Genomic DNA, 72,089 nt, shown 5'->3' with positions numbered 1-72,089 from the left:
AAAGCGTATGGGATTGGGAGCCAAATAATTAAAACTCTTTGGTAATTTGATTTTTTACATGGAGTCTCCCATAAAATAATATTGAGTTGTCTGTTATCTGCAGTCACTGAGGGTTAGTAATTCACTGCCATTTTTTCTTCTTTCTGATTATTGTGTGGTAAGAATTCTGCAGGTGAACCTCTCTGTGGGACTTTTATGTATTTTTGTTTCGAATTCTGTGACCCTAAAATCTGAGCAGGACAAGCAAAGATTTATTTTTTAATTAGACAAAAAGTTCTACTAGCTGAAACCTTTTCCCAGTTCTCAGAACTCCTTTTTATTTTTTTTTTACTACAAATTGATAGATTTTAGTTCAAGTGTGTGATAAACAGCAGCAGAGCTCTTCTGGTAAAACACAGTCCTGAGACAATGCAGCTTACTTTGCAGCTTGTGATAATGAGGTAATTCATGGAGGGCCTGTCAGGAAAAGCAGCTTGCCATCTCTATGCCATTTTTAAACAATGTGTATTGTCTACTTTTTTTTCCCCTCCACTTTTTGCAGAAATACTAAGCTTTCTCTGTATTACACTGAAGGATGGCAACATAAATGGGGAAAAAAACCACTTTTCTTTTGAAACACAAAGATTTCAATCAACCTGGGTAATGGATCCCCCTCTCTGCTCCTCCTGCTGCTGTTCCCCATCCAGCTGGGTGCTTTGCCAGTGCCTTGCAGTGACATTGTGTGGCACCACTGGCTTTTCCAGAGCCCTGCACATGAGCACAGTGGCTCACACTGCTGCCCCTCTGGGGGGAGTGCAAAGCCCAGTAATGCTGATTAGCAGAGTCTCCAGGTCTCCTTTTCAGCAGTTAACCCAAAAGTCCATTGCAAACCCATCTATGCAACAATATTTTGTGCTAAAAAAAAACAAAACTGAGAAAGTCAGGACTGGGGAAAAACTGTTTGTGATAGAAGAAAAAGCTTGCATTTGTTGGGCACTGCTTTAAACCAGCAGAACTCTCTGGTTCAGCCTGATCTATCCACTGTTAGGCCTTTTCCACAGCTATTTTCCAGCTCTTATTTTTTAAGGCAGAATAAATGTTTTGTCTGTAATTACATTTAAGTTATTCTATGAGATTATAACATTCTGCTTTCCTGTCTGAGCAGGGTCTGTTCCATCTGGATTGCAAAATGGATGTAAGATTGAAGTAGTTAGAGAAGGAAAAGCTGTATTAGACTGGAGTCCATCATGCTGTAAGGATGTGATATAACACTGTGACAGAGGCCATATCTGATATTAAATTGCTATAATACAGAAGTGTTTTACACATTCTTAAATTATAATGAGAAAGAGCAGCCTAGGAGTGGATTTCTTATCAGTGCAAGAGCTGAGTTACCATGACAGAAAGAGGTAATGCACAGACTATTAGAAGAAACAGTCTGCTAGGTTGGCTCACGTGCTTAAGGCTTCTCCAGCCTGAGCCCTGAATATTTGGGACCATAAAGTCTGCGTGACCTGCCCTCATACTTCCAAGCAGAAGAGCCTGGTTCTGTCCTTGGCTCTTGAGATAAAATCTGTGAAAACCCAGTGGGTTTGGAGCAAAGCAATTCCCTGCTCTGCACTTGCCAGAGCCAGGAGGGACTCTGTGCCAAGGTACATCTGCTCTGTCCCAGGCAGCTGGAGGTGGTGGGTCTGTGCTTAGCACCTGAAGACAAACTTTGTCTGGCTGGGAGGATGAAAAATCCCATGCCATGTTTGCACAGGAAGAGATATAAACTTTTTGGCATGCTGGCTGGTCCCAAAATTCAATGGCTCGATTCTGTTTAATTTCTCCTGCATTTTAATTGATGTAGATGTAACTGGTGCCTTGTTTCACCCAGAGTGAAGCAGAGTTTGAAATAGCACTTTAAATGTAGGTACACTCCCCTCCATCCCCCTAAATGCCAAGTAAAGCAGCCTTTTAACACATCTTGTTAACTGGTAGTGCACGTTAACGCAGTTGGGGAAACTGCCAATTTACAAATATCCTCTTTCATAACTGTTTTCTGTATATTTGTTTTCAGCAGAGTATGAAACCGTGGGATAGAAATGCTTTGATAATTTTCTGCTTCTGGATGTGTTATTGAGAAACAAGGAATATCTGTAGTGCAGAGCTTTAAACTCTCACAACAGGTTTGGTTTTTTTTTTTTTTTTTTATTCTCTCAAAACACTTGTAACAAAAATACATTGCACCAGGTGCCCTGGTTTCATTTCTGCATGCTCCCTTCTCAGAGGTTTCACATAACTCAGAAATGGAAAGTCAAACTACACAGTGTGTATTTGCTGCTGATGGGCATATACACAGGGGCAGACTAATAAAAATACTGTATTTTTTCTCAATACAGTGTACATTTCCAGTGCTGAGTAAATACTAAATGCAATGGCTGAAAGATCCTGTTACTAAGGCAACCAACTCCCATGTTATCCTTAAATATATATACATAGCCTGTCTGCTACTTGCAAAGAAAAATTCTTGTCAAGATTTGCTGAACTGAATTCTTGATGAGGTTTGTCTTATAAAAGGCTAAATGTCGTGGGTGCCTCAGACTGGACTTGCAGGTTGACAATAAGAACAGAAGCTGATGGAGAGGATAATGATTTTCAAGTTGCAGAATTATGACCAACTTGTACAAAATTGTGGCAGGACAAAACTTTTCTAAGGCCTACACATGCCATAAGTGACTCCAGAGAATTAATGTGTGTAAATATTTCATAGCACTTTTTTCTGAGACAGCTCTTGTAACTTGCTGTGTTAGACAACCAGTTTATTTCTATGTAATTCCTATAAGGAATGAGCCTAAGCAAAGCAATGCCCAGTGGCATGGAGGTGGTGTGCAGCCTGTACATTTTGCTGTTACTATTTATTTCCAAGTACATATTTTTGATATTAGAGCACATTGTAGCCTACAGCTGGCAAGAGGTCATAATTCAGCGCTGCTCCAAAAGAGTGAAGACTATAGGTGAGGCATCACATGCACAGTAGATCTTTCCTTGTTTTCTCAGCTGTGACTGACTTTTTTTTTGCCATAAATGTTGATTTTGTGGGCCACTCAACTGTAGTATTCACCCAATGTAAAAAAAAAAAAATGTTCCCTCACTGAAGGTTTAGTTCTTATGCAGGTGCAGTGTCATTTTACTTCAGGACTGAAAATTAACTCAGCAGCAACACCCCAGCAGAGAGGAAGGCTGAAAGCCCAGAGCTTTATGGCCTGACCTAAACCATCCTTGGAGGCAACCTTTGGTTTCAAGGCAGGTGGCCTGTGGAGTACAAATATTTCAGTGGACCTTGGACAGGACAAGTTTGCAGTTTCTTGACCTCTTCATGTTTTCAGTGAAGCACTACAGGTATTAATAAGTTCTGTATTCAGGCTTTAGGAGTTACCTTAAAAAAAAATTTAAATAGCTTCAGCTTAGTGCCTTATCCCAGTAGCTTGGGACACTAAATGATGTGTTGTTCTCTTATTGTTGTTATCATATTTCTAGAGCCCCATACCTCCAGGGTGGTTTTCTCACACGCAGCTCTTCACAGCAGTGTTGTTCCTGCTTCTTCATCAAGGCTCTGCCTGACCAGCCAGCCCACCCCCTTTTATCCCAGTTATCTTCATTAGCCACAGCTAATTAAGGACATCACAGCTGCAGCCCATTTAGAACAACTAGGATTGGGGCAAGGCCACTTATACAATACATAGATTTTACAAGGACTCCTACTATAATGAAGTTATCTATGATGGTGTTAATCGCCCCATGTGTCTCTGAAGAGCAGATATTAAAGCAGATATAAAAGGGGTCACAGAATAAGCTTGAGGAACAGTGAAATGGTATTAGGTGAGACTTTCCTCTCCTAGAGAAGCCTTAACCCCAGTCTGTCTCTCAGAGACTTAAGTAGTGAGGCAATTCACAAACACTTTTTCCATATTCTGTGTTAAGTCTAAGAATTTTTTTGTCCAGAACTGGGGAAATTCACCTGTGGGGCACAAAGATGTCTCACTGCTTTGCTTTCCTTTTTTGAGCACTGAGTGAAGTGTCTCTCTCATGCCTTCTCTCAAATCATGTAATAGGGCTAGGAGGTCCTTATCCATGTCCCTCAGTTGGGTTGCTCTCTCTGTGGCTTGAGTCCAAGTACTTTCAGCTCTTTTCAGCATCTCAGAAGTGACACCATTCTGTTCCCATTTTAGAAAATACCAGGGATACGCTGAGGCTGAGAAAAATCCTTGCTCCTAAATAGGCTGTTCTGGATAAAACTTTCCTTGTCTCATTCCTGAGTCTTTTCAGAGGCTTCCCTGGTGTGGTCGTAAAGGCAGCGCTTGTAATTAGGGAAACTCATCGTCCCGAGCACAATTGGTACAGTGCTTTTGTCAGTTATCCCCCAATAGGGATAATGGCATTTTATCCTTAAATCCAGAGGTTAAACAGGTTTTAACCAAAGTCCCTAAACCCGATGCTTAACTGCACCGTGCCTGAGCTCTGTCCCATAGAATCCTCCTGGCTCGCCAGCCGATGCTCGAGGAATGCACCCCTCCCCTTGGAGACCTCCATCCATCTGGAGTTCCCAGGCAGCCCTTAGGCTGCACTTCTCCCTTTTCATCAACTATAAGCTCCTTGCTCTCAAAACCTTCAGGGAGTGTGGATTACACAGGCATGGAAATGGGATTTTTAGTAACAAGTGGCCAAATGTTCAGACATCTCCTCTAAAGACATTTGTGCTTCTAGTGGAAAAAAAAAGAGCCTGATCCCAATAAGGAGTCTATTTCTAAATTAATAATATTTTTTAAACCCCCTCAAGTCTGAGATACATTAAAATACAAGGTGACATTTGAATATGTGCTGTGGGTCAGACTCTGATGCTCTAAGGCACGTTGAGTACTGTTTTACTTGCAAGTAGTTCCATTAATTTCAGTGACCCACTTAGGGAGTGAGACACCACTCAGCAAGAGAAGAGATGTTAAAAATCTGTCCACAATATTTGATGATAATTTGATTTCTCTGCTGCCTTCCAGACCCAGTTGCCCCATTCTGCTTTCACCATAGTGCAGCATCTCTTTCAGAGATGCTGACATCTCTAGACGGCTGTCAGCCTTTGTGATGGAGAATATCAGAATAACACTGCAGCTGTGTCAATAAAGCAGATACGCATCCATTCATGAAGAGGATATTTTTGAGCAATCCTTGTAAAATTCCTTGGTTTTTTTTCTCTTCTAAGTTGATATTCAGGTTTCTGTGACTATGGTAACTTCTGTGCATTTGCATATTGTAGGCTGTGCAGCAGCAAAAGGAGATAATTGATTTTCTCCCCAAAGCAATTTGGTGCTCTTCACTTCAGAGATCATCCTTTGGATTATCGACTCCTTATTATTAGTCATTTGCAAAATTATTGCTATAGCTGTGAGGTTCATAGCCCTGTTAGACTTTTGGCTTCTTTTCCTCTGGGTTTTCTTCCTGACCAGGAAGGTTTTAATCCTCTTGTACTTGAGAAAAAGAAAAAAAAAAAAAAAAAAAGCCAGCCAGCTGTACTGGCACCTCCTCCCATAAGGCTGACATTTCAAATCAGTTCTTTATCAGCATATGCTTCTTGCTTGCCTTTACGATAGCCTCAAAAAAATGTTGCAAAGAGCTTGGTCAGTGGTGATAACCTCTCCAAAGCAGTGACCTACAGCAAGGAGAGGAGTGTTTCTGAGCAGCCACGGTATAGTAGCAAATAAGCAGTCTGTACTTGGCTGCACTGTCACTCTTCTCAGTGCTCACATTTGGACTAACACTGTGCCTATGCCCACTTTTTTTTTTTTTTTCCCTGTTTCAAATATATTTATAAAACTTCAGCACAAAGCCTCACTCCAGGTGAAATGGTACATCAACATTAATCATATTATTTAGTCCAAAATTTTCAAAATTCTCAGATTAGCTTTTGAAGACTCAGAATGGACCTAGTGTGGGAGCCTTTTTAGTTTGGGCTGGACATTCTTTTAATGACAAAAGGTAAAGTTAATATTTTAGGGGGAAAAAAAACCAAAACAAAAGCGTTAATAGCGCAGTGCTTACTTGCAAGTGTAATTTTCCAAGCATTTAGGACTTTACAGAAGTGGTAGGGATAACATGAATTCAAGGTAATATTTGAGCTTCAGACACAGCTATTTCTCTGTTTGCACTCTATATTCATAGTGGCATTTCTCAGGCTTTGCACTGTTCTAACACTGCAGGTAGCAGTGGGAGTGACTCAGTGCTTCCATTTCCATCTGTGGTTCCCCACCTGTGCCTTTGTTGATTTCTGGTTTGCAGTTAAGGTAACATTGAGTACAAAGGGCCTGGTGTTGTGCACTTGTATCTGAACTGGCACAGAGGTGGGATGATGGAGCTGTCACAGCAAGCCCCCATGGCACTGGCATGGTTGGCCACCCATGGCACTTGCACATTGTGTGTTTATTTTGGTTGTAAATCAAGGTCTGTGAGCTTCCTGTGGGACAAATAATGTAGAACTGGAACCCAAATATGTATGTATGGTTTTACTGATGTCCCAGTCATGGCTTCCCTAGTGCTAGAGAAAGACTGATGTGGAGAAATGGTGTTTTGGGACATAACATGGAATACCAATAAGGGCTGTGACTACTGATAGCATTTCTTTTGTTGTACAGTGTTAATTACAGCGGCAGTCATAAACACGTGCATTCATGTGCATATACACAAACCCCTCATTTTCCTTCCTGATTGTTAGGAGCCATCCTTGTCTGCCTGTGAAGGGCTCAGGATCACCTCTGTGCAGTGCAGGAGAGCTCTGTCTGTCCTTAGTCTTAGCCTAGCCTTTACAGACAGGTTTCTCATCTCAGCCCCATATTTCTCCAGTAAAGGTGATTCTGCAAACTTTACTGTAAACTTGTTCCATAACCAAACTTTTCCAACAGTTATAACATTTGCCTATTATTTAATCTAAATTCCCCCTTGCTGCATCTTAAACCCATTGCTTCTTGTTCTGTTCTTGTTCTCTAATGAGAATAATTGGTCTATGTCATCTCTGGAAGAGCCCTTAGCATATCTGCAGACAGTAATGCTTCCCCCCAGTCCTCTTTCCTCCAGACTGAACAGCCCCTGCTCTCATAACCTTTTCTCAGAGGTCTTATTTACTAACTCTTAAATCATTTTTGTTGCTCTCATCTGAACTCTCTCCAGCGTCTCTGTCTGTTTGAAAATGCTGTGCCCCAAAATGAGCGTTGTTCTGCGAATGAGGCCTGGCTGGTGCTAAGTAGAGCAGAATAATTATCCTGCTTGTTTAACATGAGGTATTCCTCAGCATGGCTCTTGCCTCAGCTGCCAGGGCTCTCTCCCCTAGCCTCCCCACCCATTTGTTATCCTCTGCAACCCTGCAGAAAACAGGAGCTTTCTAAAGCAACGTTTTTAGGACAAAAATAAATAAGTTAAATCCTGATGTCTTAATTATTCCCAGTTCCAAAGGGGAGGTGCTCCCCTCTTCATCTGCTCGCAGCATGGAGGGACTGGCAGTGTCTCTGCTGTCTCCCCACAGTTCCATGTTGGCTCTTGGATAAATCAAGCTCAGGCCCAGGGCACAGAGCTGTGTGTGAGCAGTGCTGACCCTTTGGCTGAGATGCACCCCAGAGTTTTTAGTGTGGGTGCATTGTTAACCTTTGGCCAAGCCTTGTGACTCAGCCATTGGATTTTCCCAGTCCACTGTAGCTCTGGAGTCCTGCACAGGAGCCTTGTGTAGTTGGGAAGGACAGGTCTGGGGGAAAATGGCAGGGTCAGAGGAGGAAGAGCACCTCAATTTTTTCACTCCCATTCAGTGAGTGCAGGACAACTTCAAAAGAAGTTATCAAAGCAAGGGGTTTTATTTTGTTTTCATGCCCACAGCAGGAACAATTTGCTGGAGCATCATTTCTGGTATTTTTTTGGGCACTTGTTTGGGATGAGGCTGTCCAGCAGCATGGGAGCTGCAGGGGCAGCAGGGCCTCACAGGGATGGCTCAGTGCTGGGGACCTGCAGGCACTGACTCAAAGCTCCCTTGCAGATCAATCTAAGAGGTTATTTCCAATTCTGTGCTGGCTCACTCCTGTGGGGGCTGAGGTGTTCATGCTCTCAGAGGTACATCATCCAAGGAGAACATGGACAAACATGGGATATTACTCTTAACATCGGCCACCACCACTTTGTAGCAAAACTTGCGTCACTTTATATTACAATTTACACCCAAATCATAGGGACAGCAATACTTCCAACAAGTGACAAACTGTTTGGCAGGCTTTGGAGCTAAATCCAGAGCCCTCTCTTTCAAACATGCCCTTTGCCTTTGCAGAGGTTGGAGTCAACCCTGGAGATCCTCTGACTGGAAGTGCTGCTGCAGATGATTACTGCTTTCAGAAAGCAACACAACACCTGCTGACACATTGTTTTGCCTGCAAAGAATTAAAAACTCTGCGAATGAATTCTGCACAAATGTTCCAGTCAGACTTCAGGAGAGAGTGTGAGTGGTAAAAACACACCCACGTCTCAGGCTCTGTGTTCAGCAAAGGTGCTGGGCCAGGGCTTCGGCTTTGCTGAGTCCACGTTTGTTGAAGCAGAGTGAGGAGCTGGTTGTGACTTCCTAACTCTGTGTCAGGCTGGGGAAGCCATGGATTTGCTCCTGTGTAGCATCCAACAGCATGCCCAAGGCCTCAGTCCTGGTGCATGTGGATGGTTTAACCTGGGCACATCCCCTTGCCCTTCCTTCCCTTCCTTGTCTCTGCCTCCCCTGCTGTCTTGGAGTGAAGGTGGCAAAGGAGCAGGGGTGTCGCAGACATCTTTTCATTAAAAATCTTTCCTTAGGACTTTTTCTTTCTGAGAAGCTGAGAGGCCTCAGGAACCAAATGTAAACAAGGGTTATCTGCTGCTATGGAATGTAACAGGTGCATCTGTGATTGGTCTCACATGGATGTTTGGAATTAATGGCCAATCCCAGTCAGTTGGCTCGGACTCTGTCTGAGACACAAGCCTTTGTTATCATTCATTCTTTTCTATTCTTAGCTAGCCTTCTGTTGAGAACTTTTTCTTCTATTCTTTTAGTATAGCTTTAATATAATATGTATCATAAAATAATAAATCAAGCCTTCTGAAATACGGAGTCAACATCCTTGTCTCTTCCCTCACCTGAAAACCCCTGGGAACACCATCACACAGGGGCACAACTGGGGGAACATTTCAGTGCTGGAAATCTATCATCTATGCAGGTAGCACAGCTTTTCTTTTACCTCAGCCCCTCTCAGAGGATGCAGAGAATGTGCCCAGGATTTACAAGGCTGGTGCTGAATGCAGCCAGCATCACTGCCTGCTGCATTTTTCCACCTCGGTGCACCAGTATGCTGCTTAATAGACCTCTGGCATAATGTGCAACAGTACCCAGCTCTGCAGCTCAGAGCTAAAAATGAGGAGACAGGAAGAGATGAACAGCATAGCTGTTTTTCATGCTGCACGAAGGGAAATTACACAGGAAGTAAGTCACCTCCTGAAGAGACTAGACACGAGAGGAGTTATCTTTCTCTGCTAAATTAAAAAGAATGATTAAATGCCAGATAGTTCAAGCACCTTGGGCAGATACTGCACAAGCACTTTTCTTGCTAAGAAAGTAACCACCTAAGTTACTGACTGACTTTAAAACAACTGAGAAGCTGTACTTGTAAAAAATCACTATTGCTAATTTACCTTCTGGCAGGTGTAGGAACCAGTTTTGGCTCTGAGCAGCACTTCATGCAGCACTGCAATGCTGCAGCTGTAAAGAGTACCTGAACATGTGAGGAGCACATGGTGTCTGGGCTGCTCCATGCTTGACTGCTGAACTTGAATGGCCCTCACAAAAGCTTCACATATTGAGCAGAGAAGTGTGAAACCCAGCCCCAGCTGAGTGCATGGTCTGCTGTCTCCTTTGGCTTTGCTAAGGCGTGCAACACTGGGCTCACATAAACTGACTGGAGCTGGGGACTCTGGAGCAAGGTATCCTCGAATCTGTTATCACATCCAGCATCTCTTTGGCATTTCTTGTTAGCTAGGTCAATACACCTGCCAGAGGAAATCCTTTTCTCCTGCTGTCTCAACACTAACCCTGTTCTGTCTCAGTCACAGCAGGTGAACTAAAGCAGAATGGTCCCTCCAAGGTGTCAGAGGGTTTTCAGCACAGACCACATAGCAAAAATCTCCGTATCAAGTCTTGCACCCAAGGAAAGATTTTCTTTTTTTCATCTTTCTATTTTTGTCCCTTTTACCTTTCACCACATTAGTCATACTTAAAGGAAAAGTGCAGTTCATTTTAAAGTGTCCTGGCCCAGTCTGTATGAAAACCTTTCCATTCATCTCAGCAGATGTTGGCAAGTTGTGAACCTGACTGCTAAAGGACAGACCCACAGGGAAAAGGATTCATCCCATCTTTAAGCTCTCTGATTCTGGGATTTAGCAATTTTCTTCTACTGAAGATTTGCCTCCACCAAGAAATATGTCTAGCTGGGGTTTAATTGGAACTGATCTGTACAAAAACTTCCCCTAAAAGCCTAGTTTCTTCATAAAGAGGAAAGAATTACTACACCTGAATAAAATTGTCTGCACAGAGACCTGGCACAGTATTGCTACCCCACATTTGTCATTTCATGTGATCAAGACTTAGGACACCTACAGGCCTTTCAGCTCCCCAAGCAGCAGGAAAATTACAGGAACTTCCTCGGAGTCTCCTGCTCTTTCAAACTCCCAGCATTACAAAAGAAGTCTCTGATTCAGTGGAATTGTAGTAAAAGTAAAGTAGTGGGGTGTGAACTTCTGTCTCTGGTGTCCCAGGCTGGAGAGAGAAGCAGAAAAACTTTGTTATTCAGATCAGCTGCTTGTCCTGGGTTGCTGCTCTGACTGCAGTCTGAGGGCAGTGGGGGAAGGAGAAGAGCACAACCCATCATTTGCAGCTCACATCAAAAGCTGACCAAGCCAAAGGAGCCTCTTTCTCCCCCACTCTTATAAATGATAGTGATAACTTATATGGGATGGGATAGGAAGGGATCAAACTGTTGTTATTATACCTTGCTCCTTTGAAATATATACTTCTAGCTGCCCATATATGCTTGGCTACTCAGGTCCTAACAACATGATGGGCTATCTATAACCCTTTTAAAAAATCATCTTTGAAGGATGAGTGGGACAGAAAGCCCCCATATCTTTTAGAGACCAGCCCTAAAAGCAGATTCCTTCTAAATCCATCTATTCCAGTTAATAGGGCTTGGCACAGCCACTATGTCTACTATTCCAGACCTTAAAAGATAATTTATAACAGAACTTTGAATGTTTCCTGGCTCAATGCATTTTTTAATATACTGGATCATTTGCATTAGTGTCTCTGTTCACCTTATATTTCATGAGTAAGTAAATTGTGAAAGGTTAACCTCTTCTATAAAAAAATAGGACTTTATGTGGAAGTCAATATTGGCACAGTCTGGAGAAGAACTCTGTCTCAGCTGTCAGGATGAATGTTTTGTCTGGTCTTCATTGCAATTCTTTTAGTTTTACTCAGTCTCTCTTTCCTTTTACTTTTTTTTTTTTTTTTTCTCCCTAATGCTAAAAAAGGAAATTTAATAAACTAACATTAGCATCAACCTCTCTAAATTGCCAAGTCATACTCTGGCTCGCTTTCCCCCCACGCTGTGCACCACGGTGAACATTTATGCTTACACCACGTCCCTTCCTGAGTAATTTATAGCATTTAAAAGCTTAGCTGATGCTGTGGGCTGCTGGTTCCTTGGTGCCTAAGTGGACTCTTGGCTCTGAGGCAGCAGCTCCAGGTCCAGCAGAGCCCCCCCAGTGTTTGATTGCTCCCCCACGCATCCAAGGACATAACCTGCAGCAGGAAAGATTCTCCCCAGACTGATGTGCACAATTAACTGAATTACTTCAACAGGGTGTGGATGGGATGGGTTTGAAGTGGAACCTGTTACTGTGCCAGTGGCTGGATGAGGATCCTGCTGTGCCATCACAGGGGAGGAAAATCCTTCCCTGCCAGCTCTCGGTGAAGGAGTTCTTGCTGTGACAGCAGATCCAGCTCACACGCTTGATATAATGCCCTCAATTACCATATCTCTGTAATTATCATCCCTGTCTGATAAGTCTTGTGGAAACTATCAGATCTTGAGCAGAGGATCTGGGAAACTTGTAAGAATATAATGTCTAGAATTGATCTGTCTGTTTAATGTTTCATCACTCTGCCACCGATTGATCATTCTTTGAATAAAATGATAGCATAGCTGTATGCCAACACTTGTGATTCATTTTCACTTAGCTAATCAAAATGTTGTTTCACAAGACCCTGATGATGTTTAGGATGCCTTTTAGGAGGTATTACCTTACACCAAGCTGGCTGACTCAGATGGTTTTCTTACACTGTTACTAGACCAAGCCCCATGATTTATGAGGCATGCTTTTCTCTAGCAAGTTCCTACCAGGGTGCAGAACAGTTTGATTTAAAAGTTTATCAGCTAGAGAGAAATCATAGTAAATATTATATTTATTTTTTTTTAGAGTTGAAGGAACTGCAACATCCCCACATATCCTGGATGAATAACTGAACATTTTCTATTTCTACATGAAACTTAAGGATTATCTGAAGATTTCTGCCAGGTCTGTACAGATCACCCATTCATCTTTAGCTGGACAAGCCAAGCATCTGTTTTCAGTCTATCTCATGCTGAAACCATAATGCTAAAATTCAGAAACTGACCTTTTTTTAGGAGGGCTTCTTTTAGCAATGTGGAAAAAAAATGCAAAGAAAACTTCTTGCTGCTTCTTTAGTCATGAACTGTGTTCATGTTTGTAGCTGAGCTTTGAAAGCCTGCACCCATCAGCCAGGGAAGTGACTCTTACTTTTTTTATGAGTGCTGGTTGTTCTTTTTACTGCTGTAATCCTGATGAGTTAAGCAGTGTAATGCAGTTTGATGTTTGCTGTAGCAATGGAGGGGTAAGTAAAAATCACCTCTAGGAAGAATGAAGCACTGAAGTAGAATGAAGCAGTGAGTCAGGATACTCTAAAGGAGCTAAGAGACTGTGGTTTTCAGACTACAATCGTAGGCAAGTATTGCATAGGCCTTGGGGACACAGGTGAATTTCACCCAGAAAACAAAGCCTTTTCCCACAGGTTCATGTCTGGTATAATTATGTTCTAAACTTCTGCCTTTTTTTTTCTTTTTTTAATATTCTGTGATCCTCAGTAGCAGTGGAAAAATTGCTCTGTAGCACTGAACACGCTCTGCCTACAGCAAAGGCAAAGTTCATAAAGGACACAGAAAGCACAGAGCCCCTGTTAACCTTCTGAGAAGGAGGGTGTGTTTGTGTGTGCCAAGAAAGCAATCTTTTTTTGCCTCAGGTCTTTGTACAGTCTCCTATGATTTCCTTCTAAAGAGAGAAGACACCACTGTAGTCATTTTGTAACTATCACCAGCTTTAAAAAGACTGTAGGAGCATCTGGAGGGGCCAGAGTTGTGATTCATCATGCCAGCCACCACCTTGCCCATTATTTTTTAAGAACTGAGTTAAACAGCCTCTCAGACACTGACAGCTTGGATAGAAGCCTAGCTCAATGGCTGGTGGCTGGAACAGCCGCTGGACAACGTCCTGCAAAGTGATCAATACTCCATATCAGTTTTTTGGGATTTGGTTTGGGGTTTATTTTTGTGTGTGGTGTTTTTCAGGTTGGTTTTTTTTTTTTTTTTTGTTTGTTTGGATTCACTTGTATTTTCAAGTGTGATTTCTAATATTTAATGCCTCTTTCACAGACCAATATGTCAGACTTCCAACCCCTTTGCTTTCTGCAGCATTGATGGCCTTTGAGTTAGTGATGCTTGTGCAATTCCAGATGAGAGCTCCCAGCGCTCACGTGGCTCCACTTCTTCCTGATTATGCAGAACAAGTGAGCACCTGATTGACTTTTACCATAAATGCTGACATTCTGCAGCCAAAGGGGAGGGGTTGGGGGGAGAGAACCCTTTTGATAGTGTTTAAAGCACACAGGCCATTTTCAGCAAGGATTTCCATTTCAAGAGATTTGTTAGTGTAGTCTTGGATTAGTCCGTGCATCGAAAGCTTTACTTAGGAAGATTTTCATCCTTTGAGGCACACACATACCAAAGCTCTTTGTTGTTTTGAATCCATGATTATGTGCTGAATAATGAATATTTTTAAAAGCCTTGTGCAGCCACACTGTGATACCTTGACAATTTCAGCCAATCTCACTCTCTTTTTCATTTTTTTTTTGACATTTGCAAACATAAAACTTTTGTGCAAAGACTTTTAGCAATTTACAAGTTCTTCAGTGCCAGGCAACTGAATTGCTGAGATGCTGATTTAAAAAAATTGAAAGGTATCTTATGTTGATTTTGTTTCAGAACAAGCTGACTAGCTGCAATTGAGGTTAATTGACCTTTATAATGGATACACAGGACAGTGCTAAAGCTGTACACATAAACTGCAAGTTTATTTGATAGCAAATTGTGTTAATTGACATTCATTGTGCATCTTTCTGTTGTTTATTGCTAGTTGCTCATGTGAATAGTTTGTTGATATTATAGATAGGACAAACATTTGTTTCAGATAAATAGGATTTTCAGTTGAATAGGTTTTAATTAAATGATCCCCTGTATTCAATTTTGAAACTGTGAAGTACTGTATAGTATGTACCTAAACCTCTTATCTAAGATCTTATATTGTTGAATCATGTCTCACACAAATTTGTTTATTTTTTGACAAATAACGCTTAATTTTCCTGCCAGTTGGGCAAGATTTAGGTGTTTTGCCAGAGGGAACAACAAAATTTCAGTGTTGAAGAGACTGAATTTATGCAAGGACCATAGGTGACTGGTGGGCACATGCTCATGCACAGCTCCTGTTTTGCTGGACTGTCAGCCATTGTTTTCTGTTCACAGCCTCACCAAACAGCTGTAGGGCTGGTCCATGTAGCTACAGCCTTTGTGCTTTTCACAACACACAAAGTTTCCCATACCTTAGCTATGTGTTAAATATATCTACAAATTCAGTCCAAACCAGTCAATTTTCCCCTTTTTTTTTTCTCCTCACAAAATGAAGCTGCAGCTGGCAAAGTCACTGGTCACACAGCCCCTTCCACTGATGATGGCCTTCCCTCCATGCTGCAAGCAAAATGAAAGAGCAGCCCCTCCAAAGCCTTTTCTAGGTCACAAAGGATCCTTTCCTTAACCAAGTCAAAATAAGAAAAGACTGCTATTACGTTTTGGCTGAAAAGTGAAGCAGAAGTAAGACAGGTAGATGTTCTGTGGGCATGTACACACAACTGAGTGGTGCACAGCTATTAGTTAGCTGTTACGATCTTTTAGCTCCTTCTGGTACTTCAGCACTCTCTTTAAATATCCTTGCAGCTCAAAACATCAATAAGGAAATATTTGCTGTATATTTTTACCAAAGAGACATTGAAAGAGAAATAACTGTTCCTGAGTAAGTTACATTTTATTTTAATATGCTGGGGTAAATAATGATAGTCATTCACCTCTTATGTTGGAGATGAGAGCAAACTTGGGAGGCAAAGCAGTTAGGTAATAACATACAGAGAGATTTCTTTAAAAGAGTGCAAGTTCCTCGGGTTTGCTGTATTCATTTTTCTCCAAAGTGTTTTTTCCCCACATGAGTGGCTTTCTATTTCCACTTCTTTTACATTTGCACTCTCTAAAGTCTAAGGTTATTGCCAACAGTATTTTGAGAAGTGCCTTCCCTGGAGGATTTTTTTTTTTTTTTTTTGATAGGCAGCAAGGGACTGCTCTCAAATATGATGGTGAACATTTTAGAGAGATTTGTGATATAATGCGCATCGCGGGCATAAAGACCTTGTTCTTTTTCAAAAAAAAGTGGCAAAAGGCTGGGGCCTGATTTTCAGCTCTGGCTGAGCTGCAGGAGCAGTCCCTGAGAGCTGCACTGGGTGCTGGGTGTCAGAGCAGAGCAGGTCAGTTGTGTCTGGGTGAGCTGCTCCAGGAGATGGGAATAGCACAGGCTGTCTGTGCTGGTGGCAGAGGACACACTGCATGCAAACTCCACCTCAAATCACTGAGGAAATCTTAACAGTTTTATGTTTGTTTGCATTCAGGGTATCTACAATTCACACAGTTTGTTACTTCTGTATGAAAGCTGGGGCTTGGGACTGATTCAAGTTGAAGCCCTCCCATGCCCTTCTTGAGCCATATAGACATAACTGGTGGCCAAAGGGTGTCACCAGCTTGGCCACAGTCTGCCAAAATTCCCTGATGGCCCTCACAGTCCTGACCTGTCTCCATGTCCTAATGCTGAGTTCCACAACACGGCTACACCTTCTATATTCCACACAAAAAACCTGTGTATGGCACACAGCACCAGAGGTCCTCCCGAGAAATGTTCTGGATTGGCATGGGGAAAGGGCCTCGGGAGCTGAGGGCATGTGTGGTTTGCTCAGGAAACATGCACTCTGTGGGACACTGGCCAGGCTTAAACTAAGCAGCCAAGGTATAGAAGCTGCTCAGGAGTACCACTTGCCCTCCAGCCCTCTTGTCCCTCATTTCTGTATGAGTTCTTGGCACTGGCAGATTTTCTGGGCCGTTGCTGTCAGTAGACAGTTCTCATGCCTAGCAGAGATTTCTGAGCATGTCAGACCCAATACTGTTGAGCCACAAAAAAATAATATTACCCTATCAGACCCTCCAAGCCTATCATGGACCTCCTCCCATCTACATCTGTTATCATTACAGAGCAAGAGCTGTATTATCATTACATTGCAAAGGTTCCATATTACTAGAGTTTTGTACCTCCTTGATGTTTCTTGCAGGCAGCTCCTCTGGCACTGACTCCTCCTTGTCCTCACAGCAGCCAGCTGACTGCAGTTCCCCTCAACCAACCACTCCACTCTTTTATAACACTCTGCTTATTGGCCACAGGTATGGCCTGTTAACATCAGGCCTGCTCCTAATCTTTAGTAAAAAGTCCAGCTGCAACTCTTTGGGGAATAAGATTACATTCTCTACCACCTTCATTTACCCATACTGTATCCCCCTACATATTTCCTCCTTCTAGAGAATACACATTTCTCTGAATACTGAGTTCATGTGCATTGCAATGACTGCTGTTTATGCAGACATTGTGCAACTCTGTAGATGCAACAGCTGTGTGTCCCCAAATTTATTACTGTTCTCCAGCCCCTTTTGCCTGTGTGTCTGGGCAATTTGTTGACCTTTCCTAACCAGGAGAAAGTAGAAGCTTTGAAACCACTTTTGTTAGTTTTGCAGTGAACAGACCAGCCCTTCCTCTAGGACCAGTTAGTCATAGAATCACAGAATTACAGAGCCATAGAATGCTTTGAAAAGAACCTTACAGATCATCTATTCCAACTCTCTACCTGGGCAGGGCCACCTTTCGGAGGACCAGGTTGCTCAGAGCTCCATCCAACCTGGCTTTAAACGCTTCCAGGGATGGGGCATCCTCAACTTCTCTGAGCAACCTGTTCCAGTGTCTCGCCACCCTCACCACAAATAATTTTTTTCCTAACCTCTTATCCAAACCTGGTTTCTGTCAGTTTGAAGCCATTCACCCTTGTCCTGTCACTCCAGACCCTTGTAAACAGTCTCTCTCCATCTTTCCTGTGGGCTCTCTTCAGGTGCTGAAAGGCCACAATTAGGTCACCCCAAAGCCTTTTCTTCTCCAGGCTGAAAATTCTCTCAGCCTTTCCTCCCAGCAGAGCTGCTCCATCCCTCTCTCTGATCACCTTGGTGCCTCCTCTGGGCTGGCTCCAGCAGGTCCTTCCTGTGCGGGGAACCCCAAAACTGGGTTCAGTTTAGGGTTGTCAACCTGCAGCAAGGATTCCTGCCTGTGCCTGTAGCAAGGGGTCCTGCCTGTGTCATTCCTGTGGCCAATCCTCAGGAAAGAAATCACAGGCAGACGAGGAGCTGCAGGCTGGTGGGTTTATCAGAGTACATACAAACTGAATGCTCCATACAGCCATATTATAGCCTGTTCCACGTTGTCAATTGTAGGCAAAAATGTGCTCCTTGCCTCCCAGGAACTGAGGATCAGGGACACAGATGAATATCTCATGCAGGAACCCTTAAACCAAAGGGATAAACTTGTGCCATGCTATGTGCACCTATTCGTGGACCAGCACACAGAATGTCATTGCACAAAGCAGTTCCACAACATATGCAGCCAGCAGACAGAGCATGATGCAAATAATCCATTCAAAAGCTAACATAGCCCAAAACCTCATCTGTGAGCTGTGAAAAAGGCAGAGTGTTTGCCATGCTGTTACTAGACATGTTGAGACTGCTTCTTTCTGACTGACAAAAGGCTCAGGCATCTGTGCCACTGTGGCTCAGTGGCACGACTGCCATCAAAGCTGTCTCAGGACAGATACCAAGCTGCCACTGTGACCCAGGGCACTGGGGCAGCCTGTGGCACATCATCCCTTACGTGCTGCCCACAGATCTGTGCGTGTTTGTGTGGGCAGAAAGAGCTGTACTGGCCTTGACTTGATGGAAAAACTGATTTCCAGGCAAGGGGCAGGGTGTACTCATCCTGTGAACACTGTGACATCTACAAACTGGCCTGCCTGTTTCACAGCACCCATTTATTCTTTCAATATTGCCTTGTTATCTGTGCACCAGCCTTCTTTACAAATGGGTCTACCAGTGTGATGCAGCTCCATGGCAATGCCAGAAATTATTTCAATTGCCACGACGTGGGAGAAAGTGCTGTGGTACAAAGGAGCCCTTTATTTCACAGCTGATGAGCTGTGGGCTTGTGCACATCACAGACCAGACACTCAGGGGTAGAATTAGTGAGCTATGGGAAGGAAAACTGAGTGGAAGGTGGGTGGAAAAATTGGCTGGGCCAGTTGGCAGGGTTGTGTGAGTGCTGTGCAGTCCAGCTGGCAGCCTGTAGTTGGTTGAGTCCCTCAGAGATGAATCCTCTCCAGAATATCCACAGAGCTGCCCAAATTCTTCCTTGCTCTCCTGTGCTCATGGGCACCTCAGCACAATGAAAGTAAGCCCTTCCTTGCTGGTAGCCCCTAGGCTAATGCATTCTGGCTTTCAGAGGTGTTGCTACAGATTCTGGAGAGCAGGATGCTGCCTCCAGGGATCTGCAGGCTAGTCCACACGGATCATGCATGGCCTGGCACTCAGCTCCTCTGTTTGATGGTAGAGCAGCCCCTCTTTAATGTGATGCCAGCTCACAGGGGGCTGAGCACGGGGCAGCAATGTTAAACACTGCTAACTTTGATCAGAGATGGGTTTGCTTTGGGAAGGAGGAGGCCTGCCACCACCTGAATTTTTGTGGGGTCACGGTGGTCACAGGGGTCTCAGGATGAGGGAAGAGATGTAGATCTGATTCTACGTTACTGAAGGCTTGATTTATTATTTTATGATATATATTACTTTAAAACTACACTAAAAGAATAGAAGGAAAAGTTTCATCTCAGAAGGCTAGCTAAGCTAAGAATAGAAAAGAAGGAATGATAACAAAGGCAGCTGCCTCAGACTCTCTGTCCGAGTTAGCTCTGCTGTGATTGGCCATTAATTACAAACAAGCAGATGAGACCAATCACAGATGCGCCTGTTGCATTCCACAGCAGATAACCATTGTTTTCATTTTGTTCCTGAAGCTGCTCAGGAAGAAGAAGTCTTAAATAAAGGATTTTCATAAAAAGATGTCTGCGACAGTCACCCAAGTCTCTCAGAGCTGTGGCTTTCTGCTGTGGGCAGCAGCAGCAGCACATGTGTCAGTAGCCAGCCCCGGGGGAGTGCTGCACCTGCAGCACAGCCCTGCACAGCCAGGAAATCCCCATGACTAAAGGCTGCAAGGGCTGCCCCTCACCAGCTTTGCCTCTGCTAGTGCTGACTGGTTTTGCATTTCTTTGCAACTGCAGGGAGCAGTTTCCAAATAAGTGACTTGCAAATGTCGTAGTCCTCCTTAAATGTAGAGGCAGGTGAATAAAAATGGAAAGGGACGTGACACTCTTGAGCAAGTGACAGAGAGGAACAAAACCTCTGTTGCTTTCTTCTCTTCCCTATCTCAGGGACATTTTAAGAATTGCATGAAAGTCACTTAGATCTCCACCAGACTTTTTCCAGGAACTCCTAGAACAACCTTTTATTCAGATTACCCAGCACTTAAACCAATTGGAGAAATGCTTCTGCTATTCCAAACATTTTAATCCATGGTCAGTGTGATTAATGAGACCACTGAGAGAGGAAAGCAAGTCGGGTCTGCTGCTTATAGAAAACACAATTTTTTTGCTTTGTGGTTCAAAATTTCCTCATTCTTTTTCTCGGAACAGTGTGAGAGAGCGGAAGTGTCTCAGTTTGAGATCTAATCTGCTCTGCCTTCTCAGGAAGCTACAAAAGTCTCAAACAAGCTTTCAGTTGATATCTTTTTCTAAATAAGAGGCCCTTTGGACAAAGCCTTGCTGATTGGAGATCAGAGCAGTTACAACTCATGCCCTTAGTTCCCAATACTTTACCTTACACCTGTATCCCCTTGCCATCAGCCCAATAGGCAGAGTTTAATTCCTCTAAAATACAGCAGCTGTTGGGTGTTTTGCTCTGCTGAAAGCTTTGCCTGTCTCATTGCAACTGTTTAGGGAGGCCTATTTCCATTTGCAAACCTGTGCAAATTAACATTTGTCAGAGTGTTTATATCAGGGCACAGCTCTGGTCTCTGTGGCTGTCAGTTTTTGACCCAGCTAACTTAACTGCTTCTTGGCAGTCACAACCATATTTAAGCTCACCTCAACATCCTTTTATAGGTTCAGCAATTTTGCAGATGTCTTCAGAACCTGAGGACTAAGTGCAATCTGCCACAAAAGCCACAAGCTAAACCCCTCTGAGAGAAATTCAAGCTGAATTTAGTCCTTCTCTAGAATGAGGAGATGATAGAAGCCAATTCAAAGCCATTATTTCAGAAGTTAAGTCATATTAAGTAATGTCAGTACTGCATGTCATGATGCACTACTGGCTGGAAAAGCATTAAGAAACAAATACAGCTGCTTGATACAAGCTCTCACATTCTTCATCCCACCAAGGGTTCTGCATCCCCACCACACCTGGCAGTATGGGGTTATTGCTGCTAAATTATGACATTTGTTGCTGGTATCAAAAGTAAGTTAAAACCAGAAACAAATCATAGTAGCTCTCTTTATTTAATTTTTTTTGGTTTTGTTTTTTTTTTTTTTTTTGTTTCCCTAAACAGTGTTTATTTACTCCAAACCTTTGAAATCTTGCTAATGCAATTTTCTAAAATGGCATTTTTATACTACAGAGCAAAGCAGCCTTGTGTGTTAGGAGTCTGACAGCAGCAGTCTTTTGAGAAGTCAGGAAAAGTACAGAAAACACTTGCATTGGGGAAAAGAAAAAGAAAGGGAGAAAAAGCCTTCCATTTGTTTATAGCTTCTTCAGAAATACTCTTTTAGGGGTGGAACTTTTTGTGTTTCATCTCTTCTGAAGGTGATTTTCTTTCAAGCTGTCAGCAATATGTGGAAGCTCTTTAACATAAATGCAAAATTCCTTAAATTATGAAAATTTTGTGACTAATGATTGAGCAAAAAGTCCCCCTATTGACTTGATACACAGATTCTTATGCATGCTAAAAATGCTCAGTGGAATTACTATTTACTGTGTTAGTCCTAGAAGAGAGCAGTCTTTGAAATGTAATGACCACATGAAAAATCAAGTATTTTGAAAGGGCTTAAACACATGGTTCTGTTTATTATTGAAGGAAGTACTCTAAAAGAAGACAGGCAGTTAAAAATGTGTATTCCAGTGTGAAACATACTGGGAAAAGACAATAAAATCTCATATGAAAGACAGTCAGGTACAATAACCATGTTAGCTTCCAAGTTCTGTATACAAACACATACTCTATTAACAAACTTCACATCACACAAAAAAGGCAACACCTTCACAAAACATTATCATAAAAGCAGAGCACTGATCCTGATGGCTTTTTTGCTCTGAGTTTGAATTTTCTGTATAATGCTTGGGACAAATGAGAACAGGTGTGAAAAGAACCATAAAAAAATTGCCACTGCCATTGGGATGTCTCTGTTCTTCCACAACATAAAGACCACAGAGAACTAAATTCAGATTCACCCTGCAGTTCTCTCATGGTTCCAGAAAAAAGTACAGGAAAAATGACAGTCTACTTTAGAGCTCACTTTGGAGAAAATTTGTGTGAAACAGCTTTAATATTAGTGAGAATTGGCTTGGTACTTTTCAAAGTAGAGTGTGACTGTATCCACATTTTTATTATGATGATATATCAATAAAAAACATTCTGTACACAAATCAGCAAAACACAGCTGAAAATAGACACAGTGTGATGAATCCATATATTTTTAAAATAAATATGTACAATATTTACATTTTGGACAGTTCCAGAAATTAACATCTCCAGATTATGAACCACTACCTAAAAAAATTCCCTACTAATATAGAAAATGCATTTGCTGTACAAATATTTATAAATATTTTTGTATAAACTTTTCAGGGTAAAATCTGTGGATTCATTGTAAAGAAAAACATGAGAAATTCTTATCAACTAACATTTAGCTATCAAGTGTCCACATATGAAACAGTTTGAGCATCATGAATCAGAAAAAAGTAGATTCTCAGTGTTGAGAATATTTTGTATTCTGCTTCTGTGCCACCATACTGACAAATGTGATTGTCTTTTCTGAAAATCTGCAGAAAAGCAGCAGGACCGAATCAGTTTGACTCACTGATTGTTATTGACTGCACCATGTCACACAGGGCCTCTGGGTCTGCTTCTTCTTTACCATTATCTGAATTTTCTGATGAGATGTAACAGCCAGAATCTCTTGGACAGTCATTTAACTGTGATTTGTCAGAACTCTGGTGAGGGCTCAGGTTCTGCGTCTCCTGGCCGTCCTCACTTTTCTGCTGTTCTTCAACTAGAAAGAACAGAAAAAAGAAAGAAAAAATTGTCAATACAAGTACCTTGGGAAAGAGCTGAGATAGCAGCATGACTGATCTTGAAGAACTTTGGAAACAGAGCTGGTAACCTACACATGGCTACATCAATATATTTTGTCCATCAGAAGCAGAGAGAATTAAAAGTGCGATTACACGAGTGTAACAACACCTGAGCTGACAATGGGGTTGGTCTTTTTCCTTCTGGATGTTTCTCAGAGATGAATTTTGGGGGCTTTGGCCCCATCCTTTATGCTGAGGTGCTTCTTTGGCCTGATCCTTTATCCTGAGGCTGTGCAAAGTGAAACAGTGACTGTGTGTGGTCACTGTGCCCACACCAGAGATGGAACCTTCCCCCTCCCAAGCTTGTGTATCACAGACTGGGATACTGAATTAACCACTGAGCCTTGTTTAAAACACATTTCTCTATAGATCTGTGTCTTTGGAGTGCAGCCCCACCACCTGATGTGCTCTCTGCAGCACAGAGAATGCGCTGCCCTTCAGAAGTGCTTGGCACAAAGACGTGCCAACCAGCTTTTCTAAAGCACCCAGCTTTTCAGCAGGAGTGGGTGGCTGATGGAAACTTCCACCAAGCTCAGCTTGATATCCAGAAGGTTTTTTTCCAAAACACAGAAACCTCAGAGGAAGCTAAGCTGCCTAATTTCTGCTGTATGGTTTTTCAACGCTGTTCCAAAACTAAGTAGAAGCAAATTATCTTGCAAATAATGCTGGATGACTAATCTGTTCAAATTCAAAAATCTGGAACTCAGTGGCAGTATCAACAGACCCCTCAAGAAAAGCTCAACAAGAGAGGACCTACAAGTATCTAATGACTCTTATGTGTACTGGTTTTAAATTTCCTCTTCCTCTTCTCTAGCTGTGAAGTACATGTTTACTCACAGTAAATTTCTTAAGAAAATAAGCTATAAAATATAAATCTTTCCATTTCCTACTTTTTTTCTTGTGCTGTCACCAACCACCTGTAGCTGTAGTTTTACTTCAAATTGTATTTGGCTTTCTGAACAAAGTATAGGGAAACATCTCAGAGGAAACAGATGGTTTTGCTCCAGATTTTTATCCCTTCAGAAAAATGGTACCTTTTTGCTTTTGCAAAGAAAGTTCCCTTCTTCTACTTGTTTTGTTCCTCTTTGGTTAAGCAGTCAGTTCTGGATCTTTAGTCATATTTAAACTGTCTCAATTCAAGTCGAAATGGAATGGAAGTCCAAAGATATGAAGGATTTAATGCTGTGTCAAAATCTATATCTATTTTAGTTTCTAGAATTTAAAAATTTTCACAAAGAGCATTCATATAGACTTTTATTTCAATTGTTGGAAATTTGGTAAAATGTGAAAGACTTTACATTTGATTTTTTTAATCTACCTTCTATTGAATAACACAGAATAAATTAGAAATGAAAGGCTGAAATTTTTCACTCCTTTACAGTGAAATGGAACAGTGGGAGAGTTTCTTTGGAGACATTTTTCATTGTGGGAGATTGAACAAACTTCACAAAGCATTTTGATTTACTGAGAAGAATTTTGAGGTCTTGATGGAAGTTTTGTAGATTTGTTTGGCCTGATTAAATGTGCTTAATATCTTCTAACTTTCAATTGCCTAATAAAATTAAAAATTGTAAAAACTAACTGATTTTTTTAAAGAATCCAAAGTCTCAACTTAGTTATTTTTTCAATAAAGTCTGAGGGTATAGGCATAACCAGATGTATTTCAAAGAAAAATAAAAAAATTACTTTAAATATTTTCCAAGGAATAATAATGTTCTCGGCTAAATTAATTGTTAATTGCACTTGCGTGCAAGAGCACGCGTTGCAGCAGATTTAATTGATATCTGTAACTGTTTGATCTCCTTCTCACTTTACAGAACACAGTTTGTCATGTCAAATGTTATCTCTCTCTTTGCAGGGAAAATATTTGATCATGGAGGGTCCGATTGATTTCTGATTGAAGTCAGGAAGGAATCACAAAGGCGTCGCACCGGCGAAGGTATTCCCACTGCTGCTGGCAGTGATAGCACAAAATTCAGCACAAAATTCAGCACAAAAAGCAGCGATGCCCCAGCAAAGCCTGGTCCTGAGTGTGTCCCCAGCTCCCTGCAGCCCCATCCCACCTTGGGGCGAAGGGAGCCGGGGTTTGTGCAGCACTGGGAGCCCTCCTGCCCTTGGCCTCCCCCAAATCCCCTCGGCCGCTGACGCTGCTCGCTGCCCTCTCATCTGCTGCCCTGGCAAGCACTGACCTACAAAGGGTTAATCCTGTTTACAATGCCAAGGGCAGAGAGGAGCCCCCATCCACTTTGTTTGTTCTACAATGGGAAGAAGACCGAGTAGCCAGTGGATTAAAAGGAAAATGTGGTCTCTCTCAGTCACTGTATTAGTGCCTTGTAACTGGTTGTCTATATAATCTAAGCAGTTCCTATGTGAACAACAGATCCTAATTTTTTTATCAATGTCTCCCCAGGGAATAATGCCCAGACAAGCCTAGAACTGAGATTTCTTTTCTTTTCTTTTTTTTTTTTTTTTTCATTCTGAATTTAGGTAAATAATTAGGAAAATGAGAAATCTCTATTTAGAAGACATACATATATGTAAAACTTCTTGTAAAACTAGTTGAATTTTCTTATATGAAAAACTGAAAACCAAAAATATTCAGGCGTTTGAGACAGTAAAAATGCTATATTTTCTATTTTTCATTCTAAGCAGAAAAAGTTGGAAGAACACCCCTCCCCCTCCATTTTTATGAAGAAAAGACTGTAAGCAAACTTTGGTGCCTTTTTTTTCTCTTTAAAGCAGTCTTAAATATTATGCAGTAACTACTAAACCATTTGAACAGGATCCTGAGTATTATAAAAATACATATTGTGCAATTTTAGAAGTTGCTTCATGATAAGAGCAAAGGAACTTTTACTCATTTTCTTTTTTTTTTTTTTTTTTTAAGTTTTTGGCTCTTCTATTCCTTTCTGCTTAAGTCCTTTCTCTAACATGTACACACTCAAGTTCTACATTAGGAAAGGTGGGTTTGCTGCTTTAATCTTTTGGACATCAGAAGAAAGCCACGCTGCACAGAAAACAGGAATTGATAAAATTAAACTGCCGTTAGATGTTGCGGAATCATCAGAAATAACTATCTTATCAACAAATGGAAGTCCTATCATTTTTCTACAGTAAAGCAGTTTCACAGAAGATAAATGGCTCTCAGTCACTGTTGTCTATGATATGGCCAGAAGAGCCCAAGATATGCATCATTTTGACACATATATTCCAGTACTCTTTTAGACAGTAGGATTATATTCAGACTTCTGAAAAAAATGTGAGGCCTTGAGCCTTGGTGAGAGATGTGTGATGCATCCCTTATCTTCCTCACTGCTTAGACCTTTAAAATGAGTTTTTGTTATTCAATGACTTAGATGTGCACGACACGTGCAAGGATAGATTTCTTTTTTCCTTCACCAGCGCTTTTCCCCTTTCTAATGAGGTTAAAGTCCTGATTAGGGAAGCACTTTAAGCTTGGCTTTAAGGGAATTCAGCTCAAGAATGCACAGAGGTCACTCTGACTCCTGTGCAGTTATGTCAGATGAGTGGCAGGAGGCTTGGATTTTGTCTTGGACAAGAAGAAGGTTACCCAAGAGCAAACCAAACTTCATGAGTGGGCTCTCTGAGAGTTTGCCTTTGTGGGTTTTGTCAGCTGGGCTAGGAGCACTGGGCTCCTGAGTGCTTTAGGCTGAGCCACTCACCTTGCAGCGGTGCTGTACTGAGCAGCACCTTTCAGTAACTAAAGGCTTAAAATCACAGAATCACTGGGTGTTTGGAACAGACTTCTGGAGATCATCTGGTCCAACCCCCTGCCAAGGCAGGGTCACCTGTGCAGGTGGCACAGGAATGTGTCCAAGTGGGTTTGGAATGACTCCAGAGAGGGAGACTGTGCCTTCTTGGGCAGCAGCTCCAGTGCTCTGCCTCCGTCAGTGTAAACTTCTTCATGTTCATGAAATGAAACTTCTTGTGTTTTAATTTATGGCCATTGCTCCTTGCCCTGAGACTGGATCCCACTGAACAAAGTCAGTTTTAGAAGATGAAGCCAGATCTCCAGTGTATGTACACAGGCCATGTATCACCTGTGCCAGTTAGACCATCTAAGTGTGAAAATGAAAGGAGATCTCACAATGCATCAAACTCAGAAAGGATCATCTGGGAGCAGTAAAGGGCAGTAATTCTTGGAAAAAATGCAGAGAAACCTGAAGTGGTTTATGCAGTACTTTGGGCATTCTAAAGACTAAATATTTTGTGGATATTTACAGATATGCAACCTAAAATACTGCATCCACTGAAATCAGTGGCACAGCTTTTGTGGGAGGAAAAAAAGTTATTGAACTAATGTGAGAACTTGTGGTGAAAACAGAAATGAGAAGCTTCTTTTTTTATCTAAAATCTTGAAGCAAACAGATGTGACTGAAAAAAAAAAAGGTGAAAAATACTAATACTCATGCAAGGATGAGCTTCCTCGGGAATTCTGGAAATATTATGTTCAGGCCAATGCCTTGCAGCACAGTACAGAAGGGGAGATTGTCTATGAGCACTGTTTGACCTTGACAAGGTACTGTATGATCCCATGAGTTGAAAGGCACTGCCCAGTGTAAAATGGAACTCTAACTCTTGGTCCCTGATTCTCACGTAAGGGATGTGACTGAGAACTGAAAGTCGTGTCCTTATTTATCTCCCATCTCGCTGTCCAAGAGCAATAAATAAAGAGTAAACCTTATTTGGTATTAGTGGAATTAAAAGCATGATCTGCACTTAAATATGAAAAGCAAGCTAAGGAAATGGATTTGGGGAGATAAGTGTAAAATATTATCCCCCAAATTGCACATATTCACCTTTTGGGGCTTTTCCATAAAATTACCTGCATGCACATATCCAATTGAGTCTCATTTTTTTTTAGCTCAGAATAGCTTTGGACTAGTGTAACCCAGTGGATTTCAGGGATGAACCTCTTGATTTAAATCATGTATTTGAGAAGAGAATCAAGCCTATTTTGCACACACAGAAATGTGTGTCCTGGGAAGCGGTCAAGAAAAGAAGTTCCAAACTTCTTTTATTACTTTATTCATTAACCATCCAGCAACTGCTTCACTTTAAAAATAGCATCCTACAAAAGCACAGACATCCATCTCCTGTCTAGAAGCCATCTGGGAGAAGAATAGAAAGCTATTAAGAAATACTTTATGAAAAAGCCTTTTTTTTTTTTCTCTCACAGCCATGAATTCATGGAAACCAAGACTTTTGCCCCAAATATAAAGGTTTGACCAACTTATAGAAAATCTAAAAAAATATCTGAGAGGGGGGGAAGGTCATGAGGAGTTTACAAATCCTTGCAATTCTAGGATAGCCTTGCTACATGAAATACTTGAAGATGATGAATTTGGGCCTGGACTCTCAGGAAGGAGAGAAAGAAGACAGTACAGTAATAGAAAAAAAAATCTGCTTTAAAAACACTGTGTGGTAGCAATTGCTAAATAAAACTTACTTTTAAAAATTCTATATACTTATACCATAAGTAAGAAAATTCTATATTCTCATACTATGCCCATAGTATAAGATGGGTAAAATTTGTTCTTTCAAATTCACTCAGGTCTAAATCAAATGTAAGTTTAAAAAAAAAGTCACTGCCAAAAATCCTGTACTTTGCATGGCTTTAAGTAGCATATAATGTGGAAACTACTGCTGCAGGTCTTTTGGTTAGAAAACTCAATAAATGTTTATTCTGCGAGATGAATTATACACGAGTATGTGTCATGAAGAAATTACTTAGTATAACATACAATAAATGTCAAGAAAAAGCCAAGGAATGACAGAGAAATTAAAAGCCTTGTAAAGACCTCTGGACATGTCACAAGATCAGATTTCACATTAAACAAATATGAAATCTTGTTTTACTGCATTTATAGGAGGGTCTAGTAAAATGAGGCTATGTTCCAGCACACTTGGTTGTTCTGAGTAATGGCAGTGTCACAAAAACTCAGAAACCCTTGTATTTCGACTCTGGGCCATACCTGCCTGTCCACCCATTAATCAAACATGGAAGCACAAATGGAATGCAGAGACAGGGAATTCTTCCAAGCTCTGTGAGGAAGATGGGCCTAGAACAGTAAATAGAGTCCATGGCCTCAGCTTATTTTTAAAAAGTGAACTTTTTACCTGGAAAGTGCTGAAATTCTATCTAGAATTCTCTTGGCCAATAAACAGATTACGTTGTAGCTGTGGGTAATTATGCAGCTCACTTCTAAGCAATGCACAAAATCAATTTTAATTAAAAAATCATTTATGCTGGAATGAGCCATGCCCATTTAGGAAAAAAAAAATATTGACCCAGGAAAGTTCAGTCCAGATGCAGAATTCACTTTCAGAGTAGCACCCAGCTCTTTCAACCCAATTTTCCAATCTGATTGACAGAAGGACAAAGAGGTCAAACGATTCGTACAACGTCAGACTCATGCGGAGCTTATCCCCAAGATCATCTTGACGCCCTGTCTTTTGTTATAACAACTTAACAGATAGCTACTCTCCATTCTGGTCTTTAATATCCTCCTTTCTGGAACAGGTTGTTCAGTTCTTTCCCCACCAGTCATGTGACAAATGCTCTGATCCCTCTGAACCAGACATGGTGAGGATTCAAGAATCAAACTAGGACAGTATTTACTCATGGCTTACCCTAAAATATACACAAATCTTACAAAATTTAACTAGACTTAACTGAATGTTTATAGCTGGTATGACACAAAAAGATGATGTGGTTCTGGTCCCAGTGAGTATTCATAAATTATGGGAAAATTACTTGATTGAATTTGAATACTGGAAAGATTTGCTGTACCTACCTAAGCTGCATGTGAAACAAATATTCATTTAATCTCTTGAAATGAGACTACAGTGGCGTCACTGATTCTGAAGCATGGACCCCTTTGTAAGATTTAATGTTATTATTCCCAGAGCTGTTACAAGAATTTGAACTATTAAACCATGCAGATAACGTCAGGGACACTGTTTTTCCTGAAGAAGTGACTAAATCCTATGCTGCCAACATAGGAAGAACCCAGTTTGGATAATAAGGGTGAATATATTCATTTTCAGAATATGGAATGTACAAGGACCTTGTTAGGTTTGGTTCTTGCACAGGTGCATGTAGAACATTAGGGGTTAATACACATTCAGTATTGAAAGCTGCTTGCTCTGCTTTTTGTTACCCAGCCAATACAAATAGCAAACCATACTCTCACCACTACAGAGCAGTTCAGCACTTGTGTGGTCTGTTAGAAACCATTATGTTTCAATTTGGCTTTCACAACTATGCAAAACTGCAAACTTACAATCTAGCATTTTTCTTTACTATTTTTCTCATGTTAAATGTGGAAAAACATTCTCAGTAATAGGTGCAGAAAGCACAGCAAGGCTGGTTCCCACAGAAAATACACCATACTCAGTATGTACATTTTCAGGTGCCTTCCTGGCAGATCTCTGCAGTAAAACTTGTGCAAAATGTAACCCTTTTCTTTTCTGGATTCACTCTTTCAATCTTTGGTTCTACATAGACAGCCCTTCAAGAGTTCTTTTCAAACCTGTCATCTCACAGAGCTATAGACCAGAAAGAACTTCTGATCCTGGAGGGCAAAGAAAACCTTTCTAATGGCACTCCAACAAATTTGCAAGAGCTTTTCACTGGAAGCTGAATAAGAACAGGAACAACTTAATGTACAAATGGGGTCCCAAAAAAAGCCCAAACATTCAGGAAAAAAAAATTGAGAGCTGTCTACATACTGAGGAGATAATAAGTGGATCCCTGAAAAAAATTGCTATTAAACTATCTCAGGAAGACATTGTTTATCCTTCTCTCTCTCTTTGTCTGTGCTTCTCAATTGGAAGTGCACATTGATGACATGACTGCTCATCATAGGGGGAGTATGCACAAATAATAATGAAGATGAAAACCCCTCCCTTCTCATTTGGCTGAGTATCTAATTAAGTAGATGCTTAGCTGTAGTTTCTACCAAACTGACATAAATTATTTACAATTCAAATTCGGACTGGAAATATCATTAAAATATCATAAAAAAAGGTTTTCCTTTTCTGTATCCTAGCTTTTCCAGTCCTCACAAAAGAAACAAGTGAAGAAAACCAAATGGTGACCACATGCATATACATACTCCATATATTCAACTCTTGGAAACTCACCAGAAACAGAAGTTAGATTAATTTTGAGAGAAGAACGGAAACCAGCTATTTTATATATATATATATATATGCGCTTGTTTGGTTGGGTTTTGTTTCGTTTTTTTTTTTTTTTTTTACAACACTTTCCTACCAAAAAAGCTAATTTGGATAAGGATTTAAGTGTGTGATGAAGTGAGGGAAGAAAAAATTTGTAATTATCTGCGCAATGTTGTTTAAAAAAATTAACAAAAATTCTTTACTGGAGCTGTTTGACCTAAGCTCTCTTTTGCTTAAGATACTAGTGCATATACTCTTGATAAATCTCAAACACTTACTGTCACAGTCCTGGAGATTTTCAATTGCTGATAACAACCTTGCCCTGTCTTCTGGGTCAGAAATATTTAATTCAATAAGGTGGCTTTCATGCAGATCCTTTAAGTCCTCTAGAGTTTCATAGCCATTCAGCAGGAGGGTCGAGGCGTATTCCTACAAAAGGAAACAAGCAAATCTTGTCATGGAAACAAGCACTAAGTTTAGTAGAGGAATAGGCACAATTTCACTTTTTCTTTTTGGCCAGGTTGAAATGGGCTCTGTTCTCCAGTCCAATTGGAGAGGTGGAGGGCAAGAGGGAACAGAGGCAGAGATGCCTGGGAGCCCTTCTGGCCATGCCACCACCTGTGCCTGAGCTCCCTGGATCAGCCCAGCAGCAAGCAGGACCAGGGCAGAGCTCTGTCAGAAATTATTGAATTTGCTGAGGTTCTGGACTGTTGTGGGTCACTCCATGAGTGTCTCTCCCACACTGAGCCCAGGAGGGGCTCTGAGGTGAGGGGTGCTCTGCCTTTTCACAGGAGAACCCCTTGATCCAAGCAAGGGGAGAAGCAGAGGGAGCCCTGGGCCCTGCTGTGTCACACAAGGTCCCCCTTGAGCTGTGTGTCAAGTCAGTACAAACCTCTGTGCATGCTCCAGGGAAAGGAGTGTTTGCATCAGCAGCAAAGCAATTACCCTTATTAAAAATGTGACTTGTAAATCACGACCTCATTACACTTTGACACTCAGTCAAGATCTAGGGTTGCAGAGAGGGAGAGAGGCTCAACATGAGCCTGGTGCAAAAATACTATTGCTCCCTAAAGACCACAAGAAATGAGAAACACAAATTCTCAGTTTTGGCTCTGGAGTCAGACTGCAGCCCTGCCCCTGAAACATCCACAGCCACACATCTCCTGTGTTCAAACACACAACTGCAGTCAGGTGAGCTGACAAGTCACCAGTGTCCCTCTCTGAGTGGCACAGCCACATGATGAGGTAAAATGCAGTTCTATAAGCCACTCATGATGCCTTTCCTGGTCTTAAAAACTCAGAACCAGACACAGTTAAGGGATAAGGGGGTTTTACCTCAGTATTTAATAAGGATCCTTATTGGTGCACACTTCACCAGGGTGGAATGTGTCACAGCGCACCCACACCACTGATTACGTATACAATTTTTAGACCTTATAAATTAGCATATCTAACAAGGATGCCCCCGTGGATGAATGAAGTGACATTCCCCCATCTGTGGAATTCCTCCCTGGATGGGCCAAATCTGGTTCACAGGATATTTTCTAGAGAGGACCTTGGTTTCCCAAGACAGTGTAGGGTTTTCTGTCCTCCCACTACGAGGTCTTTAGGATGTTTGGTCTCTTGGCATTACAAAATACTGGGACTATGCTAAATTATCAGACTTAAGGAATTACATCTATGCATGCTAAGAATACCGAGGTTACATAGAAGTTATATAAAATGTATATACAGAAAAGGCAAAAAATCATCTTGGCATCACTCACATCAGATAAAAGACAGACACAAGGTTGCTTTGCTTTGCTGCCACCAAAGCTGCTGAAACCTGCCTTTCCCCTCCTGCCTGTAAATGACATTCAAACCTGAGCACACAGAAAGGGAACGTTTCAAACAGAGCTGGGAAATGCCTTGGCTGACCTGCAGGTGGACACATTCCAGGAGCTCTTGCAGTGTTTTAGGCTTGGTCCTTCTGCTTCCTCTGTGTGGGTTTATCCTTCTGGGTGCAGCTTCTTCCTCCAAGATAATATCCACATAAATGAACTTGAAATTTCCTACTTTGTTGTTCAGCATGCCTGTCCATATGCCCATGGGAGTTTTGCAGATGATATCTATGATGTCTCCTTTCTAGAACAATAAAAAAAGCACAACACAGCTTATATTTCTGGTTTGTTATATGTAGCTTTTCCTCTGTGGACCAAAACCAGCACTAGTCAGTGTGAAGTAACTTTGTAATTATCTAGATTTAGTGCCTTTGCTTTTATAAAATCCCAGGAAAATAATTACAGAAAGTGGAGCTAGTCCTTATCTCCAAACCTTTGAGAAGGAGAGGTGAGCACAAGCAGCCCCTCTCACTATTTCTGTGCTCCACTTGGTCCCTGAAAAGGGATAGGGTTGCATCAGCAATTAACTTTTGTCATGGGCAGTGGGCATAGTTTTGGCAAAAAGCAAGGGATGACTGTAAGGTTATTTTCAAAACATGTGCCATAGCATTTACAGAATAATCTTATTATCCAGCCTCTCAAGGATCTCCAAAAAAGATAGCTGATCTATGTGAAAGGTGGACTCCTACCCATTTTACAGGAAAAATCACTGTCTACATTTCTCAAAGACAATAAAGAACATTTAACTCCCCTAACAAATATGAGTGCTGAAAAAGGTGACAACACAGCTATTTCAAGGAGGTTTTTTGGTGAAGGTGTTCACAGCCACATTGTGGGAACCAAGGTCTCAGCTCAGGAAAACAGTCATTCTGAGTAATTCTCATAGTAAAAAGGCTCTTACAAAGTCATGCACCCTACACAATTTGCTTCCAAGGACCTCAAAAATGAGCCCTCTCTTCTTGGCAAATATCACAGAAAAATGCTGAAAGCCTTTGAAGAGTTATCCAACAAATGCCTGCTTCATTTGGGATTCTGTTACAAAGTTAGAAATCAAACTCAGTTTGTTTAGATGTGTGCCCAGCTCCAAAGTTTACATATTTTCTGGTCTGGTCAAGGAACAGCAAGTCAAGTGGTCACCCTACTTTTTGTACAAACCCAAGTACAAAACTGATTGTGAGCTGGTGACCTGGTTTAGTTAGAACATGGGGCTCAGATCTGTGAGCACATTTGAAGTGGAAACTAAACAAACATTTATTTAAAGGTCTACAAGCACATCTTATTCTACAAACTCATGCAGGCTCAGGAGCTTCAGATGTGGATGCAGGTCAGAATTAGGCAGTGGCTCCAAGCCAAGCTGCAAATGCACTTTGAATTCAGATTCGGGGTACTGAAATTTTGTGTGATAAATCCAGGGGATTTCAACCCTAAGTATCAGCTTACAATTCCAAAATACACCACCCTAATTAATAAAAAAAGAAACCTATATGAGCCAGCAGATATTTGCCATTTAAATAATTAAAAAATGTAAAGTGTATTAAAAGAAATGCCCTAGATGTGGGTGGAAATGGAGGGTAAGTGCTGAAGACTGCAAGTACCAGCAGAGCAACAGCTCTCATGTAGGCCAGAGAGGAGGAGAGGGAGTCTGTGTGAGAGACAGGATTTGGCAAAATGAAGCAGCTGTGAAGAAGGAAAAAGTCTGAAGGGCTGGGGGTTTTTAAGTAATGTTCAACTGGGCCTCTGTTTGTTGCACTTCTTCTTCACTCACACAGCCACAGGTTCACAGAGACAGGTGAACCCCAGAAAGTTCACAGCTCAAATATAGGCTTAAAGAAAAGTTTAATGGAAAGGCAAACTGTTTTTATTAAAGGCAATGGGTGCCACTGAGCTTTGGATAATCCTAGTTATGACTGGGAAAGCTTGGGGAGACAACTTTGTATCCCATGAGATTTTACTCTTTCTTACTCCAGACCCTGCATCTGTGTTGTATGCTTCCCACGTACAACATCCCAATTCTCCCGTGTTGTATGTGGAAAGCAACACATATTTTACTCTGAGGAAGGCTGGGGTATGTAGGGAGACACCATGAAGGGGTTTTTGCCTGGAATCTGTGCCTTAAAAAGCCTTCAGCAGCGCTTGGCTTTGCAGCCTGGTCTGAACTAAGTCCTTATAGAAGCATTGCGAAACCAGACCAGCCTTGCTTTTAGAGTGTTCCACGTGCTTGAGCAGGTAACAATTCATTATTAGATGTATTATTTAGATGTAAAATATGGTGTCCCTGGCATTGCTAGTGGGAGAGAAGGGGTCCTGGTGGCTGTCCTACCTTGATTTTGAGTGAGTCGGTGTCGTAAGGGCTGGGTGTGAAGTCGGTGTGCACCTTGGCGCGGCCGCAGAAGGGGCCGTTGTAGGGCACCTCGTCGTCCAGGCGCAGGCTGTCCCTGTTGCTGGTGCCATCCGAGCAGCTGGTCACCCCACCTGGGAGAGAGGCAGCTTGAGACACCCCTGCACCAAACCCCCACACAGGCAGCTCTGCACAGCAGCCCAAAGGAAGGGTTCAGTACCGCAGAATCAGAGACACAGCATACCCTGTGCGGGTTTGACACCTTCCAGGATAACTGCATTCAATAAAAATCATGCTACAAGAGACAGCACAAAATGGGTAGGAGATCTTTCATTAATATCTTCCCTAAAGTAATCTTTTTCTGGTGATGATACTAATAGACTACCTATTTTATTTACAGACTTTTTGAAATATTACCTCTGCAGATTAATAAAATGTACCCTAAAAGTGCAATTTAAGGAATTAATTCTGCTGAACTTCCCTTGTTTATTCTGAGAAATGAAAACAAGTACTGTAGAAGTTATTTTATTTCATTCCAGAGCTAGCTGAAACATCAAAGGAACCTGCATTGCAGAGGGAAATTTTAATCTTATCAACATTTCTGCCTGTCATTTTATCCAAGTTGAGCAATAAAATATCAGCAGAGTAATTCAAGCAAATTTGAGCAAGCTCTGCAATATCCCATCCAAATATGTTTTTAGATAAGAGCAGCAGTGTATTGGAAGTAAACTCCCATATACGATTTTCACAAATCACGTCACAGAAAATGATCATAAAAATGGTTTTGTTTGAGGTGATTGCTTAAGTGCACAGCTCCATCTCAGGGCCAGATTAACTCTAAGTGCAAATGGTCTGGACTGCAGCTCCAGGCTGCACTCAGGGCTCAGGCAGTGCCTGCAGGGTGGCACAGCAGTGTAACCAGGGATAGCTGTGACCTGCCACCCAGCAAATATCCACAGCAGGGCAACACAGAGAGAGCTGGAGGCACAATTCTCATCAGAGACTGCTCTGAAAAAGGCTGCCCCGGTGGAGGAGGGTTTGGAGGGTTTTCAGTGGGTTTCAGGTGGGCTGTGTCTCTCTGCATCATGTCCCAAAGCTGCCAGGTGAGACCCACATCCTCCACCATCTTGTGTGGCTGCACCCAGGGATTGCAAACCCAGCACTAAGGCAGTGATAACTCCACAAAAATGTGGAGTTATGCCCTATAATTCATGTTATTTTTTTTCTTCACTTAGTATTTACACTCTTAAAAAACACTCAGCTTATTTCTAAATAGATGTATACCTACCCTAGCTACTACCCATTTAACCAAATTACACTTTTGTCTGCCAGAATGAAGAGCTCTCTACCATCACATTTTTGATCACCAGCTCTGATTCCACAGACATAAGCAATAACTATATTGATCCAGTGACTGAATGAGAAGTATAGGTGTCTTGTACTTACTAGATGAGCTCTGGCCACTGTTCAGACTGTAGAGACTTTCCAAAGAGTCACTGGTTTTCAGGGAGACCTTCTCAGTGTGTGCTCCACCACCAGGATCACTGTCTTCTTTTCCCTCTTCATTCTTTAACACAAAAAAATCCAATGTTAACCACAAAGAAAAGTGTTTTAGAGATTTTTTTTTGTTTGTTTTAAAGCATCATTAGAGATTAGCTCATCATTGCACTTTACTAAGGACTCCTTTGTGAGAGAAGACATTTTTTGAAGTTGATGCCTGGTACTACCAATGCCCAACAATCACCCCTAGTATTTTGTGATCCTGGAGAAATTCCCTCTTGTTTCTGCCCCACTCACTTCATCCCCTCCCTGCTCAAAGGAAGACTGCAACAAACCGTAGCAGAGCTGAAAGCTTGAAATGGATAATTTGTGGGCAGCCTGATAAGATTTTGTCTGCTTGTCTCAGAGAAGGAGATACAAAGCTCAGCTCTGAAGGCAGGTGGTGAAGAGCTGGCTGGCACAGCTGTGTTCTGCACTGAACTTGTGAGGATGGTGGTTGCTTGTGGCAGGCTGGGGACAGCTTGCACACACGTGGGGCACTGGTGTGTTCTAGCACCACACTGCCCAGCATTCACCCTGTCCTCGAAATCCAGGGCATTTCAGAATTAACAGGTACATGTTTCTCTCACAAAGTCTAATGGTGTATGAAATTGGCCCCTTGAGTTTATCCCAATAAATCACACCTCAGGAGTCACAGCCTGTTCAGAACAATAAGATCCATATTTCAGTCACAGTTAAGTTAGAGACGATGTAACTGATAAATTAAATAGGGATGATCTTTTAAAAGGAAGGATTTTTCAGTAGAATTTATCATGTTGCATGTGATACCTGATGCAACTGAAACTTCCTTCAGCACATTGTATTTGGGGAAAAATTAGTTATTCACCAGTTAGATGATGAAGCAAAAAATGACAGTGCATGTGTGAATTAGAGACCCATACAGGTACATATCAGGCAGAGCACTGAAATGAAGAACTATATTGGTTTCCAACAAGAATTGTGCTTGTTACAGCAGCCAGCAGCATAACAGATTAATCAGGAGGCTGGTATTGATTGCCATCATCTCCTGCAGGAAGGAAGATCATGCTACATGTGTGTCCAACCAGATAATCCATTGAATTTCTGTCATGGGAATTGTTGCTTTAAATGTGCAGAAAGGAAATATAAAAATATAATATAAAGATCATCGATTGCACTTTAGAAAAAAAAATAAAAGAAAACTAAACTAATGAAATACAAATCCTTGTCTTGGTCCTCCAAAAGGCATTTAAAGTATCCTGTGAAAAATTGTTTTCTACTTGTGACATTCCTCATTGATTTTCCTTACTTACCTTACATTGACATGTGAGATAGGATGCAGACTAGATAGATTTTTTGGGGGATTGTTACGTGTGACAAGCTTTTTTTCTTATAGTTTTAAATTTTGGAACTTACTGACACAAAGTACTGAGAAAACAGGGTTTTCAGTATGTGCAAGATTATGTTTTTTATGTTTAATAAAGATAGTTCCACTAAGATTAGATAAGGTAAAAGGAGATAAGTCATATGAGCTGGAATTCTCTAGGATGCTGGCTGACCTTTACAAAGTGGACTTAAGAAATAATTCTTGTATTGGGAGATAAATTCTCTTAATGAAGACTTTTGTACACACTGAGCATCACACTGATGATGGGGTTCAACCAATAGTCCCTTGTGTCGTGTCCACATGAGGAGGGGTTTTGTGCTTATACAAATGTTCCTCAATGAAAAAGCAAAATTAAATGAAGTAAAATTCTTATGACTCTTGAGCCCTTGCTGTGTGATTTGTGTGTACACTAAAAAGCACGTGAAAGAGCAGGTACATACCAAAAGCTGGCTTAGTTCAGTATGTGTTGTTACCCTGGTTTTGTGGTTTGTCACAGCTGAGGACAGTTGAAACATGAACAGAAAAAATGCACATAATATTTTTACTGCTTCACATGTATTTCCAACAAACACAAGGCTCTTAGGCTGTATTTACCATCTCCTCAGAGAGTGCCTTGATGTATTTTTTGCCCATCTTTTTCCTCATGGTAAGTGAAATGGCTCTCATCTTCTTACTCAGGCTTCCTCCGTTGCTTGCTGCTTTGATTTGTACTGCTTCCCCAATGTCACTTATAGTCTCCAGCTCAGATATCTGTTTTGAAATCAAAAAGTAAGCAATAACTCACCACAAAAATAAAATACAGCAAGCTGCAGCAGAAATTAGAGGGAAATATTAAGGACACTAACACAGTTAGCATGACAATATTCAGTCATTGCCATTTTCCTTGGAAACTGTGTACCTAAACAGGTTTGCAGCACAATACTCTATGTATGAATCACAGAAAGAAAATCTATTTTTTTGTAGGTAATGTTGTTTCCCATTATTTATTGTCCCTAATATCAATAACAATTCAGGGAATTTTTGCAGAGGTCTTAAAAACAAAAGTGAGACATCTGTGGGTTACTTGTAAAGTGCTGGTTACGTTGGGCAGGCATCAATGTGAAGCGCACTTTTTTTTTTTTTTGTTGTTTTGTTTTTATTTTCACACCAAAGTGCCAAATTTTAGGTGTGATTCTCTTGGTTTTTTTTGTCAGAGCCTCAATCACCAAACAAATGCAGGTATACAAGTAAAGTTCTCAGCACTGCAAAATTTACACAAGAGCTTCCCAATGTTTTTTGCATAACTGTCATGGGAAAGTGAACTGCAGAAATTCAAAGTTTGGGTTCTACAGACCTCAGCTGAATCATCTGTCTTTGATATCGAGTGGTGCCTGAAACGGTCGAAGCTCCCAAAGCTGCTCGTGCGCTGCAAAAGAAGAGAAGACAAACCTTGACTCACTGCTGCTGCTTTGCTTTGTTCTCTTATTAAGACTTAAAAACTGTCAAGCCACCTGTTGGCGTTAAAAATCCCTCCCATATCAGTGGGCCATGAACTGCTGCATCCAGCTAGAAAGAAAATATGAGGTGGCTGTAGGGGAAAAAATAATTATGACTGTACAGGCAGAAGTAGAAAAATAAGTCAGAGAAACAATACTGCTTCAAATACTAATTAAGTAATGGATATGATTATGAGTCCTTCTACATCTGTTTCACATTACTTATGTATGTAAATAACCATGCATTATTTGCAGGTAAGAAAGACTTGTTTATGAGTTTCAAAAAAAAAGTGTCATCATAAATATGATACAAGCAATAGACTTGGTTGTGGTGGTGTAAATTGCGGCAATTTATACAATGTATTTTTGCAGCTGGGAAGACAATTTATGATTCTTTACCATCAGGAATGAGCAAGGACTGCTGAGGATTATGAATACATCTTGTCTACAATGCACACATTGAAAAGGGAGTAAGTAACAGAATTATCAGGCAAGCCTTCTACTTTTCTTATCAATTTTACAATTAGAAATTCTGATTTTTAAACATAGATGGGTACAATTTTCTGCCATGCTACAGCATTACTTGGCTTAACAAAGCTGCATCACCTGAGTTGTGCATTAGGAGTGAATGGATTGCTCTGCCTTCCTTCTAGTTTTAACTCTTTCTCCATGAAGATAAATGGCATGGAAAGGAGGGAGGTGGCACAGCAGATTTTGAGGAGTGGGGTCATACAGAAATACCTGCCAGACATGCTCAGGCAGAGCTGCCTGGCACTGCACTACCCATGGGGGCAAAATGCATAAAATTACATTGATGCCAAGCTGGGAGTCCCTTTAAGTGTGTCCCTAGAAACAGCCAAAATTTGGACATATATCCTCTCTACAGTGCCTTTAAGAGCTTGTTTTTATGTCTTCACCAATACTCACAGCTGGGTCTAGAATGGGTTGGGTTTTTTAAGTACTTCCCTCTTCCATACTAAATGAAAATCTTTAATGCAGTATGAGAGTTCTTGAGCAGGGCTCTCTATTATACATGAGGCAATATAAGCTCAGTCTATTTCTGAGTATTCAAAATCCCCTCTGGAGGAAAAAGACACTGAACAAAATAGTAAACCACAAAATAAATGCACTCTGTCTGATTTAATAAGTGATTTCAGAGTATCTGGGCTACAGCTTTTCCTGTAGTTATTAATCCTTTTGCCTTGCCCATGTGATTTCAGCCAAAGTAGTTCCTTGTTCCATTGCTTCCTTCCCCCACCACCAGCCACATGAGTCATATTTTCATCTCCCCCAGATTTCTAAAGCACCCACTGTGCACTCTTCACCTGGCATCTCCAGCTCCCTCCTTTTGCTGTCCATACTCACAAAAGCCTTGGGAGCTCCCAGCTTTCCTATTACAGAGTTCCAATCTTCTCCACCAGGCAAGAATGGCCATGAGGCAGCCTCAGGAGCAACAGAGATAGAACATCCTTTGGGCAACCAAAGAGGAGGAGCAAAGGACTGGTTTGGGAGCTCACTTAGTGCTGGCATGGACCTGCTTCCTGAGAAGTTAAGGAGGAATCCCTCCTTGATATATTTCCCTGTTTTCCCAAACTTATTCAGTAACCAGTTCTGCCCCCTCCCCCAAAAAATGAATGTGGACAAAGCAGTGGGAGCCTGAGCAGAGTCAGTTGGAAGGGAAAAGCCTACCCATATTTTGGCTCCATATTCTAAGCAGTGCAGCTTAAAAGAATAATAACACCTTTTTTTCCCCCCCTGCCCTATATTTCTGGGCACATCTAACCTGAAAAATATTTCCAGCCAAAGGTTATTTGAAGAAACTGACCCAGATTCGTGAATATTTTTGGACAACTATAATGACATTTACTATTCACTGAGGAGAAAATAAAAAAGAAAATAAAAAAATCATTTGTTATTGATCGTAAAATCTCTGTTGTCTAAACACTGTGGTTTGTTTTTTCTTACATTGTGGAACTGAAAATTACTATTTGAATTGTACATTTAATTTTATCTAAAATTCCCATATAAAGCTTTGCTATTAAGTAGATGAAGAACATCCTGTGACAAGGGGTTAGCTCAATAGTATGATATAAAAACACAGCCTTGAGGATTATGGTTCTATTAGACAGGATTAACACCTTTGACTAGCTTGTCAGCCCAGCCAAATGTGCCCTGCAGCACAGAGCAGGAGGGAGAAGGAAGCCTGGGATTCACAGCAACACTGGGAAGGGAAAGTATAAAATTGTCTCAGCAATCTCTAAACATACACTGACCTTTCTGTTGCATTCCAACACTTCAATATGTCTAGTAGGAATAAGTGTATATTAAAGTGCAGATGTGCTGGAAATAGTTTAAAGAGAACAAGAGGGAAAACATTGTTTAGTGTTGGTCTTACCTATAAACACTTGAGCACAGTTATTCTTTTTTGACCCTCGAAACAACCTTATATCCTACACGTGCAGGAGCCTGGGGCTATTGGTAGTGTACTTCAATGCTGCTTCATCCTTATTAAATATTAATAAGGGTTACAGGATGATTTCCACTGTTCTAGATAATGGTGTTGCTGCACTGGAGAGCACTGAATAGGGCTGCTTCAGCAGTTCTCTACACTAACTTTTTCCATTAAGTAATCAATAGGCACCACCTTTTAAAAATGTATCCAACCCCATTACACTGATAACAAAAAGCAGATTTAGGGGCTCCTGGCTGCAAAGGGAATGGGACTATTACTTTCAGTAGTGTCAGTCACTGCATTAGTGTCAGGGAACACCTACCTTGTGAAGATATGGACGGGCCTTATTTCCAGGTGAAGGGAAGCTTTTAAAGTAAATGCAAAGCTACTAAGAGAAAATACGCTATTGACTTTTGATACCAGGATTCAGCATCCTATAAAGTTAAGTGGTTTTCCTGGCTCAATTCATGCAAGAGCTACCCAGGGATATGTTAAGCAAATATGAATTCGCTCAGTAAAATCTAATGGAGGCATGGGCAGAGGGAGAAACAACTGTGTTTTCCCGCACAAGGGCCGATCAAATAATTTCTATAAATCAACGCATTAACTTTCATCTCTTCCCGCTCAGTATTCCAAACTAACATAATAGAAAATATCAAAGACACTTTTCAGTATTTGAAAACCTTCTTCCTTCTCCTATATCATTTATTCCCTGAAATCCAGGAATTTTAAATAACCCTTTTAAAGGGATAAGTGCTATGTAATTGTTGTTTATTTTAATTTGGACAGTCTGCAGTTGATTGTCTGGCTTGACTGTAAATAGCCTATCATTTTCCCTAGAAAATAATATGGTATGGTATGCAAATAGTAGGACAACAACAGGTTCTGCAATCCATGTCTTTATGTTATGAATGATCCTTCCCTTGTAGAACGTACAGGAGAACTAAGTTCTTGTCTGTGACAAACTAGTCAGAGCTTCCCTGTGTCTAAAAACAACCTTTGAGCCAAAACTGACTGCAGTTATCCTGATAAATAATCATTATGGGAGATATTCATCCCATATTTTTCTGTGGACAATTCACACTGCTCAGCAATGTGGTTGCCTGCTGTCATAAATTCTGGCCCATTATATTTTGCTTCAAGTCCTATTCAAAATATGTTTTAAATCCTGCATGTGTCAAAGGCTTTGTACTGACCCTCTCACACAAGTAAATCTCTTCAAATTCCCCCATGCATTTTAATTTTTAGCTTCCATTCATCCTTAGACTCCCCAAACCATGTAAGCTGTACAGGGGCAAACGTGGACACTGGAAGTAATAAAAAGGGAGCTCAGCATGTTGCTCAATTTCCTTGCCTGCCACAGACACTTGTCTTCTTCCCTCTTTTTTTGAGAGCAGATCCAGCAGCCCTCAGGAGAACAGCCTGTTCTTGCTGCTCTGATTGATGAAGATAAGTGGAGATCAGGATTTGATTCATTTGTTCTATTCCCTGATGGTTCTGGTCCCTTCAGAAGGAGGAGACCACTCTGAGAATGAAAGAGTTACCGAGTAGGGATGAATATTTCCACTCTGCTAGCTTATCTTCTTGCATAGATAATCAAAAGAATTGTCTCCTACTTTCCCAGATGGCAAGACAGCAATTTATAGCTTTTTGGATGTTCTGTGGGAAAAAAACCCCACAAACCAAACACCACGAAAAAAATCCTCACTTCTGTATAAAGAATGAGAATTTACATAAAAGATTAAGTGACTCTCCAAAGGGTAAGGGAAGCAACAGAAGAGAAAACATCATGACCTCTGTACCACAGGGAATTTTTCCTATTTACACATTAGTTACACATACAGAACTTCTGACCACTAACCAACACATTAATATAACTTTATAGCCCACATGAAACACGGCCTAAACCTTGCACTTCACCAGTCAAAAGCAATAAAAAAGATACAGCTTGTTCCTGCTAACTCAAATAGAGCAATCTACTGAAATGGCATTTTTAACTGGCTTAAAAATGACTCTATAAAAGGCTGGTTGTTATCATGGCCTGGTGTTCAGTAGCTGCATGGAGGTGGGGGAGAGAGGGGAGCAAAGTGGACCTTGAACAGAACTGCCACCACCAAGCCTCAGATCAAACACCCCAATTTTAACAGTGGAAAAGCACTGAAAAAGCAGAGCTGAATTTAAAAAAATGAGTTAATCATAACTAACACTCCTCCAGGTGAACAAACTGCACTCTCCAAAGTAAACACTGAGCAGCTGTTTTATCAGTGCCTCTAAGTGGTACCAGCCTCTGTCCCTCAGCCCTGACTCCCTGCTGACACCAGGCACGGAGTTCCCAGTAACCCAGTCAGGGTCACCACTAAAAACCAGCCTCCAGTCCTTCCAGGGGCACCTTGCCCTGGGCAGGCACTGGGGCAGCTGAGAGAAGGGCAGAGCTGCTATGGGATTTTTTGCAAGGTCTGTAAGTCTTCCCCTGGAAGGGGCAGCCATGTAGGACATCTGAGCAAAGAGGCATTTTGGTCAGGCAAAAAATAAAAAGTGCTGTGTTGATTAAACATCTTTGAGAGGGACTGAATAAGGAAGCAATTTAGGAAATGCCAGTCTTAACACTCGGAAAGTTTTGTGCAAGTGAGTATTGCAAAATGTGCAAGTGGAGGAGGAACCTGACTCCACTTTCTTTAAATGCACATTGACCCTGAGTTTTGAGCACCATTGTTCCTGCAGAGCACTCTCAGTTCCCAATGAGAAAAGTCACTCCAAGTGCTCTTCTGGCAGTCTGTCCAATTCTGGGAGTGTGCACACAGGTATTTCCAATAATTATGTAATTAAGACTTTATTATTTATATGACATTTAATTAAAAGTGACTTTCAGTGGCACACAAAACCATGAAAAGAAAATGACTTTAAAAGAAGGTTAAGGATGTGTGACAAACTCAGAGGAGCTATGAAAATGACAGCTAAGGATTTGGCATCATGTGCACTTCCACCTCCCTGCTATCCTTTTTCTACCCTTCATTTACACATGGGCAGAAACACCGAGGGATGAGCCTTGAAATCCACCCTCCACAAAACCATCACTGCCGTAGAGGGGAGCACTGCCTGAGTAAAGGCTGGTTAAACACTACATAAGCATCGCAGGCTTTGATCTTTAATCCCTTAAATACCAACATCTTTTCTCTCCTGAAACTTCCTCCTCTTCAAACCCGCTGAATTCACAGACGAATTCTCACATTTTAAAACCAAATCACCTAGCAGCTTCAATTAAAGTCCTTTCCCTGCTTACTTAAACAGCATGATTTTAATAATGCTGTGTGTTATCTAGGTCCTGACCTTGCAGGGTTTTGCTGGATTTCCTGCGTGAGAGAAATTACTCACAAGCATGTTTGACTAAATAAAGACAAAAATACATTTGCCTGAAGAGGGGCTGAGAAGAATCCAGCCCCAAAGGTTCAGTTTTGCAGGGACCCCCAGGCCTGGCCAGCACACCCACAACTGGGGAACCAGCATACACTGCCAGAGGAGGTGGGAATGTGGCTGTTCAGTGAAAGGTGTTCCTTCAAACGACCTTCCAGATGAAAACAAGATTAAAAAAATAACCTCTAAGCCACGGTCAAGTGTGACCGTCCCAAAAGCTCGTTTGTTCTTTTTCTGAAGAGTAAGCAAACTCCAGAAAGCCCTTACACGAGTTTCACTGCCCTACTGCAGCCTTACCCTTGACAACAGGTAATGACCAACAATAAGCTAATTCTAAGGAACTTGGGGGAGGGGGCCAGAAAGAGAGTTAGTTTTTATTACTTTTAAATGAGTGTTTGATACATCATCTTGGTTCCCCTGATTAATGTTCGCAGCAAACTCAGCCATTGGAGTTGTAATGTTTCTGCAAGCTTCCCTACAGCAAAGCCCAGCCATTAATTCAGTGGCATATGTCAGCTCAGCAGAGCAAGGTCACTCTTCTCTTTCAAGGGGAACCTTTTTAGAAATAATAAAACTGACAGAAAGTTCTTTTTTGCATGCTTTATGTCACCTGAGGTTGAGTGCTGCAGTTAATATCACAGAGCTTATAAACATTCCCATCTTCAGCAGTCTCCAAACCCACCGGGCTCTTAGAACCTCAACTTTTCTTTTTTTGAAGTAATATAGTGACAGCTTTATGTGGGGCAGATATACAGTATGTAATCCTAAATGAGTAAAAAGTAAGTAAAAAATGAACAAATCTTTTCTTGGGCATTTTAGAGGAGAAATTTTGGAAGACACTAAGGACTGCTGATGCTGCAGGATATTAGTGCTTAGAGAAAAAGGTATGGGATTAGGGACTTTATCTCTGTGGATGCTTGCATCTTTGGATAAAGGGAGGAAATTTTAAAAAGCACCAGTCCACCTTGCTTCCATTTCACTGCTAACTGACACTGTATAGGCATGTGATGTAAAGAGAGCCCAAACTTAATTGATCTATTATGGAATGATTTTGAATTTGTAAGTAAAGGTGTCCCAGTCATCTACTATGATAATTAATTGCAACTGGAACTTGTTTATGGAGGTACAAATATTATGGGACATGATAAACAAAATAACTAGCTGAAGAATAAGATCCAAACAATAGGCCATTCTTCCCTCTCATTATCTCGCTTCAGACATCCTGACTACACTTGATTAATGAATCCATAGTGAGATTAGCTGAAATTGCCTTAATGGAGATGCACTACAGTAGAGAAGCAAAATTCAGTGCAGTATTCATCATCAGTCACTGTGAATTTGAGTGCTTCATCAGATCTATCTGTCCATTTATTTAAATCATTTTTATATCGGAAAACAAAGCAAAAAAAGCAACAAAGAAATAAAATACTAGGTTCATTAGAGTGGCTTAACTTTTGACTCTTTTGAAATGTAGACTAGGGTCACCATTTTTGCTTTTTCTTGTGTCCTCCCTTGTCTAATGGCTGTGTTCCAATGTCGGCTTGTTGTCATCAACAGGCCAAATTTATCCTTACTGTCCAGTTAAAGAAAGCACACGTGGCACTTCATTGCAGCTTCTCAGGCTTCAAAAACTGGACATGCTCACACAATTTATGCCTGGGAATCCTAAATATGCTCCTGGGACTTTTGAACTTATAAGTTCAGCAAGCTTTTGGTTTTGTATGGAAGCTGAAAGAAGGTTGGCAGCTCAGGCTTTCCATATGATTCAGGAGTGTGTAAGAATCCCTCTTAGAGCACAAGTTATAATGTATTAAATTCCATTTTTGCTTTGTAGTGTAAGCTCTATAATTGTAATCCTAGGGGAAAAAAATCTAGGAATCTGAAGATATCATTCTGATTCTGTTCAGGTCACTCCAGAAAAGGAAATAATACAACCAACAGCTCACTGGAGTACCAGTAAGAGCATATGTATTCCCCTCTCTCCATTTGATTATCTCTGTGGCATAAATTGTTGTGATCATAGCTCAGTGGAAAACGACAGCTTCATTTCACAAAAAACAAGTGTTCCAGGTGTCTGAAGTGTGTTTTCATTCTGACACATGAGAAGAGTGAGACTGAGCATTTTCCCCCTCCCCTGCTCCAGCAGCTTCCACGAGAACCACACGTAGTAGAGACACCAGTAAAATGCTGCTCCTGAGGCAGCGACACCAGTGAGGGCTTTGAGGTGTTCTTTGAACCCCAGATTTAAGGACATATTCCAAATCCTACTGAAATCAGGCCTATCACTGCAAAGGGAACTCTACCAACTACATTATTTTAAGCTGTCTTGAAGGGGTAGGAAGATATTGCCTCTTTCCATTCCTTCACATACTGGCTAAAATCGCAAATACCAAGACATTTTCAAATAGTTTACCACAATTACCAAGATATATTAAAAGTGCAAACTCCATTACAGAGACAGGAAGAAAAAGATGTAAACATGCCAGTAATCAACATCAGAAGAGCCCTGCCACGTGCTTGTGCTAGAGCTGGATGGCTGCTCTACCACCATCAGTCATTTCATGCAACCTCTCCACAGCTTCTGAGCTGCTCTAACCATCAGTGAACCACGTCCCCTTTTCAGCTTTTTGAAGTGGTTTTTGAGCATTACATCTGATCTTAAAGGAGGCAGGGAGACAGAAATGCAAGAGCAAAACAGCGCAGCTGTGGCCAGTGAAACCACTGAGGAGCAGCAGAGCTGAGCATCCCCTTTGCACAGGTGCAGGCAGCAGAGAAGCCACGTGAGCTCGCTCAGCTGGCTCGGCCACTGTTGCCCCCTCCTCACACATCTGCTTTGGGCTGTGCTGTCACTAAGTGAAGCTGATTTCTCTGTCTCATGGCTGCGCCCTGTCAGTGACACATCTCCACCTCTGTCTCAAAGATAATGGTAGAGGGAAGACACAAAACTGCAGCATGTTTTCTGGTGGAGCAGAACTCCTCTGGTGTTTCTCCTCTCCCGAAGGAAGCCATGAGGAGCACTGCAGAAAAACCTAAAGCCAAGTACTCCAGTATTCAGGGACTCATGTCCCACTTGTCCTTCAACATACCTGGAAGAACAGCACACCTACCAAAGCTACCACATCAGGTCAGCATGGACAAGTAGGGGAACTCTCACTTCTTACAGCTCTCAAGGAAGTGACCATTCAGCACCTCATGGAAATCAAGTTCAGCAGTGTTAGCTTACATGGTTGTTCTTGGGAAGATGCTAAAAGAGATGAAGACAAAGAAGGGTAGGAAAAGGACTAAAAGAAGTCCTTTTACTCCTCCCAGAATACATAATGGTGCAAACTAGCAGGTCACTAGAGCTTGTTGCCAGAGAACACTTTTCAGCTTCAGTGCTGGGTGATAAGATAGAAAACCCTTTGCTCTTGAAGTTCAGCTTTCCAGAAAGGGGCCAGAAGATGTTATGACTGGCAACTAAGCAGCCTGAAGATTCTGTACAGGTGAAGTCATTATCAGATTTCTGTGTATCCATGGAATAAACTAAAGAAAGTATGGAGAGGAAAAGTAGCAGAAAGGTGTATATTGTGCAAAGTCAAAGAAGTAGCTTGCCTGAAGAAATCTCCAAACTTTTCCACAGGCTGGAATTTCACTCTCAGGTTTAAGAAGAAAAAAAAAATAGTAAGAACATGCTCTTGGGTGCACTTTAAGTGGAATAATTTTTTTTTTAAACTACAAGAGTTAGAGTAAGCATTAATACAGAAGAGATTTCACTTAGAAAAAAGATAAGTGATCATTCATCTTCCTGTGGAATAACAACAGGCATACAACACACCTCTGATTCATGAAGTTTTCCATTAGGATGGTTTCAAGGATATATGATATGCTAAATATTCTGAGCATATATAATCTGTAGCCTGGTGCCAAGCAGCAAGTGTTGAGCAAAACCACTGACACTGCCAATTTGTGGAACAGAGTATAACTGTTTCTAACAACTGGAGTAGCTCTGCTGTCTTTGTTGCAGCCTTCCAGAACAGAAAGCTGAAGGGATATTGTGATTACAGAGACCCAGAAGACTTTTTTTCCCCTTCTCAGGAGTGGGTATTCCCAGCAGGTTCTACCCATATACCAAGGGATTGATTCTCCTGGCTGAAGTGTTTGTGGCCACCCAGAAAGTGCCTTTACAGCTGCCAAGCGATGGCTTTATAGCAGCTTTTGTCTGAATTTATGCTGTGACATAGATTACTAGATGAATATGGAGGTACAGGAAACTGTAAGCCACATCCTCTGCCAGTCCTGCCCGTACATTTTTACAGCTTTTTCCCCAGCAATGACAGGTATCCTAACCAATGTTTCCTTTGGGGTATTTGGGTTTTCCTAGAAACACAGTAAGTAAGTCAACTGCTCTTAAACAACTCTTAAAGCATTAGGAGGCATCTAATGCTGATTTGTGTCACCTTGGTTGTTGTGCTATGTTATTTATCAGAGAGCACAGTTATAAATGCTGTGGCTGATAGTCTGGTTTCTAAAAATGCCTGGATAAGGTGGTTCAGGCAGACTTTTTGAAATGTTCCTACTTGCTTAAGAAAACAAACAAAACCCTGGATTTGTTACTGTAAGCAAAATGAATATTAATGTGTAAATATTCCCTTCAGAAGGTTGCTCTCACTTGTTTTAAAATATTCTGCTCTTAAGGATTAAGCCTGGCCTGTGAAGGAAACCAAGACAGGGAAGAAAAACAAATTAAATGAGTATTGTGCGAAGTTGACAAAAATGTCAAAAGATGCTTAATCAAGGGAACACACAAAATAAATCAGTACTGGAACAGGCCACAGATATAATTTTTCCATTGTAACAAAAGCTAGCCAAGAGTTTTGAGACTATGTTTTGATCAAAATGGGGAGTCTGGTCATCCTAATCAGCCTCCTGCCAAGGGCCAGGTCAGAGATCACTGCTCTTTCCCCACAAACACCCTGGACTTTTACTTCCTGCTGAGAAAAAAAAAAAATCCTCTAATTTCAATACCTTTCTAGAAGAGATATGTTAACATATATGTTAAGACACAACTTTCTGAAGCTGCTCATGAAAATAAAGAATAATTAGCTGAAGACTGTGAAGCATGATGATAATATAAATAAAGAAAAAATAGCAGAAGTCAGAGAAGCAGTGAGATGATTGTAGAACCGCCCACTCACACAAGGGAAATAACCCAAGGTTCACTCTAACCTTGTTCCAGTATTTTATGAAGCCTAGGGGAGACAGAAAACACCTTCTGAAGTGTCACCTGCAATCCCTGCTTTCCCCATCTCCACACACATGGTTTTTACAAGTATCATTATTTTTCTCTGAACCCCCCCCCCCAAAGGCCCACAGGTATTTACAGCATAAACCAGGTTCTTAAAAATACTTCCCAGATGTTGTCATCTGCTCCTGCTTATTTACCAGAGTTCAAATGGATTTTGACAAACAGTCTTTGCTCAAGAGGCAATGCACTAAAGCCCTTTAATGACAGAACTATGTGTCATCTTTGCCTATAAGCATAAATTTGCACAGCGGGCAGTGCGGTGAAAACAGCTTATCATCAACTCATCACCTCTCATCATTGTTAGAATGAAATGCAAATGGAAACCAACATCACTTCAGTCATGGTTGTGAAAATTAGCATCTGTGACATTAGCACTGGCTGTTTATTATGCACTTGAAATTTCAGGGGGAAAGAAAAGAATGTAAAACTTCATAACTCTACCAGTCTTTACCTTTGAAATAAAATTAAAACCTTCAGCTTTCCCCAGTCAAGGATAAATCCTAGTTAATATTTATTAACACTGAGCAATCTCCTCACTGCAGATCTTGTCCTACAGAAGTTTTAATTATGACTCAAATTATTTTTGGTGTTTAGGTTTGCTGTACCTATTTTCTGTTTTCTTCTCTTTCATAAGTATTCCCCATTGGAGAGGCATGAGCCACCATCTGAGACAAAAGTAGCACCAAAAAACTTGCTTATAGCATCAGTCTGCATTACAGGCTCCAAACTCCTAGGCAAGCAATAAACTGTACTAGGATAATCCTGCTGAAATCAATGGGATCACAGCTAATTTATTCATTTAAGTCAGAATCAGGATCAGGCCTTTTGTGAAAAAAATATAAAAAGGTGAAATTCTGGCCTCAAGAATATGGCAAAAATGTGCATTGATTTCAGCAATGTCAGGGTTTCATTTTAAGCTTATAAAAAGTAAAATTACTGGTATGAAACTGTACTAGGGAACAAATCTGCATATTGAAATGTTTCCTCCCGTTGGATTTGCTACTCTTTTCTCATAACCCCAAAAACAAATAATGGTTTATCACCTAAGTAAGCAAATATTGATTTAATTAGAAGATTGGACATCTTCTTTGCCTAAACGAAATGCAGAGGCATTGACCCTGAATTGTCTTACATACCAGAAGTAAGCTGAGTTCAAAGCACCAAGTGCATTTGGAAGCAGAATAAGGAAACAAAAACGTCTCAAACCTTTAGCATAAACATAGATCAGCTGTCATGTAGAATAATGACACAAGACTTTCTTCAGTCAAGCCAGAAAAAATGGCACAAAGTCGTCTTTGCTTCATGTTGAAGTGAAGCCAAGAACCATCAGGCAGTTCTCAAGTTTGCTGTGTCCAGAGGAAAGGGGAAGAGAGAGAGAGAGAGAGAAAGAAGCAGGTTCTGCCCAGCACGTTGCATGTGCTGGCAAGTGGGCAAGAATGCAGGGATCTTTTACAGATTATTTACACCTGGACAAATGTGTAAAACAGTGCAAAGTGAAATGCAGAATAGCTGTGAAGTGCTTCAATGGGGTTTTACGTGCATAGTGCTGCCTGAAGGGTGTACAAAAGAGAAGACTAGAACCTGTATAATTTGTTAGAGTGGTTTTGTCTTGCCGTCATTTTAGATCTGCTTCATTCCACTCCCCAGATTCACTGACATCTGCAACATCATAAGGCTCAGAGAGGCTGAAATCCAGGTGATTTCAGGACTCTTTCCTTCATCCTCCAAGCCAACTGCTCTCCTCCTCCCCAGCTCTCTGAGGGGTGGTGGGACAGACTGCACAGACCCAGAGCTGAAGCACATCTAGGACATGTGTCCTTTCCCTGCTCTGCCCGGCTCCAGGAATGCAGGAGCCACGGTGAGCCACTCCAGCCATCAGCGTGACCATGGACCTCAGGGCTTTGTGCAAGACCTACTTTGGCTGACCTCACCTGCCCACAGATAATTCTGCAGCTCTGAGCAGCCTCACAGTGTAAACCGAGCCCTGTCTCATCTGGCAGGAATGAAAGGAGGGCAGGCAAGGACTCCCTGAAGGGAGGGATGGGAGATGCACACGTTCTTTGTGTCTTACAAAACTTCCTAAAAGTCATTTAAGGTCCTGGATAGACAGATAGGTTACATCAGATAGGCTTGGAATAGAGAGCTTCAACCCTTCAGTTGGTTGAATTTCTTCAATATTAAGCAGGGTATTTTTAACCCTTAAGACTTTTCCTTTATAATTCAGCTTCCTGAGCTGTTATGCAAGGTATAAATGTGCACTAGTATGAACAGCTACAATGATAAACATTTGCAAAGGATCAAAATCCTTCCAGTATCTCTTTTGAATGCATTTCTGTCTCATTTCTCTCCCAGTTTTCTCTGAAATTACACCTGGTTTAGATGTCTTTTTGCCTAACAATGAATGTTTATTTATATAAACACATTCAGTAGTTTTATGCATATCCATGAATACACAAGAGTTTCCAGACATTGAAAGAAGTTATTAGCATGGCTGCAGCACTACTGAAATCTTGCTGAATGACAAAAAAACCCTGCAAAACTATTCTTTTGTGGCATAGATTAACTTTTTCATAGTGTACACTGAGAGCATTAAAATAGATTTTTGTCTATGCAGCATCTAACACATCTGCAGAAGTCTCTTAGCACCACAATAATAAATAAGGCAACTGCATTGCACATAGTGAACAGTGAGATATTGAACCTGAATTACTCTTGCATTGGTCATTGAATTGCCCACCTCCATGAGGGGTTTTAAACAGGGACAGCAAGTTGCCTTGAGAAAGGCTTTACACTGGCCTTATGTGATATTCATTAATCTTTATCAAAAGGCATCAATTCGTGCCAGTATTCTTCACATTAGAAAGTAATAAAACCAAAAGGATTTAAAAGAAAATATTGGTGAAACACTCTAATTAACACACAAAAATTCATACAGTTGTGATAAAGACAAGTAGTCACGATGGAAAAGATTCAATTACGTAAAAAGATCTTTTCGGTGTCCTCTTTGAGGGTCTAAGGCTGCAAAACTGATTTTCATTTAAAATGAAAACCAGGCCTTATAGCTGTCCACAGGTCTGTGTGGATGTTTTGGAGACACTGGGATGTCTCAGTGGCCTAAAGGCAAGGTGAGGTAGCCCAGGACCTGCCCAGTGGCAATGGTATCATGCCACGTGAGCATGAGGAGGGACCAAATGTGGCCAGCACAGAGCAGGGCCAGCCAGGACATGACCCACAGAGGTCACTTGTGAAATCCTGTAACTTCTCCAAGAGGTGAGGACTTGTGCCCCATCTTACCCAACTCAGCATTAAGCAACTTGAGGATTTACGTTGCTTCCCTGGGACGAGTTTTGAAACGTGCTACAAAGAAAGATTCCTGTTCTGTGCAATGTGGGGCTGTCTGCTCCCCTGCCCTGATCGTGAGCAGCACATCCAGCAAAGGCATTCCCCTTGTGGAAAGTGTACACAGTTCTGTACAAAAGTGGGCCTTTAGAAACAAAAATCAGACTATTGTTAAGGAATGACTTATTTTGGAAGAGAAGAGTGGCCAAAACTGGGCTGGAATGGGCTTTGTTTCCCTCTCTTTTAAAACTTTGAAAATTTTAAAGAGAGGGAAACAAAGCCCATTCCCAGGATCTTCTATGGTAATTTTTTGTTTAATCAATAATGTACTTAGATATTAATTATAATTCTTCCCTGCCATTAAAACAGGGTATTATGAATAAGCAGAAAAAAATGCATACCAAGACAACCAGCGCAATGCTTAAAAAAAAATTAAAATGTGGGGAAAAATAATATCAAATCATTTCAAATCCATTGAAAAAGCCATTAATTCTAACTGTTAATGAGTCATGGTCTAAAATTGCAAGCACAGTCTACAAAAGCCAATGCAGTGTGAAACCACAAGACCTCCTTGCTGAAACAGTGTCTGCAGTAATCTCTTAGGACACAGAAGTCACTGAGGGAGGTCTATTCCCAAACAATGAGAAAGAGGATCAGTAAATTGGGAAACAACAGTTGAAAGCAGAGAAATACTAAAAGAGTTTTCTAATGTCTTTGGTAAATTTTCATCACTGACAAATGAGGCAGAAATGGAGGCTGAAGTACCCCGGTTGAGCAGTAGCTGTTGCACTGCAGACTTGCAATACTCTACAATACTTTTACAATACAATGCACAGAGGTAATTTTGCACTCAATCCAGTGCAGAGACTGAAAAGAAATTTCCAGCATTGGACACATCCTTATGCATCTTGCAAAACTCTCACTTCCTTTCTTACAACTCCAGATTGTGGAAAGCGTCCAGTGTAGCACGTTGTCAGTTTGCTTAGAGTATTTATTTCAGGCTGATATTTTAATGATTCCCAGAGAAATTAAGATGACAAGCACTGACTGCCAAGTACCCTCTTCTCCTGTGGTTATGGTGATGCAAAAGCAAATTTATTAAAATAAGGGAAAAAATGTATAGATTTTCTAATTCTTCACCGATTCTTCACTAATTCTTACACCCCTTTCTGGGACATCATTGGTTTATCACAGATGAAATGGAGAGAGGGGATTTTGGGTGCTCATCTGCTAAAAGACCGATGTAGAGCATAAAACTACAGAAAAGGTCCATCACTGGAATTCATTAGCACAGCTATAGCAGCTTCACAATGATGATTCCTTGAATTGGCTCTTTACTATTATAAAGTGAGCGTATGCAGACAGATTCCTGAGATTATAGCACTGAGGCAGTTGCAAGCACATAAGAAAATCCTGAAGTTAGGATTTAAGAGGAAACCCTCGCATTAAAAATTGTTAAGAATTCCTGTTATTATTATTAATTAATGACAAAACCATGACATTCTTACCTTTGGTTTTTGGCTTTTCTCCTTCTCAGATGCGTTAGATGGTTTTCTCTTCAGCATGTTTAACTCAGTAAATCCACTGGAAGTGCAACTGCTCTGAATTTGTGACCAAAGTGAGTGCAAGGGAAGGCACTCCGGACGTGTGCATGGGTTATGCAGTTCCTTATTCTACCAGGATGTGACTTCACTGGGCTGCCTTGTGGCATGGGGCAGCAAACTGAGTCCTTCCTTTGGGGAGGGGGTGAGGAAGGAAGGGAGGAAGTGACGGGGACAAGAAAGGTGCACCAAGGACAGGAGTTGAAAATTAGGGTAGGGGTCAAAGTAGAAATGTTTTGGACAGCTTCAAGAAAATAATTCTTTTTTCCTCTCTCAATTTTTCTCTCCCGAGCCCTATGGCACTAAGTGCACCTTTATTTCCACCAGAGCTGGGACTTGAGTGTGAAGAAGGTGGGCTGATATTCAGACGACCAAGAACAATAATATCAACTATTATTGATACCAGATGTGAGCTACACTGTGGGTGTAATTGGCCCCTAACTCCTCCATTCCTCTCTTGGCTCTCCAGCAATTCAATAAAAGAAATGAGATTAAAGGTTGCTGTTTGGTAGAGAAGGGAATTATCTAAAGCCATCTTTTTCTTTTGCATGGTGGAATAATTTTTTGCCATTCATCACAGAACTGAGACACCCTGAAACAGCACTTTTCAGTCCTCCATTTTCCTTGATTCACTGAAAAAGTCACTGGGAGAAAAGGCAAGTCTTACAGAAGACTTTAAACAAAGAGGCTGAGGAAAATGACAGAGATCCTCTACAATGTCTTGGAAACCAGCCCAAAAGCTAAAATAAAATGGAGCTATTAAAAGAGCTTAAATTCCTGCGTCATTTTCCTTGATTTATTTTTTATCTTAGAGAAGAAAACAAGTCTTGAACATCCTTAGTAAAACTTATTTGTTGTGAATCATAGGCCGCCAACCTTGAAACTATTAAATGTTCCCAACATTTTGCTGAGCAATGGAGGCAAATTCTCAGTTTCAACCCCCAAATTTTCAGGGTCCTCACAGAGCTTCAATTAAATCTGAAGTTAAGATTCTATGTAAAGGAAATGTCTTAGTAAGTTGCAAGAAAAAGGTTCAGGAGTAACTGTCAAGAAAAAAGCTGTGGTAATTTTTTTCCAGAATTTTGTTATTTTTTTCAAAATTATCTTTTCCTAAGCAGCCTTAATTCATAATTTTGGCATAAATAAAAGCTATTTTAAACTACTCTTCTACTATATGAATATTCCAAGGAGGGATAAGACATGCTCATCAGATGAATTCCCATTTTGACTTGCTATTTGGACTTCTCTTTAAATGCTTAAAAGAAGTTTTGAGGGTTTTTGGGTTCTAAAGGATGGGCAGCTGGATGGACTGAGACTGACTGATGAAGGAATAATTGTTATACACTAATGGTATTATGAGGTTTTCCTTACCAGGTCCTCTAAGATGGGGATTGGTAAGAAGGGGAGGAGGAACTGGGGTTAAGGTACTGAAATTTTGTCAAATATAGGCCCAAAAATCTCTGGGTTAGTGGGCTGCAGTGGAGTGTTTTGAACCTCAGCCCATGAAGCCTCACTTCACATTTTAATTAGAACAATACTAATTTAAACCAAAGTTGAATATGAGGGTTTTATTATTGAAAACATATCCATTAGAGTTCCTAATTATTGAGATTATTACTAATAAATTAATTTCTAATAATGGTTTGCTCAGAGATATTTTTTCCCTATATTTGAAAAGACCACCTGAAACGTCAGTTTAAGTTTCTAAGCAGAAGGAGGTTTTGCCATGGATATTTAATCAGCCTCAGTAATTCAGTAGGACCATAAGTTGCTACAAAAGCTGCATGTATGTTTAATAGTAATTAAACTTGATTATTATCTCCATAGATTTACATTGCATTATATTGGTTTTCTATTTAATCTGATCCAAACGTGAGGATTAAATCAGACTCTGCTGATCATTAGACTGTGATTTCCTGTCTCAGGCCACTGTTAAAATCTTCATGATTAATAAAATGGGAACTCAGCTGAAGAGTAATATATGAGCTTCCTTTCTGTAGAATATTTATTGTTAAACAGGAAGAAAGAGGCTATTTCAAGAGATATAGTACCCACCCATATCTATTTCCTTTCCTCATCCACATATCAGAAAAATTATAGCAGCTTGAAGGCTGACCTGATTATGTTCTTGCCCTTGGAAGGTTGACCCACCAGTTTTAGAAAGTAACAAAGGGAAGAAAATCAAACATATATAACATTAAGTTCATTTAAATTAGTTAACCATTAGGTTTCAAAAGGAGCTCTTCTGAATTAAAAATTAATAATAAGCTTTGTGCTTATATCCTCTGTATTTGAAGCTAATATTTCAAAGGGGAATGAGTACCTGTGTAATATTTAAAGAAAAATTCTTATATTTAGTATTCTCTTTGACATGATTGCCTGTAACTTATTCCATTTCCTTGCTGGACTTTGAATCTGATCCAAATCCCAGTGAAATCAATAGGAGTTTTTCAGGTAATTTTTATGGGGCTTGGACTGACTCCTCTCTCCTGAAACAACCAGGCAATGTCACTCTTTTATCTGGAAAGTCTTACAGGCAGAAAGGCTATCCACTTAAAAATAATTAAGATGACCCCATGAGAATGATTCTCACTGTCATTATATTTATAAAAGGCAACATCCTTTACAGCTTATTATTATCATTACTCACTTTTAATGAATGGACCGTGATGAATGGTCCTGGATGTTCAAGTGCTTTATGTGCCTCCCTCCCACATGGTATCATATTCCCTCAGGGGCTCCATCCAGTTACCTTCCCTGAGAGGAGAGATCACTTCCACACTAAACTGCAAGAGTAAACTCATCCTTTCAATACTTGATTATTCTGATAAAACCAGAAAGTAGGGCGTGAAGTAGGTTGAAGGGTTTAGCACTCTGGCCCCCTGTCAAAAAGCAAATGAAATGAGACTTTCTCCATGTTAGCAACTCGTTTTTCATTGTCCATCAGACAAAACTGGCCCAAGTTCAACTGGAGGCTCAAAGATACCTTGGGGCTCTACATTGCTTTCCCTAATAGTAAACAAGTAATAGTAAACAAGCCCAGAGTGTCTTATGCAGAAAACAACTAAATAAACTATTTAGTGCAATACAACACCCTTAGTCTGTTTCTTTTAATTAAAAGAAGACATATTCTGAACAAGAAAGGAATCCTGCCTTCAGCCTGTGATTTTATGGCCGTGCATCTCCCTGTGCCATCTAAGTCGCTTAGATATTGCAGAAATCTCAGAATAGCAAGTGAAGCTGAGTGAATAATTTGCAGTGAATAATTTACTCAACAAATTTAATCTTTATTTCCTCAAGGAATGTTCGTGAGCAGAACACAATTTCCTCAAATGTATTAATTATGGGCCAGAATTTAGCTAGATACTTCCCTCTCCTGGTCTGATTTGAGCCAGCCACAGCTACAGTCACTGCTAATCCTCAGCAGAGCTCTCTCCATAAACTACCACAGCAAAGACTCTTCAGAAACTAAAAGGAAAAAGTGTGAAAAGTGAAATCAAGCCCTCTCTCCACTGATAAACCATGAGAGAAGACAGAGGTTGAGGGCTGGGCTGTAAGTATTTAAACAACATACTCACTTTAATTTTAATGCCAAAGATCGAGGCTGTGATTTTCCACTGGATTGCTGGGGAATGGAATTGGATGCCTAAAGTCCCATCTTTGAGACTCTCACATGCTCCTCATCCAGAACTTAGTATTGAAAGTTGGTCCCAAATATTTAGGGACTTCACACAACAAGGTGCATGATTTCCTATTGAATAGGCTCCCATGTGCTTTTCTCATCAGGAATAGAAAATGGAGAAGCTTCAGAACCTCAGAGTCTTAGAGAGACAGGACATGATTAAAGAATATTTTAAGCTTACAGTTTTGATTTGTAGCTGTGTTGACTCTATATCAAGAAGACTCCTACCCCATACAAAGTATAATACTTATGAAACCTGGCCATGCAACCAAGGGAATAACTAACACCTAAATTCAAAAACTTAATTTTTGCTTCAAAACCAAAAATTTTGCTTCAAAAACTTATTTTTTGGTAAATCATTTACATTGGGTGGATTGTTAATGACATACATAAAATGAAAAGGCATAAGACACCATGAAGAGTGGGAGTCAAAGCTTGTTTGAGCAACCACACCAGGGTGCAGAACAGCAGGAATACCCTAATCATGCCAGGTCCCAGGAAATGGGGTTTTGGCCTCCCAGACTACTGGACTTCCTTCTCTTCCTTAAAAAAATGTTACTGTGATTCTTCCTTCTTTTATGCTAACCCTTTGCCTTTAAGGTCAATGGAGTCATGAAGAATTATGGCAGGGACAGGCTATAGAACACCACTACCAGAGTTTAAAGAGGTGTCTGGTCCAAAAGAGTGGCTGATGCTCTGTGAGTAAGAAAAAGTGTCTCATTGCCAGGCCCTCAGACTGTGTCCTTGGCATGTTCCCAACACCACCTGGCCTAAAGGGAAATTGAAGTACCAGGAACTTATCTCAAGCTTTGATCCCAACACAGTCCCTTGCATTAGCAGTAGATGAACAGATCAGTCATACCTACACTATGTCAGGTTAGCCCTAACACTAATAAAAATCTATACTGCTGTGACATAAGTATTCCCAAGGAGATTGGCTTTCACCTATTGAACAAATCCCTTTCTTATCAGCTTGAAGAGCAAGAGTCAAAGCTGTGTCTATTCCTTCTAGGTGTTCACATTGAGAAAACAGAAGTCAGCAAGGTTGATGTGTGGTAAAGCAGAAGCCACAGATTTATCAAACATCTGTGTAAAGTCTGCTGCAGCAATGTGCGTCACTGGTGGTTTTCCTGTACAATTCCTGGGCTCTGCAAGCAGAGAGCACTTTCCAGTTTGTGATGAACAGCAGAAAGCAACGGGCAGGATGCTGCTGCTGCGAGTTCAGACGTGCAGGGGAGCAGCCACACTGCTTCAGAGAGAATGTTAAAATCAATGCTAAAATACACTGCAGTGCTCATACCTAGAACATCTCAGTGGATTCTGTTGATGAATGCTGTGATTACTAATCAGCTACAAGGGCATTTTATCCCATGGAATTTGCAGGTTTGGATGACTTGCTTTATAGTCATCCAGCTGAAGCTCAGCCTCCCAGAAATGCATTTACACATAAATAGTGATGGTTGTACATCTGCTTAAAAAGCTCAGATATGAGATTTTCAATAAAAGAAACTGATATAAAAATAAATTTAGGCTCTCTGTTTTAATCTCATACACAAAACATGACATGCTTCATTTGGTATTTAGAAGACCAGCTTAACACAGGAGCCCTGACAGTGCAGCAGGGGATTTTTTCAAGGTATGTACATGACGTCTGCCAGCCTATCTCTGATTAGAATCAAGATCAACAGAAGTAAATTCTGATTAACTCTAATGCCAGCCTGCTGTCAGAACACTCTGCCGTTGAAACCATCTTTTCCCAGTAAACATCTCCTGCTGAATTTCTTCACTGGTGTCAGAGTGTCACAGTGCTGTGCCATCACAGCGTAAGGACTGCTGTGCAAAGGCTAGCAGGAAAAGGAATAACACAGCACCACTGCACATCCATTCACTTACAGGGCTTGGATTTCATACTGATTTTAGAGGAAAATGTTGTTCTCCCTTTCTCCTTTAACATGGTTTAAAGTGAGTGAAAATCCTAATTTGGAAGTGACAGAGAGTGACAAGAGGATTTTATTTGTAATTAGTTTTAAAAATCTATTTCTACCTATTTAAATGATATGATACCTGACTGATAGCCAGCAGAGACACAAAGAGTCTTCATCATTGAGAAAAGAAGATCATCTGCAACCTTCACCATCCTTTCCCTCCTCTCCTCCCCACACTCTCTACCAGAGCTGTGGGCTTCTATAGCAAAACTTAATCCAGGTGCTAACATTAATGGCAAGACCTTCAAAATCCAGCAGGATGTGGGTCAGAATAGCTCCATCAGCAGACATGCCAAATCACACACACTGGGAATGAGACTTGAGAGCTGATTTTCTCTTCCTTCCAGGTGCGAACCTCAGTGTAGGGCAGCCTGGCTCATGCTCTGTGCTGGTCTGGCAGGTGTAGGAGGTTACCTGGATCCCTCAGCTGCTTGCTCCAGTGCAGGAGTGAGGGAAAGTGAGAAAGCTACAGCCATGCTGGGCTCCCTGACAAAGGAGAGGAGATGCTTTTCCTGCTGGATTTTGGCACTGGGGACTGGAAAGGTGATTGCTGCACCCTGTGCTGGTCGTGGCCAGTGCTCCTCTTGCCCCACTCAGGATTTCATGGGATGCTTCAGGCTGTGGCTGCGTGGTCACAACTCTCTAAGCTGCCCCAGGTCAGCTGAGCCTCTCCAGCAGGGTGGGGGCTTGCCCTTAGCCCATCAACCAGATGAAGTGAAGCACAGTCACATAAATTTATTTCATTAAGTGTTTTAGGTAACATGATTTATCTCAGGCTGTAGGCTAAAGGCACTCACAGGGACAGTCACAGTGCTCAGTATGTTTAAGGTAATTACTTATGTGTCAGTAACTTGTCTTTGGGGAGGCAAGGGAATGGAAAGGGAAAGCTGCCTCCAAAGCTGTGCTTTGTACAAAGTAATGCTTTGCCTCTTCACAAACTTCTCCTTTTTCTTCCATATTCCTTCCATCAATCTTTACCTTTTTCCATTATCCAACTCCTTCCCCTCTCACTTCCCACAGCTTTTGTCTCACTTGGCATACCTCTTCTCTAGAGAACCTTCTTCTACCATCTATTCTCATTTATGTACTACTTTTTTCTTCTATTACAGGTATTATTTTGTATGGTTTCTGTCTCCTTTGCCTTAATGCTGCCATAGAAAGCAGAAGCTGATGAAAAGACAGAAAAACTTTTCCTGCAAACAGCTCCATAATCTGCTAAATATTCTACTGAGCTACAGACAGCAAACTGAAGGGATCCTCACTCCAGGAGGAAACTCTGAAAGCTGGATTTAGGCCTTCTAGTTTAGAAGTTTTTTGGGGCTTTTTTACTATAAACTGGTAGAGAGAAACATTGATATTATGCTCCTCTGGTTTGCGAGGAGAAAGTTCACAAAAACCTTTGAAATATCTTTGGGTTCAAACACCCCTAGAAGTAGAAAGAATAAGACCTAAACCCCTAAAAATCAGCACCTTTATGTAAAAGACATACCCAAACCCATTAGAGGAAGAAAACTTTTGAAGCCAAGGAAGGGCAGAATCATTGCTATCTGTGATACCTGATTCTCACCCCTACACGTGTGTGTTTCATGGTGCAGTTTTAATAAGACAGCTTTAACATTTACCATATTTTCTCTACTGAATGTCTGTCTAATTTAGTGCAAACGATGAATCTGAATGACAGTGCCAGGCCCTGCAAATAAAGTATTTGAACTGCTGTCCTTCTGGGGCACAGGCTGGAATATGTATCCTTGCTCATGCACAACCAATTGATGTGTACAGGAACACACCATCCCCATTTTGCAAATGAAGCCTGAGGCAGACAAGTGAAGAGATTTGTCTAATTTCACACAAGAGGTCTGGAGCAGTGCAGGGAGCTGAATCTGCATTATCTACAGCCTTAATCACTGGATCATGAATCATTAGTTTAAATAACCTATGCTGCTATAAGGAAGTGGAGTAAGAATTTATTTTGGCCTTCCAGTTCAGGGGAGCACTAAGAAATTGTGTTAAAAGTTATTTACTTTGCAATTGATCATTGACTGCATGTAATTCTCAGGGTGTGACCCTGGGGTTAGGTGTGCAGAAAATTTGAGCAAATAGACGCAAGCAAAGTTTGGGGAGTTTGATTTCAGTCTTTCACGCTGGAAAATATGAACACTATCCTGCCATAATTCTTAGGGGAATTATGTTGAAGCATAAATGTGAAGCAGGAAATCTAGGTATTAAAACACTTACACAATCTAGAGCTAAATATAGAATCCCTCAAGATAGCTGCAAAAGTTTCTGTCTCATGATCTTAAACTATCTGAACTCCTGATTTTCCTACTTCCCACACACTGTTTGTCATCATTTCTTGTGCTATGCTATCAAAGGTAAGTTGTAAGTAGATGTGAACAAGAAGTTTCACGTCATTTAACCTAATTAATTTGGTTCTTCTGCAAAAATTATTCAGCCAGATTTTTTCAAATGAATTGGAGTGTAAGCACTTCCAGCAAGAATTATGTTATGCTCAAGTTTCCAATTTGCTTTCCTTATGTATTAGGGAAGGTGAACTTCTGCAATCAATTAAATGTCTGCAGAAAAACGGTCCAGAAATTTCATTACCAGAGGTGAATTCCTTTCAAAATAAAAGTGAACACTCAGATACAAATCACTGTCCATTTTTTTTTCTGAAAAGCCCTGATCTTTGTCTTCCAATGATCTTTCCATATATCTGAGAGTATTTAAATAGCAGAATTACAGGTGTGTCCACTCTGTGTTCATTTTTTCATTTCCAGTCTTATTTTTCAGGTCCTATTCTTGTTCATTTCACCCACAAGTATTTTTTCCAAGCTGGATGAACACACAGTTTTCACATTAAAATTTCAGTTTCTAAAAACAAGTTAGGAATTATGCAAGACATGCCCTGCTTTTGGAGAATGTCACAACAGAAGGGCTTCTTTTAAAGGGCTTTGAAACACATTCATTATAATAATGCTGCAGCCCTGGAAAACCGAATTTCTGGCAGTGAAAATCCTCACTCTTCCATTTGTGCCATTGCTGAGCACTGATATCATGTGGCTTTCCCTTCACTTCTGTGTGAGGGAGATGTAAACACAACTAATTTCTTCTGATTTGTGAAAGCCTTATAATTAAATTATTTTAGATTATACAAAAGTGACTTACCAAAGAGAATAACAAGCTAAATCTTAACTCACAAAAGAAGTAAGAAAACACAACCAGGTTCTGAGCCATCTCAGAGCTTCCAGAAAATTAATGTCCCCAAAAGAAGAGCCATTTGAGTCAGCTAGAGAAGACAAGGAGTATCAGGCACTGTGGGTGCACTGCCAGCCACCACTGAGCTATTCCTGTAACTTAAGGTTAGTGAGGATCCTTGAGTCATCTTCATGGCTTCCTTACCAAAGCCTCAAAATCCTTACCTAATTAGCACTTTCATTTCAGTTTCATCAGGGATTCTGAGGAAATCTGAAGCTAACTTTGCTCCTTCTCCTGCATGAAGATGAGCACACTGAGCTACTGCAAGCACAATGAAGATTAAACATTTTGGCTACAAATGGGAAATTTGTCACCAACTCAACAAACATGAGATCTGGAAAATATTTATGTTTCAAAAGTGAATCTACACAGAAGTAAAACTGCATTACTTTGTGTGAGGAGATAAACTGCACTGTAAAAACTGTAAAAGTTGCCTGATGGTTGCATTGGTCAAGGTATCCCTGCCAGCATCAGGAGCTAATACATTAGCACAACACAGCATGAAAACACAGCCTGGAGTAGCTGGTTCATTCTGCAGGAGCACTGACCAAGTGAAGTAATGTGTATTTTTCGTTTTTTTTTTTCTTTTTCTTTTTTTTTTTGCTTTGTATGTTGTATGGGAAGAAAGTATAGCCTTAAAAACATCTTTTTTAAAAATAAGAAACAACAAGAAGAATGTCCTTTATACTGGACTGATAGCAGATCCACATAAGGATGATATTGTCACAGACTAGGTAAATAAAGCAGCAGACAAGCAATGCAATCTATTTCCTTCAGCATGCAAAAGTGCATCATTTTGGCAATTCTAAAGTAGGCTAGCAGGAAGTCATCCTTTTACTAGACAGCTTGTTACCAACAACTTCACTTAGCTTAATTATATTTTGACTCTTAATCATGTTTCATGAAGCAGTGGTAGCACTCTTTCTATTGAGAAGTCATATGCCATTTACAAAGAATAAGTCTGGGAAATGCACAGTTTTCCCTGCAATTTCAATGATCACATTGCCTTTCATACTACATTCATGACAGTAATCCAAAATCTTTCATTTCTCTCTCTAGCTGTAGCTCTGTAGGACCTAGCAGCTATGTCAGAAGCAAACCTATGAAATCTGCTGAGGTGAATAATAATACTCTTCTGCAGTTATCTGCAACAATATTAAAAATGTTGTGGTACTCTATCTTTTAGTGCAAAGAAATCCACTTCATTATCATTCTGCCTCATATTTACTAGCAAGTACTAGCAATCCAACTTCACAAAACAGCCCAGAAGTTTGTGGCAGAAAAAGTTTGGGAAGCTTTTTGGTAGAGTTAGGTATACATGCCTTTAAGATTAATAGAAAGTATGATATCATTCCCTATATAGCTATGAAAATTCTAGTCAGGTATTAAAAATAAAAAATAGGGCAAGGGTTACCATAGTGAAGAATAACAGCATCAGATTTTTCACATTTTTTAAAACCTGCTTTAAGACTGCATGGTCAAAGACATACAGATGAGGACACCAAAATTTTCACATTCCTATGCAAGAAATAGCAAAAATCACTGTAGGAAGTGGAATGGTGCTGACAGATATTTGCTATCAGCACAGTGAATGGTGCATCTTTAGAGATGCTGGAACACCCTCCCAGTTTGCTGTCTTCCCAGAACAAAGCTTGCGAGAAACCTTGCACTTTAAGAGGTGATTTTCTCTCACTTTTTGTATTTAACTGAAGCAGGCCCTGTAATGTTCACCAACTTGTTGCTGTAACTGTTTCTTGAATAAAGTTCTTGTGAAAGTAGAAAAAGTAAAATTCTATAGATTCCAAAGCATTAAGAAAATAAGTGCTCCTAAGTTCACTAGTATTTATGTAGCTTTTTTTCTGAATCCATCTTTTTCTTCACATTTCCAGGAAAATAAACACTGAAACTTTAGTTGTGGCTCTTGTCTTTTCATCAGTTTAAAAAACAAAGCCATTCAAATGTCACCAGCACTTTACTACAATAGATTTGAATAAATCACAATCCCTACCTGCTCACAAATCTTAAAATTCAAAGTAAGTTTTCACAAAGTTCTGGAACTGGGGAGAAGATGAGTTCCTTTGTAGCACTGTTTCTTTTTGCCTATCAGTTCCTGTATATCTCACGTCTGCAACCTGGGGAGCATGGGGGTGTTTCTAGGTGTCTCTTTACCTTGCAAGAGAGGTGCTGAACGCAGAGGGAGAAGGGCTGAGCTGGTGGAACAGTGGGGAGAGCACTGAAATTAGCCAGAATGTTATAAAAAACAACAGGAAACCTCTTGAGGGCCTTGTAAATGAAGATATGGCAAGATGAAAGAGAAGCAGCTGGGGACAGTTTCATATCTTAGAAAACAAATCCTGTTTTCATGTCTTAGCCACAGCTTGTCACCTGAACATGCATATCATGGTCTTGATTGGTTTTGTTTACTGCCTCTTTCCAGCTGCCCTTTATCTCTTCTCCGGGCAAAGACTTTGGGCCTCAGCTTGGCTACAGCTGAGCAGGACACTCTAACACCCATAGAAAATAGATTTATACTTGGATCTGGCTTCCTACCTTGTCACTGAAATAGGAACAAGAGCCACAGCTTTTAAAAGGACCACTTATTACTGACAGTAAAGCAGCCAGAGTGACCAGAGCAGCTGAAAATTGGTGTCTCAGAAAAGCAATTTGGGGATTTCCAGGCATTCTTTTTAGTGCTATATTTATGCCAAATGAGGATTCAAAATGCAATTGAGAAAGCTCTTCTAAGGCATGTTCAGGTGTCTCTCAACAGAAAGACATTAGCTGAAGAAAGGAAAAACTACAGAAAACAGCCAAATTGCTTAAGAAAATTGAGCAGTCAGAAAGTCCATTAAAGCCTACAGCATTCTGGTGTGCAGCAGAAACTGCTGGCTGAAATGGAGCAGAAATCTTCCCACAGCAATTCTCTGGGCAGTGCAAATACAACTTTCAGCTTTGGAGCACATTTTGCTGGAGAAGAGCACTCTGTCCTGTTTGTTCATTACCAGCTGTCTGTACCCTTCCTCCCCACTCCACCAGTCCAGGGAGCAGAGATCAGTCCCTGGAATCACAGTACCCCACACCTGCATAAACCTCCAGGCAATATGCAGCACGTTTTTGAGAGCCAAAATGATCAGAGGAGGTGCAGAGGGCAGGGTAAGAGCAACCAAAGCAAGGAAGCAAGGCTGTGATGGGGCAACCAGCAGCCAGAATCTATGCACAATGTGTCAGGAAAAGTTGGAGTAAGGAAATGTACAAAAGCAGGGTTGACAATTGGAGTGTTTCTTCATCAAAAAAAAAAAAAAAATTGGTGTCAAAGTAGCCATGTCTCCTAGGGGTGAAAGGGAGATGCTGGGAAATAGCTTGTCTGACTAGGAAGCAGCCAGACCAGGAGAAAAGTGACAGTGACAGTGTCACTGAAATGGCAGAGAACCATGGCCAGTAACAGCAGGGCAAACATTATCCCGATAACATACAACACTTTCCTGAGAGGAACATGGAGAGAATGAACACAGAAATTGGCATAAAGTCTTTTGCAGTTTCCCCAAACTTATTGTTCATTCCACCACAATGCAACACATTCATATCGGATAGAAGCCAATCTTTCAAAGATTTCTAATCTGCTCTTAACCCGAAAATGAGAGAGAAAATTTATCTTCCTCTGCAGTACCTTCAGATTTTTTTTCTGTCTCCTCATCAAAATGCCAGGTCTTTTTAGTCTTGGGGAATGTCCCTCATACTTCATTCTCACTGAATGCCAAACACAGGTTGGACCAAAAAAATATTCTTATGGTATCAATGACTAAATCCTTCTTCTGTAAAACTTAACCATGCTGCTGAGAGGTGTGAAGAAGAGAAACCCACTTCCAGTAACTCTCTGCTGATTTGTCTCCAACAGAGGATGTTGTCTCCTCTCCTTTTCCTGTAAAGGAGGCCTGTGTGATTCTACAAATGCATCTTCAATGTTTCACAGATATTGGGAGAGTGGATGGGTCAGCCAGTGATGGAGAAAAGGACTTATCTGCTTTTCTTCTCTTTGCCCCAGACTGTCCAGGATGGTCTGGGAACCCTTTTGTGAAGAGGACCTCACTGTGCCTTTCAGGTCCATTCAAGCCCAGCAAGCTCCTGCAGTTTACAGCCTTCTGACTGTGGATTTTTCCTGCCTCGTGAGGTTGAAAAAGTCTTATGCAATTGCACAGATTGAGAAAAAGCAACAGAAGGCTGAAAGAGCTTCTATAAAAGTCATATGGACACGGCACTTCTAAGTATACTACTTTGTTGGGGTACTGAGTATCTTAGCATACAAATGGCAGAAGGACAGCTTTTAGTAAACACAAAAAAAAAAAAGAAAAAAATAGTCTGAGACAGACAGCTTAACTGTTTTCTGCAGGGCTAAGCCTGAGGAATAAAAAGAAGTATAAAAATCCAATAACCTTTCCCATTAGGGTCAAGTGGTTGTTAAAGTGGTGTCTGGACAATCTTTTATTCCATCCTCTGCCTCTCCGCCTGCTTTTAAGCTGATTCATAACATCACAAACATCAGCCCAGATAGCCCCAATATTCTTTGTGATAATAGAAAAATATGCAGCATAGTAGTTACTTTATCCAAGCATGCAAGAACATTTTTCTTTTTTTTCTCCCTCAAGTATACTCTATTTCTTAAAATACACTCTTCCACTTTCTAAGGAAGAAGTATTTATAAACTACATGTCCTCTGGAAAGAATAACAGTAAAAATAATTTCACATGACAAGCTTGACACACCAAAAAATGCAATGCTTTATGTTGCCCCTAGCAAAATTTTGGCCAACCACTAATTATATTTTAAGAAGCTGAATGATAAAAAATATATATATATAAGACCTGTGGTTAAGTTAACTCTGCACAAAGAATCTAATGGGTGCATCATGGCAGGATGGGTGAAATGTGGGTGGTCAGCAATATCCCTGTGCCAGAGGCTGTCCAGCTAATGCAGGAGGTTACTGAGGGATTAAATGGGGGAGGCTGGAGAAGAGTGGCTGGAGGAGCCTGATGGAGCTGAAGATGGATATGGTTTTTGGAGTCTGTTCTCACAGTCCTTGTCTAGATGACCTCTGTCAGCATTTTTACTGGTTTAGGTGATAAAAACTGGCAATACGAAGCATCATAAGGGAAGCTGTGAAAAGTGCTGGGGCAGAAGAAAGGAAGGAGTCAAGGGAAGAAAGGTGTCAAGGAAAGAAATTGGAGGAAGGGAATTAGGATTATTCATATTTTGTCTCTCTAAACAACAATCTTTCATGGAGAGATCCATGTCTTTCCTTGTGATTACAGGAGAGCACTGCTTAATTCACTGTCTGCCATTCAAGCTTTAATAAAGGCCAGGTCTGATCAGCTTTGTGTGCATTGCTCTGTCTGGATAATATTTGTCTGATCTAGATATTTGTCTGTCCCTCAAGCCAGATCAGCAGCAGTTTGCTGATGGAATAGCAGAGTCTTGGACCTTTGTCTTGCATCTACCATTTTAGTCTCAGAAGCATTTTGATAGTTCATATCTAGCTAATTCCTCCACAACTTGCTGCAGCAGACACAACAGAGGAGTTACCAAGTCAAGAAAATGAAACCATTCCTTCCTTCTCACAGAATAAGGAAGAGTATAATGGAATATATTGCTTTTCCTCTAATAAGTAAATCAACATCAGAAAGAACATCTGCACCATCCCCTCTGTCTGATCCTCTCATAGCAAAACCACCAGTGTCCGCTTTTTGATCCCTAAACAGCAAAACTCAAAATCCAGCCCTTGTAATCTTCAACTGAGCCAGTTGGTAAAATGCAGATGCAAAGAATGAGAGTCTTGCCATTGGCTGTAACCTAAATCTAAAGGCACTAAGCCCACAGAGATACATTAAAGTCAGAGAGCCCGTCAGGAAGGCAGATGGCAAAATAAACAATTCAGGAAAAAAAAGCACTAAACCCCTTGCTGGCACTTAATAGTAACATGGGTAGGACAAATCTCACCAGGGTAGGGAACATTAACAGCCTGTTTGTGACAAAATGAAATAAAATTATTTGAATTGACACTTTTGTTCTCATAAATCTGACCAACACCTCTTTTACTGTTTTTACCTGGGACTTCAGTCTTCCCTGGGGATGCTGACAGCTGCTTGCATAAATGAGCCAGGCCAATGATGGAGGCCAGCATCCCTGACACAATTCACTCTCTGCAGAGACTCCTGTTTCCTGGCATGCGGGGGGACTCCTCTCACAGATCACAGCCTTTGTTCACAGCTCCCAGCCCATTTCAGCCAACTCTCTGTCCTGCAGGTGCTCTCCCTGGGACTGTGCAGGGCTGAGGCTGTCCAGGGTTCCTCTGATGCATCTCCCTCAGCTTTTTTTAAGGTAGATTCCTTCCTTTCTTTTTGTAATTATCCACCATTCAAAACTTCAGACTCTGTTTTCTACATCAAATCCCAGGAAAATCTACAGCTAGATAAATCCCACATTTCAGGTCCTGCCTGGTATGTCAGCTACTGTGTCATTGGAAAGGAGCTGAATTACCTCCTCCATGAATTCAGAAATATGGCTGCTGTTCAGACCCCCATCTATTACCTCTCTAATGCTGTATGGGCACTCTGAGATCATGCTGCTCTCAGCAGGACACTCTCTGATCTCAGGCTGTGGTTGCTCAGCCCTACATTTGAACACTCAGCTGGCTCAGGTTTCTGCAGGTGTCTCACCTCCTGTGGCTTGGCTGAACTTTCCTGGGAGATGGTCTTACTCCACAGTGAGAGACAGCTCTGTCCCTGGAGCACTGTAGAGGGAACAGGCAGAAAGGGAAAAGTGGCTGCTTTTTACTGCTTCCCTGATGTATTTCACTGTACCAGTCACCCTCCATGTGCTCACCACTCTGTGGAGTGCCAGAAGACCTGCTGTGCCCAGTGAGGAGAGGGAGAAAATCCTTGTTGTAATGCCTGTATTTTGTATATCTCACCAAAAAGAGTTTCTCTTGGTTTTGGTCTTCTAGTTTTGAATACTCCTTTTTAAAAAAGCCTGCAATTAAACCACAAAAACCTCCTCAAGAGATCTGTCCAGGAAGATAATTTCAGAACAAGGTTAAACTCTGCTTCTTTGTTACTGTCTCTAGAATCTTCTTGCTGCCACACGGGTAATTGCAAAAATAGGCTCCACCAGCTAAGCTGACCAAGATGATGCAAACACAGATACCTCTGCAACCTCTGACATCTGCCTAAATAACTCTA

General features: G+C 40.9%; 1 protein-coding gene across 1 annotated transcript; it reads right to left on the bottom strand.

Moving 5' to 3' along the window:
• Positions 1 to 21,724: 21,724 nt before the first annotated feature.
• SAMSN1 (SAM domain, SH3 domain and nuclear localization signals 1) lies at positions 21,725 to 56,023 on the bottom strand. Its single transcript, XM_063150056.1, has 8 exons — positions 55,843 to 56,023; positions 39,707 to 39,778; positions 38,968 to 39,123; positions 36,915 to 37,035; positions 35,451 to 35,602; positions 33,168 to 33,374; positions 31,529 to 31,679; positions 21,725 to 22,963 (listed from the first exon to the last, which is right to left on the bottom strand). The coding sequence occupies exons 1-8, from the start codon at positions 55,897 to 55,899 to the stop codon at positions 22,758 to 22,760; spliced, it is 1,122 nt and encodes a 373-aa protein (XP_063006126.1). The 5' UTR covers positions 55,900 to 56,023; the 3' UTR covers positions 21,725 to 22,757.
• Positions 56,024 to 72,089: the final 16,066 nt, after the last annotated feature.

Source organism: Melospiza melodia, chromosome 2 (assembly GCF_035770615.1).
Source record: "Melospiza melodia melodia isolate bMelMel2 chromosome 2, bMelMel2.pri, whole genome shotgun sequence".
NCBI classification, from domain to species: domain Eukaryota; kingdom Metazoa; phylum Chordata; class Aves; order Passeriformes; family Passerellidae; genus Melospiza; species Melospiza melodia.
Note: the sequence above shows the minus strand (reverse complement) of the source record. Positions and strands in the feature narration are given on the sequence as shown.

Bases quoted from the DNA above. Each gene is read 5' to 3' on its own strand.
- SAMSN1 (XM_063150056.1), bottom strand. From the start codon at position 55,899: ATGCTGAAGAGAAAACCATCTAACGCATCTGAGAAGGAGAAAAGCCAA. The intron at 35,603-36,914 runs GTAAGTACAAGA...CCTCTCTCCCAG, and splicing joins CAGTGGCCAGAGCTCATCTA to GTGGGGTGACCAGCTGCTCG. The intron at 31,680-33,167 runs GTCAGCCAAGGC...TTCCTTTTGTAG, and splicing joins TGGAATGTGTCCACCTGCAG to GAATACGCCTCGACCCTCCT.